Here is a 72,089-nt window from a genome sequence, read left to right as displayed (position 1 = left end):
AAACCTATAACCTAAACCGAAACCAAAACCTATAACCTAAACCCGAACCTATTCTCAAATCTCAAAACCCAAACATAAACCTAAATCTAAACATAAAACCTAAACCTAAACCTATAACCTAAACTCAAATCCCTAAACCTAAACCTAAACCTAATCCTATAACCTAAACTCAAATCCCTAAACCTTAACCTATAACCTAACCTAAACCTATACTTATAACCTAAAACTATTCCCAAATCCCAAAACCTATTACCTAAACCTAACATTTCCCTAAACCTATAACCTAAACTCAATTCCCTAAACCTAAACCTACACCTAATCCTAATCTCAACTCCCTAACCTAAACCTAAACCTAAACTTGAAAACCCAAACTTAAACCCAATCCTGAACCTGAACCCAATTTCCTAAACCTAAACCATAACCCATTCTCAAATCCAAAAACCTATAACCTAAACCTAAACCAAAACCAAAACTTATAACCTAAACCCGAACCCATTCTCAAATCCCAAAACCTATAACCTAAACCAAAACCAAAACCTATAACCTAAGCCCGAACCCATTCTCAAATCCCAAAACCTATAACCTAAACCTAAACATATAACCTAAACCAAAACCTATAACCTAAACCCGAACCCATTCTCAAATCCCAAAACTTATAACCTAAACCTAAACCTATAACCTATAACATAAATCAAAACCTAAACCTAAACCTAAAACCTAAACCTATAACCTATAACCTAAATCAAAACCTATTACCTTTCCCTAAAACCTTAACCTAAACCTATAACCTATAACCTAAATCAAAACCACAACCAAAACCTAAAACCTAAACCTATAACCTATAACCTAAATCAAAACATATAATCAAAACTAAAACCAAAACCTATAACCTAAACCAAAACCAAAACCTATAGCCTAAACCCGAACCCATTCTCAAATCCAAAAAACCTATAACCTAAACCAAAACCTATAACCTAAACCAAAACCAAAACCTATAACCTAAACCCGAACCCATTCTCAAATCCCAAAACCAAACCTAAACATAAAACCTAAACCTAAACCTAAACCTATAACCTAAACTCAAATCCCTAAACCTAAACCTAAACCTAATCCTATAACCTAAACTCAAATCCCTAAACCTTAACTTATAACCTAACCTAAACCTATACTTATAACCTAAAACTATTCTCAAATCCCAAAACCTATAACCTAAACCTAACCTTTCCCTAAACCTATAACCTAAACTCAATTCCCTAAACCTAAACCTAGACCTAAACCTAAACCTATAGCCTAAACTCAAATCCCTAAACCTTAACCTATAACCTAACCTAAACCTATACTTATAACCTAAAACTATTCCCAAATCCCAAAACCTATTACCTAAACCTAACATTTTCCTAAACCTATAACCTAAACTCAATTCCCTAAAGCAAAACCTACACCTAATCCTAATCTCAACTCCCTAACCTAAACCTAAACCTAAACTTGAAAACCCAAACTTAAACCCAATCCCGAACCTGAACCCGATTTCCTAAACCTAAACCATAACCCATCCTCAAATCCAAAAACATATAACCTAAACCTAAACCAAAACCAAAACTTATAACCTAAACCTGAACCCATTCTCAAATCCCAAAACCTATAACTAAAACCAAAACCTATAACCTAAACCCGAACCCATTCTCAAATTCCAAAACCTATAACCTGAACCCGAACCCATTCTCAAATCCCAAAACTTATAACCTAAACCTAAACCTATAACCTATAACATAAATCAAAACCTAAACCTAAACCTAAACCTATAACCTATAACTTAAATCAAAACCTATTACCTTTCCCTAAAACCTTAACCTAAACCTATAACCTATAACCTATAACCTAAATCAAAACTACAACCAAAACCTAAAACCTAAACCTATAACCTATAACCTAAATCAAAACATATAACCTATAACCAAAACCAAAACCTATAACCAAAACCAAAACCAAAACCTATAGCCTAAACCCGAACCCATTCTCAAATCCAAAAAACATATAATCTAAACCAAAAACTATAACTAAAACCGAAACCAAAACCTATAACCTAAACCCGAACCCATTCTCAAATTCCAAAACCCAAACCTAAACCTAAACCTAAACATAAAACCTAAACCTAAACCTATAACCTAAACTCAAATCCCTAAACCTAAACCTAAACCTAATCCTATAACCTAAACTCAAATCCCTAAACCTTAACTTATAACTTAACCTAAACCTATACTTATAACCTAAAACTATTCTCAAATCCCAAAACTTATAACCAAAACCTAACCTTTCCATAAATCTATAACCTAAACTCAATTCCCTAAACCTAAACCTAGACCTAATCCTAAACCTATAGCCTAAACTCAAATCCCTAAACCTTAACCTATAACCTAACCTAAACCTATACTTATAACCTAAAACTATTCCCAAATCCCAAAACCTATTACCTAAACCTAACCTTTCCCTAAACCTATAACCTAAACTCAATTCCCTAAAGCAAAACCTACACCTAATCCTAATCTCAACTCCCTAACCTAAACTTAAACCTAAACTTGAAAACCCAAACTTAAACCCAATCCCGAACCTGAACCCGATTTCCTAAACCTAAACCATAACCCATCTTCAAATCCAAAAACATATAACCTAAACCTAAACCAAAACCAAAACTTATAACCTAAACCCGAACCCATTCTCAAATCCCAAAACCTATAACCTAAACCAAAACCAAAACCTATAACCTAAACCCGAACCCATTCTCAAATCCCAAAACCTATAACCTAAACCTAAACCTTAACCTAAACCTATAAGCTATAACCTAAATCAAAACCTATAACCTAAACCAAAACCAAAACCTATAACCTAAGCCCGAACCCATTCTCAAATCCCAAAACCTATAACCTAAACCAAAACCTATAACCTAAACTTGAACTCATTCTCAAATCCCAAAACCTTTAACCTAAACCTAAACCTTAACATAAACCTATAACCTATAACCTAAATCAAAACCTATAACCTAAACCAAAACCAAAACCTATAACCTAAACTCGAACCCATTCTCAAATTCAAAAACCTATAACCTAAACCAAAACTTATAACCAAAACTAAAACCAAAACCAAAACCTATAACCTAAACCCGAACCCATTCTCAAATCTCAAAACCTATAACCTATAACCTAAACCGTAACCTAATCCTATAACCTAAACTCAAATCCCTAAACCTTAACCTATAACCTAACCTAAACCTATACTTATAACCTAAAACTATTCCCAAATCCCAAAACTTATAACCTAAACCAAAACCTATAACCTAAACCAAAACCAAAACCTATAACCTAAACTTGAACTCATTCTCAAATCCCAAAACCTTTAACCTAAACCTAAACCTTAACCTATAACTATAACCTATAACCTAAACCAAAACCATAACCTATAACCTAAACTTGAACCCATTTTCAAATTCAAAAACCTATAACCAAAACCAAAACCAAAACCTATAAACTAAACCCGAACCCATTCTCAAATCCCAAAACCTATAACCTAAACCTAAACCGTAACCTAATCCTATAACCTAAACTCAAATCCCTAAACCTTAACCTATAACCTAACCTAAACCTATACTTATAACCTAAAACTATTCCCAAATCCCAAAACCTATAACCTAAACCAAAACCTATAACCTAAACCAAAACCAAAACCTATAACCTAAACCCGAACCCATTCTCAAATCCCAAAACCTTTAACCTAAACCTAAACCTTAACATAAACCTATAACCTATAACCTAAATCAAAACCTATAACATAAACCAAAACCAAAACCAAAACCTATAACCTAAACTCGAACCCATTCTCAAATTCAAAAACCTATATAACCTAAATTAAAACCTATAACCAAAACCTAAAACCTAAACCCGAACCCATTCTCAAATCCCAAAGCCTATAACCTAAACCTAATCCGTAACCTAATCATATAACCTAAACTCAAATCCCTAAACCTTAACTTATAACCTAACCTAAACGTATACTTATAACCTAAAACTATTCCCAAATCCCAAAACCTATAACCTAAACCTAACCTCTTCCTAAACCTATAACCTAAACTCAATTCCCTAAACCTAAACCTACACCTAATCCTAATCTCAACTCCCTAACCTAAACCTAAATCTAAACTTGAAAACCCAAAGTAAAACCTAATCCTGAACTTGAACCTGATTTCCTAAACTTAAACCATAGCCCATTCTCAATTCCAGTTATAGGTTTAGGTTAAGGTTGTTTTTCTTTTCATTTGTCTGGATCACCTATCATATTTTCTCTCTCTTTTCATTTGTTTTTTCCTATAAGATTGTTTGTGTTTGGATGGATCCAGTTTATGTTTGGATGAATGTAGTTTATGTCTGGATGAATTTACGTAGTTTGGGTTTAGATGGATGTGAATGTGAATATAATTAAATATATTATATAACAAGTGTATATCAGGAAGAATATGATGAATTATATTCTAATAGGTGTATATTAGGAAATTTGAGATGGAATTTTTTTTGAAAAAGAGACTTTTACCTACAAAATATTTCGTAGGTAAAAGTCTCATTAACCTTTTTAGCGATGACAATTTTCACTGCTAAAAGTAATTCATTCAGCTTTTGGCGATGAAAGTTTTCATTGCTAAAAGTCTAATCCATTATTTTTAGCTACGAAACTTTTCGTAGCTAAAAGTAATCCATTCGAAAATTTTGAAAAATTATTTACAGCTTGTAGCGACGACAAGTTTCGCCGCCGAAAGTCTCATCTACGATTTTTAGCTACGAAAATTTTCGTTGCTAAAAGTAATTCATTTAGCTTTTGGTGACGAAAATTTTCGTCGCTAAAAGTCTTATCCATTATTTTTAGCTACAAAACTATTCGTAGCTAAAAGTAATTTATTGGAAATTTTTGAAAAATTGTTTGCAATATGTAGCGATGATAAGTTTCGTTGCCAAAAGTCTGATTCAAGATTTTTAGCTACGAAAATATTCGTTGCTAAAAGTAATTCAGTCAGCTTTTGGCGACGACACTTTTCGTCGCTAAAAGTCTTATCCATTAGTTTTACCTACGAAAAGTTTCGTAGCTAAAAGTAATATAATCGAAACTTTTGAAAAAATGTTTGCAGCCTGTAGCGACAACAATTTTCGTCGCTAAACGTCTCATCCACGATTTTTAGCAACGAAAATTTTCGCAGCTAAAACTAATCTAAAAAATGTTTGCAGCCTTTTGCGACGAAAGGTTTCGTCGCTAAAAGTCTGAAATATGTAGCCTTTAGCGACGAAAATTTTCGTCGCTAAAAGTCTCATACACGATTTTGAGCTATGAAAATTTTCGTAGATAAAAGTTTCGTCCTAAAAGTCTCATACACGATTTTTAGCTACGAAAATTTTCGTAGGTAAAAGAAAAAAAATGTTTGGAGCCTTTAGCGACGAAAATTTTCGTCGCTGAAAGTCTAATCCACGATTTTGAGCTACGAAAATTTTCGTCGCTAAAAGTTTTGCCGCTAAAAGTGAACTTTTAGCGACGAAAATGTGTTTCGTCGCTAAAAGTTTCGTCGCCAAAAACCCTCTTCTTGTAGTGCTAAATGCAATTACTTGTGCACTATCACCAGACCAGTTGTTGAACCAAAAATTACACTTTCTGTCCCCTAACTTCCACTGGACATGAGAGTTGACCATTAGGATCAATGACAAAATCCTCTTCCATAAAGGAGACGCAAAGGCCAAATGAAGAGAAGCATCAGGAGAAGATAGGTCTCGGGCATATTTGGCAGACATAAAAACACACCAGAGGCTTTTGACGGACTCGAATCTGATGGCCCAAGCTATTTTCAAACAAAAAGCCTTCATATCATCCTTGAGCCTACGAATCCCCAGCCCCCCTTCCTCCTTTGTAGTGGCAATAGATTTCCAGCTCCTCCAATGACATTTATTTTTCCCATCTTTTCATCCCAGAAGAATGCCGCAAATTTCTTTTCAAGAGATTACAACACTGAAAACGGGATGTGCGTAGCCGCCAAGGAATGAATGGGAATGCTACTCAAAACATGCAGTAAGAGAACGGCCCTGCCTGCCTGGGATAGGAATCTCGCTTGTCATCCCTTGATTCTCCTTTCAACTTTGTCAATAATAGGTTGGAAAACCGCCGCCGCTTTCAGCCTGCTCGTACCCAAAGGAACACCCAAGTAAGAAAACCCTGCAGACGCCCTGGCGATCCCCAGAAGAGATTCAATCGCCCTAACTCTGGATTCATGCATTTTATGGGAATGAAAAAATGAGCTTTTCCGAAGATTTGTCTTTTACCCCGAGGCAGCTTGATACGCAACTAAGAAAGACTTGAGGGCCCTTAAAGAGGCCAGGCTCCCATTCGAGAATAAGAGGGAATCATCCCCGTATAACAAGAGTGAAACAATCAGGGAGCCCGTCCTGCTCTTAAAAGGCTGAAAACGGCCCTTGTCACCTAAAGCATTAAGGCCCCTACTCAACACTTCCACTGCAATGATGAAAAGACTAGGGGAGATAGGATCCCCCGGTTACAAACCTCTGAAGGATGTAAAGAAACCCAAGCTTTCCCCATTAATGAGAACCGAAAACCAGTTGTTTACCCAACACTTTTTGATGAGTTCAATCCAAGGGAGGCTAAAACCCAATCTCTGCAGAACCATCTTCGGGAATGACCAATCCAGCCTGTCATAGGCTTTTTCCATATCAAGCTTCAGGACAATATTGTCTCCCCTCACTTTTCTATTCATGTCTCTAAATAGTTCCTGCGACAACGCAATATTTTCTGCAATTGACCTGCCCTTTACAAATGCCCCTTACTCGGCTGAAATGATAAACGGGAGCGCTTGGTTAAGTATGGTTGCAATTACTTTAGAAAACATCTCATATAGGCTGTTGCATAGGCTAATTGGCCTATAATTAGAAAATTTCTTGGGCGCATTTGATTTAGGGATCAAACAAATCAAAGACGCAGATACGGCTCTAGGGAGGGGGCCACCTTGGAATAAGAAAGAGATAACTTTGTGGAGATCCGGTACGATGTCCCAACATGCTGCATAAAAACCCCCTGAAAAACAGTCTGGACCGTCCGCACTCTCAGCTGGGATGGACGTAATGGCTTGATGAATTCATCAATGGACGAAGTAGCCATTAACATGGCATTCTGATTAGAAGAAACAATGGCCGAGATCACCTCCAGCAGCTCATTATCAAGGATGCGGGAAGCCGCGCCGAGCTACTGAGCAAAATGATCGACAGTCGCGCTCCTAATCTGCTCGTTATCTACCACCGTCTGACCTGTCTCTAGCTCGATACTGCTGATTACCACTCTTCTCATCTTCTCAGATGCTGTGGAGTGGAAGAAACATGTGTTCTTATCACCCGCCTCCAGCCAGTTAATGCGGGATCTTTGTTTCCAGAAATATTCTTCCATCAGTTGAATATGGGCTAGGTTTGCAGACGCCTCCCCAAGATTTTCAAGCATAACTGTAGTCTCACTTGCAGGCAGCTCAGCGTCTTGCAGAAGAGACTCACAATACTCCACTTCTTTCTCTGCTAACGATAACTAGGTGAAGACCTTACCAAAAACATCTTTGTTCCATGCCTTCAGGGCCTGTTTGACTGATTTTAGCTTGAGTAGAACGTTGAAGATCGGATTGGCAGACTCAGTAGAATCTCACGCATTCCTAACCACCTACTGGAAAGAGTCGTGATGGATCCACATATTATGGAATCTGAAAGGCTTCACTGTCAAGGCCGATAGTAGGGGGGTTGCCAGAAGGAGGAAGGCGTGGTCTGAGTTGATACAAGGAAAATGAGTGACCTAGAAAGTCAAAAATCTGGCCAACCAAGTAGCATGAATGAGGGTCCTATCCAGCCTGGCCCACACTCTAGCTGCACCACCTTGGTTGTTGCTCTAAGTGAATTGATTGCCAGAGAAACCAGCATCTAATAACCCAGCATGTCAATAGTAGCTGCAAATTCAAGGGAACTATTTCTATCAACCGCTCTTCGACTTCTTCTCTCATTGGCCTTGACTAAAGCATTAAAATCCCCACACACTACCTAAGGGATGTGGATAGTTGAAGACATCGCTGCGAGATCACCCCGGAGACTTCTTCTTTGGATCCGGTCACAGCATGCATAAATGAAAGTCAACAATATCGACGTAGGAACTGCCTGCACATTGCATGCAATGGATAAAAATTGGTTAGATTTATTGGTGAGAGTCAGGGAAATCTGGCTTCTAAAAAAAACCCATATTTTTCCCCCTTCATCAGAGTTGGAGAGCGATTGGTGAAAACCCATGGATAGCCCTATCCCCACTCTCTTAACGTAGAGAAGCATTGGCTCTAATAAAGCCACAATCCATGAGTCATACTTCTTAATAAGCCCTTTTGTTCTCAAAACTGATTGCTGATTACCAATACCTCGGACGTTCCACACTAGGATACTATCCATCAGTCACACAGCCCGAATTAACCACCCGTCTCTTTAGCCATCGCAACCTGGATTCCCAATCACCTTTGGAATACAGCACCTTTGTCCTTTTAAGGAGTTTTAATTTCCTGGATTCTGTTTGTGCTCTTTACATGGACCTTGGAGCTGAAATCGGGTTGCATTGTGTAGTGGCTTCACCAGCACCGCCCAGGGAAACATCCAGCATATCTCCCTGCAAAACCTGATGTGCGGTACTCCTAGCCTAACCAGTATCTGCCACCACAGTTAGATTTTCCTAGCCATTCGACCTTTCCACTGTCATAAAGAACGACGACAGGTCGATAGCAAAACCTTCATTGTCGAGGGCCGGGGCTATAAGACTATCCTGTCAAGTGCCTGCAATTCTGGTGGCTCCATTCCTGCTGAAATCTACCTCTGCAACTTGACCAATTGGAATGGGACTTAGAGGGGGCGAGCTAGTTTCTGCGGGGATCTGGGGCTGACCATCAAATAGCCTGTTATTAGTCTTGAACACTACCCTTCCCTGAGCCACCCCGGTTGAGGCTAGGGGGAGTTACCTGTTGATCTGGATAGGGGGAGAGGTCTCTTGCTCCGAAAATTTTGAAGAAGGGCGTCCTCAACTTGGAGGGGCATGTGGACTTAAGGGGATTTACAGATAATCCGAAGCTCTTGACGGGCCGAATTCTGATCGTTCGGCACATTACCCCCTTGTATGGGGGTAATAGATCGCTGGCTTTATTACTGGGTGGGTGTTGTCGCTGGCCCGAACAGGCAGCGAGTTGTGCTGGATATAGAGAGGTCTGCTGGGGGATTCCGTAACTGGGGCATTTTGACAAACATTAAGGGGCTGGTCCTGGGAATGGATAGGAATGAGCCTTTCCTGCCCTGGCATAAGCCTCAGCACCTGTATCCAGGATGTTACACTACCACTGGATGTTCTTCCTGCACTTCACTGTCTCCTCCCTGGGGCCGGTTTTGATCTTGCTCTTGCCGGGAGTGAAAGGTTCTTTCCACCCAATCTTTGGTGCTAACTTGAACAGGTCCATGAGTAAGCTGTGAAATCTGACCTCCCAGGAGAGTACTTAATTCCATCAATCCAAAAATTGGGAAAACTCTATCCTGGACTTTCAGAATGAGCACTCTATTCAATTCCGCCCCTAAGTGGAGTATCACCTTGATTCAGGCAAACCCTTAGAATATGTCATGTTTAGCATTACCGTCCATTTGTATAACTCTGCCGAAGGAAATTCCAAGGTCTAGTAACACTGCTTCAAACCAGGCATGTGTTGGAATACCATAGAGCCTGATCCAAACTCCTTCTCTCATTGCCAAATTCTTGGACCAAGGGAAAATTGATTTTATGCCCATCTTGGCATGTATGGAGACATATTCTTAGAAATCTCTAAATTTCGCTTTAGATTTGAAAATGAATAAGAAGGTTCAGGCTGTTAATCTGGAGATTTCAATCACTACAAATGCATATTTAGAAGTTCTAATGGTTCCAATAAGTTTCAGAGTGGAAATGGATGGACGAGTCACCTTCGCTACCATACCTAGTTGAAGTTCCAAGAGTTTTTGTTGCACCGTTTTAGGATCTGCTATAGTTGGGTTTTCCTCTACTGGTTGTATCATAGGTCCTCTGCTAAGCCTTTGTGCCTGAACTGCTGCCGCATAAGATTGCCCATTGAAAACTGCGGGAGGGGGAGCTGGATTGTTGGATCGCTGAGGGATATGACCCGTCGAGATGGGGCCTCTCCTTTCCATCGGGATCCCTTTCGTCCTCTGTTTCACCCAACTGACGGTGACAATTCACCCGTCAATCCGCCTCTCATTTAGGACTTGAATCGCCGCCATTGCATCTTACTCATATTGGAACCGAACAAAAGCATAACCCCAACGTTTTAAGGTGCCTGGACGCAAGGGGATGTAAACATCGAGCAGTTTGCCATACTTGTTGAATATTTCCCATAAATCTTTACTGGTTGTGTCGAAGGTGATGTTCCCCACATACAGACTGTAGTTGGATTTTTGGAGGGCAGTCGTACCAATTCTTACTGATGAAGACTTCCTTCGATTCTGAAATGTATGAGTTGAGGGCAATTTGGCAGAATCGTTGGAAGGTCGTCTACGCGATGGTGGTCTTCCCCTGGTTTTACGGGAGGGGGTTCACCCCCGCATGAGGCATGGGGTACTCAAACCCTAAACGCAAGCCCTAGTAGAGACGAGACTCAAGCAGGAAGCCTTCACCTTTGCCCCACATGCATCTAGTTGTATGTTATTCCTTCTACAACTAGTTGCATATGAGACCATGCTAAAAATTATTTCCTTGCAATAAATGTTCTCTAAAAATTATGAATTTATGATTTGATATTATAATTATGGACTTTTTGCTAAATACAAATCCAATGCAAATTCATGAATTTAATTAGTTCATAAATTTACCAAAATTAAATAGTCAGTTCATTTACATGTGTATATACTTTAAATAGTAAAATATAATTCATTTGCACATCCACCATGTAAGTCGTCCATCATGTGGGGCAACGCCTTTCTAATCTTGTCAAGGAAAAACAAGGCTTCCTTAGAAATTTTCACCAACAGATGAGAAAGGAACTCCAGTAACAATTCCAATAAAGTCCAGATATTATGTTGCTAGAAAGGTGAGGCCCATCATTTCAGTAGTTCGAATCATTGAACCATAGCCCATTTCTACAGTCTCTACGCCCAAGCCCATGGTTCGCTTCGGCCCAAATATTGAACTGGTTGGGATGGACATGATAGGTTTGGTGTTGAGACAACAGGTTGGGGAATCTGATACATCTCACGTATCAAATGCCATGAACTAGTTGCGAGGCGAAGGCCCCCCAACGTATGAGGCCTAGACCCCGTGATCATTGATCCCATCGGGTTCCCCATCCCCGACTTCAAGCACATGGAGAGTGTCGAGAGAAAGGGATCGCTCGCGATCACTACAGGGAGGCGCGTCACCCCAGCGTAGGCCGACAGCTCGGACACAGTGTCTCATTCCACCATGCCTGGCTCACGAGACTGTGGATCGATATTCAATTCGTTATCAATGAGATACAACGGTGGTAGGGTGTTCCGGATTCCATACATATGTGAGCATACATGGTTAACAAACAAGGTTGGTCAGTAAATAGGCTAGACCACACGAGTCAGGCAAGCACATGACAGCCAACATCGAGTACAAGTGACCCATGTAGTCTAACTACTATCGCCCACACGCACTCACCCAAATCCGTGGGTTTAGCCTCAAGACGGTCCTACCAACGGGACCGCCTTAACTCTCCTTGTTTTCTTGACCAGCCCTAAGGTTTAGATGATGGTCCACAACATGTCAACGGACAGGGTTATCAACTAGTATAATCATCATCATGTTCTCACACCTCAACATACAATTTAGATTCTCCTAATAAGCAAGCTAATACAATTTATGAGCAATGGTGCAAGTGTGTTGTGTGTGTTGATGAGGAAGTTACTCACTTCCTACAACTCATGGAAACAAATTACGCAAGAATTAATGAGGCACGCATGCTATAGGGCATCATCATATGAGCAATCCAACAAGACATCACCAAGCGATCATCAAATTTGCACCAAGTCATGTGAGAAGCAAGAACAACATCATGTGAGAAAATCAAATAAAACATGCAATTCCATACCACTCTAAATAAATATAAATTCCTAGGTTTTCTCTATATTCTCTAAATGCATCAACCAAGCAATCAAAATCATTAAACTCAAAATGAAATTGGTGCTAGGTCACCTAGGAGTAATAGTCTGCACCTTAAGAGGAGATTTCCATTCTTTGAGATCTTAGGGTTTGGGGATTTGGGTAAAACCACTATTTCCTAAATCAAACCAAGAAAGACAACATTAATGCCTAGAAATCTACACTATGTTGCTCTATTGAAGGAAAAATATACCATTCTTACCTCCGCTTCTTGGCATGGGTGGGTTTGGTGGAGGTTTTCTTGAGGAAAAGGTAGGGAGTTGCAAGATTGAACTCCCTTGGGCCCCACTTTAGCTATGACCCACTTCCTCTCCCTTCTTCACTGTCCCTTCCTCTCTTCTTCCTTTCTTCCTCTCCCTTTTCTCTCTTCTCTCTTTCCTCTCTTGGGCAAATTCGTATGGAGAGAGAGGTGCCCCAAAGAAGCCCCTTTTATAATGCCAGATTTGGTACAAATGGCCTCAAGTGTTGAGTTTTTACTATACTAACCCTATGGGAGGATTTTTCTAACCTCTAGTGCCCACTATGGGGTGTTCATATTGATATACACTGTAGGATAGTTAGCCCTAATGATGATCTACGTATAGACATGATCGGTCCGCCATTTGGATGCGCCGATCGACATGTATGATTAGAAGTATGTTCAACGGTCACCGAGGGTCGATCGGGGCCACGGCTATACAGATATGAGCGGAGAAATATCTCCACTCCACGTGTGAAGTTTGGTCACAAACCGATGGTCCGAAATCTTCAACTTTGCATAAGAGTGGATGACTCAATTCACTTAAGTTCCAGCTCCTTTCTTTAGGGTATTTACATTTCTCATGCACTCGTCCTATGGCTCAAGTTAAGCGGTTCTGGGCAGTACCCAGGTCCAACTCCCGTGATGGCGTCAAGCCCAATGAGACGGACATTATTCTATAGTTTTGGAACTAGTGGCCCGCCAACGAGCGGTGTAGAGCTTGTTCGAAAAATCAAGACATTTCTGGAATAAATTAGGTATTGAGATTTCTCGGGGGCAATGATTAGGATTTGGATTAACTATGTTCATAGTGTGGCCTATTTATAACTAGTGAAAGTGGAGATTTGGTCATGCTTACTCTAAACCATCGGTTTTAGGCTAAAAGAGTAACGGGGTTGATTTGATAGGTCCCTGGTCACGAAATTTATAGGACAGCTGCTCCATGGCCTGATGAAGGAAAATGTAAAATTTGAGGGCAAACGGATGTGGAATTTTACCGCAACGATCCGATTTGCAATCAATGGTCATCGTTTCACGATCGGGCCCCAGATTTTGTGGGCGGGTGTAGAAAAATATTTTAGGCCCTCACCGTAAATTTAGAAAAAACTCGACGGCTAAAATTCCTAATGTCTTAATTTCAATTAAGAGTGTCAGATTCTGAGTCCAATAGGCTGGGGTGTGTGACACTTTGCAAGTGCCGCTGGGGCAGCGTGGATAATTTAATTTCTAGGCGTCCACTGAGTCCATGGTCCGCGATGGACCACAAGCCCAGTGAGATCTATGTTTCCCTAACCTTTTTAGATTTTTTTGACCTTCCTTGGTCACTGTATGGCTCACACGGGCTATTGCTAAGTGTAAACAGGCTATCGGCTTGACAGCCCACACTCGGTCCAATCATGACCAGACTGGTCCACCCGTGTATAAGCTAACATCGAGTGCTAATGGTCAGTAAGTGATAATATGAGTTAATTAAAAAAATTACAGATTTTTTTTGGAAATCCAAAATAGTGAAAATCCAGGATGTTACACTACCACTGGATGTTCTTCCTGCACTTCATTGTCTCCTCCCTAGGGCCGGTTTTGATCTTGCTCTTGCCGGGAGTGAAAGGTTCTTTCCACCCAATCTTTGGTGCTAACTTGAACAGGTCCATGAGTAAGCTGTGAAATCTGACCTCCCAGGAGAGTACTCAATTCCATCAATCCAAAAATTGGGAAAACTCTATCCTGGACTTTCAGAATGAGCACTCTATTCAATTCCGCCCCTAAGTGGAGTATCACCTTGATTCAGGCAAACCCTTGGAATATGTCATGTTTAGCATTACCGTCCATTTGTATAACTCTGCCGAAGGAAATTCCAAGGTCTAGTAGCACTGCTTCAAACCAGGCATGTGTTGGAATACCATAGAGCCTGATCCAAACTCCTTCTCTCATTGCCAAATTCTTGGACCAAGGGAAAATTGATTTTATGCCCATCTTGGCATGTATGGAGACATCTTCCTAGAAATCTCTAAATTTCGCTTTAGATTTGAAAATGAATAAGAAGGTTCAGGCTGTTAATCTGGAGATTTCAATCACTACAAATGCATATTTAGAAGTTCTAATGGTTCCAATAAGTTTCAGAGTGGAAATGGATGGACGAGTCACCTTCGCTACCATACCTAGTTGAAGTTCCAAGAGTTTTTGTTGCATCGTTTTAGGATCTGCTATAGTTGGGTTTTCCTCTACTGGTTGTATCGTAGGTCCTCTGCTAAGCCTTTGTGCCTGAACTGCTGCCGCATAAGATTGCCCATTGAAAACTGCGGGAGGGGGAGCTGGATTGTTGGATCGCTGAGGGATATGACCCGTCGAGATGGGGCCTCTCCTTTCCATCGGGATCCCTTTCTTCCTCTGTTTCACCCAACTGACGGTGACAATTCACCCGTCAATCTGCCTCTCATTTAGGACTTGAATCGCCGCCATTGCATCCTACTCATATTGGAACCGAACAAAAGCATAACCCCAACGTTTTGAGGTGCCTGGACGCAAGGGGATGTAAACATCGAGCAGTTTGCCATACTTGTTGAATATTCCCCATAAATCTTTACTGGTTGTGTCGAAGGTGATGTTCCCCACATACAGACTGTAGTCAGATTTTTGGAGGGTAGTCGTACCAGTTCTTACTGATGAAGACTTCCTTCGTTTCTGAAATGTATGAGTTGAGGGCGATTTGGCAGAATCGTTGGAAGGTCGTCTACGCGATGGTGGTCTTCCCCTGGTTTTGAGGGAGGGGGTTCACCCCCGCATGAGGCATGGGGTACTCAAACCCTAAACGCAAGCCCTAGTAGAGACGAGACTCAAGCAGGAAGCCTTCACCTTTGCCCCACATGCATCTAGTTGTATGTTATTCCTTCTACAACTAGTTGCATATGAGACCATGCTAAAAATTATTTCCTTGCAATAAATGTTCTCTAAAAATTATGAATTTATGATTTGATATTATAATTATGGACTTTTTGCTAAATACAAATCCAATGCAAATTCATGAATTTAAGTAGTTCATAAATTTACCAAAATTAAATAGTCAGTTCATTTACATGTGTATATACTTTAAATAGTAAAATATAATTCATTTGCACATCCACCATGTAAGTCGTCCATCATGTGGGGCAACGCCTTTCTAATCTTGTCAAGGAAAAACAAGGCTTCCTTAGAAATTTTCACCAACAGATGAGAAAGGAACTCCAGTAACAATTCCAATAAAGTCCAGATATTATGTTGCTAGAAAGGTGAGGCCCATCATTTCAGTAGTTCGAATCATTGAACCATAGCCCATTTCTACAGTCTCTACGCCCAAGCCCATGGTTCGCTTCGGCCCAAATATTGAACTGGTTGGGATGGACATGATAGGTTGGGTGTTGAGATGTGGAGCTACATCTGGACAAGGCCGCTCGACCAGTCAAGTGCCCTGCTCGACCGGTCGAGTGGCCCACTCAACCAGTCGAGGGCTGGCTCGACTCAAAATCCAGCGAGCTATGTTTTTTGGGGTCCGAGGTACTCGACCAATCGAGGCCCCTGCTCGACCAGTTAAGGGTCCGCTCGACTAGTCGAGCAGTCTACTCGACCAGTCGAGGTTACACAATTCATTTCTGGATTTGATACAGACTGCGGATTTTTGAGTCGATTTTCACAAGGGTACGAAAGGAAAGTTACCTAAACTATAAATAGGGGTCCCTAGGGCTTTTATAGGGATTATGGGAGTTATTCTAAAGTGTGGGCAAAGGGTTTTCTCTGTACTTCCAAGGGAGAGGTTAGTAATTGCCTTTTAATCTTCGTTTTTCTTCATAGTAAAAGTTTGCATCCGTGGTTTTTTACCCTTGTTTAGGGTTTTTCTACGTATATCTTGTCTTGTAGTTTATTTGGAATGCTTTGATTCTTCTTCTAGTTTATATTTCTTCTTGTTTATCGTTTGTAGGTGAAACCGGCGATTAGATCTCGATTCACTATGTTGTTGGCGTGCTGCGCAACAACTGATATCAAAGCTATTGGTTTAGTTCTATTAGGAGCGATGATGGAAGAAGGGAAGACTAGAATTAAGAAGTTTGATGGTTCAAACTTTGCATTCTAGAAGATGCAAATGGAGGATTATATGTATCAGAAAGACCTCTATATTCCTATAGGAGGAAAAGAGAAGAAACCAGAAAAGATGACAGATAATAAATAGTTTTTATTGGATCAGAAGGCTTTAGGAACGATCTGACTCTCTTTGTCTAAGAGCATCGCCTTCAATATATCCAAGGTGAAAACCACAAAAGAATTAATGGAAGCCCTAGCCACCATGTATGAAAAACCCTCAGCGTCCAACAAGGTTCATCTTATGAAACAGCTATTCAACATGAAGACATCAGATGGTGGGAGCGTGGCTGAACATCTAAACGAGTTCAATACAGTCACGAGCTAGTTGGAATCCGTTGGCATTGTTTTTTAGGATAAGGTCAGGGCGTTATTGATCTTGTCCAGTTTACCAAAGAGTTGCGATGGTTTGGGGATTGCTGTGAGCAATTCTTCAGGGTCGGCAAAGCTGAAATTTGATGATGTGGCCGGTCTAATTCTCAGCGAAGAATCTAGAAGAAAGGCATCAGGAGTTTCAGGGGATTCAGGAAATGCTCTAAATGTTGATGGAAGAGGAAGATCGCTGAACAAATGAAGCAATAAACATGGACGTTGTAAGTCGATGAAGAAGTCCAAGGGACCGAAAGATAAAGACGGGTGTTGGCATTGCGGGAAGAAGGGGCACATGAAACGTGATTGCAGGGCGCTCAAGAAACAACAAGAAAGCTCTCAAGGCGGAAAGGATTCAGTGAATCTATCTGAGGAGACTGACACAGAGGCGTTGATCTTGTCTCTTGATACAAGGAATGAGTCTTGGGTCATAGACTCGGGTGCTTCGTTTCATGCCACTTCATGTAAGGAAGTTTTGCATAATTATGTATCAGATGACTTCGAAAAAGTCTACCTGGGTGATGATGAGCCGTGCAGTATTGTTGGAAAGGGAGACGTTCATATAAATCAGAAAGATGGAACAGCTTTAAAATTGAAGGATGTCAGACATGTACCGAGTTTGAGACGAAACTTGATCTCAGTGGGGTAGTTGGCCAATACCGGTTATGTGATGACATTCACCAGTGATTCCTAAAATATCACAAAAGGTGCCTTGGTGATATCTCAAGGCAAGAAGGAAGGTACTTTATACGTGACTTCAGGATCGTATAGTTCACTCGCAGTCGCATCAACTGGAGTGAATGGACAATTATGGCATCAGAGAGTAGGACATATGAGTGGGAAAGGGATGAAAGTGCTATTGTCAAAAGGGAAGCTACCAGGGCTGAAGTCTATTGACTTGGAATTCTGCGAGGACTGCTTGTATGACAAGCAGAAGAGGGTAAGTTTCATGAAAACAGGACGCGCTCCAAAGATGCATCTGTTGGACCTTGTACACACTGATGTGTGGGGACCAGCACAAGTATTATCTCTTGGTGGCTCACGTTATTTTGTTTCTTTTATTGATGATGCTAGTAGAAAACTGTGGATTTATTTCTTAAAGCACAATCTAATATATTTGATGTATTTAAGAATTGAAAAGTAATGGTAGAAAACAAGATAGGTAAAACAGTAAAACGTCTCAGATCTGATAATGGGGAAGAGTACTGTGATAAGAGATTTGAGGAGTACTGTGCAGCAAATAGAATCAAACATTAGAAAACGATTTCAGGGACACCACAGAAGAAGGGTGTGGCTGAGCGCATTAATAGGACCATCCTTGAGTGTGCCAGGAGCATGAGGTTACATGCAGGGTTGTCGAAGACCTTTTGGGCAGATGTTGTGAATACTGCCGCATATCTCATCAATAGAAGTCCCTCAGCACCATTGGATTGTGGGCTACCATAAGAAACGTGGACTGAGAAAGAAGTGAACCTTGCACATCTCAGAGTATTCGGTTGCACTTCATACATTCACATTGATGTAGAGCATAGAAACAAACTGGATGTGAAGTCCAGGAGGTGCACATTTATAGGCTACGGGCAGCATGATTTTGGCTATAGGTTTTGGGATGTAGAAAATAAGAAAATCATCAGAAGTAAGGACGTAGTCTTCAATGAAAAAGTGATGCATGAGGACAGTGTGTAGGAAAATAAGGCCGAGGAGAAAAAATTCGTAGAGTTAGAAGAGTTACTGGACACGAGTGTTACGGCACCACAGGATGATCATGCACAGGAGCTGTAAGACCCGTATTCTAGCCCGTACCGTCCCGTAGGCTTCCGTGGCCCTCCCGGTAGAATTTCGGTGACCCGTGATCTTTTATTGGCAGTTGCGCGCGACCCCGAGTGGTATCCCGTATTCCAGAGTCAGCTCGACCCGAGACCTATACCCTTGCGACCGAGCAGTCGCTGCGATTCCGACGCTGCGTCTCGCTCGCCGAGGCGATACTCAGGCCAGGAAATGTGGGCCCGCGTTCGGTTCGAGAAAACACCGCGCGTCTCAATTTCCAAGAGAATCTATCAAATCCACCACATCAATCACATCACTTGTCAAAAGTACACCCATCACTCAACCCATTACTCTCCCCATGCCCAAGTACAAAAGCAACCCCCCAAAAGTCAAAAGCACCTTACCTCTCATGTCACTCCACCATCCCTCTCTCCCATCACCCATCTCTTTTTTTTTCTCTCTCTCTCTCTCATTCTCCAAAGAAAGCAACTCCAACGTCCATGGCTTCTATGGAGAACCTTAGTGTGGCCCACCTTCCTATCTCTCATCCCCACCCTCCAAAGTTCATCGCAACCGTTAAAATCCAACCCTTGGAGCTCTATATTGCGTTGGTGGAAGAAGGAATAGGAGATCAAAGGTGGGTGATTCTCCCTCTCTCTCTCTCTCTCTTCTTTCTTTATTTTGTGGCCTACTCAATAAGATGTGATGCCTATTTGTCCATCAAATGGACCCCATGGCCGTCCAAGCTATGTGGGCCCTACCTTGTGGGTGATGGGAAAGCACAAGTATCAAATTGATCCATATCAGGTGGGCCAGGCGCTGGAGAAAAACAGAGTCTCCTGCTCTGTTTGGAAGTGCGCGGTCAAACGCAGTGACTGCTGTATGCGGTTCAGTGCAATATGAGTGCACAGCTTCCTGTGCACTCCACTCACGTAATGTGGGCCTCACCTTAATGGGTGTGAGAAATCTGATCCGTCTGTTAGTTTTACCACCTTATTTAAGGGGTTACGACCGAAATTGAAGCACATTCAGATATTAGGTGGGCCCCAGGTTGATGATTTATGGGCCGATTTGTCCATTGGGCCACTTCCCGAGATATGAAATTTGAGGTTTGATGTGTACGGTTAAATTATGGTCCTCAGGCCATGTATGAAGTTTTAAACCAAACAGATGGTGGGAACCCTATGATCTTGCATTTTGGACCAATTTCGGGCCTTTTTAACGTGAACGACTTGATTTCCTCGAATCCCTGGCATGTAAATTCTTCAATCTTGGTCTTTTAGAGTCCGTCTCTTGCTCTGGTGACTTTGGAGCGTCCAATCCATGCTTTTAGTACTTTTTTCAGTCCAAGCTCGTAAATACACTCGCATCACAAACACAATTAACTCGGGCCATTAAACGGTATCATGCTTATAAATCCATGCTTTGATATGCAATATTTAACCCACAACACCAACAAGGTTCATCTTATGAAACAACTATTCAACATAAAGATGTCGGATGGTGGAGCATGGCTGAATATCTAAACAAGTTCAATACACTCACGAGCCCTTGGAATCCGTTGGCATTGTTTTTAGGATGAGGTCGGGTATTATTGATCTTGTCCGATTGCCAGCGTTGCAATGGTTTGGTGATTCCGTGAGCAATTCTTCGTGGTTGACAAAGCTGAAATTTGATGATGTAGTCGGCTAATTCTTAACAAAGAATCTATAAGAAAGGCATCAGGAGTTTCAGGAGATTCGGGGAATGCTCTAAACGTTGAAGGAAGAGGAAGAACGTTGAACAAAGGAGGCAATAAATATGGACGTTCTAAGTCGATGAAGAAGTCTAAGGGACTGAAAGACAAGGAGGGGTGTTGGCATTGCGGGAATAAGGGGCACTTAAGAAACAAGAAGGAAGCTCTCAAGGTGGGAAGGATTTAATGAATCTATGTGAGGAGAAATACACAGAGGTGTTGATCTTATCTCTTGATGCGCGGAATGAGTCTTGGGTCATAGATTCGAGTGCTTCGTTTCATGCCACTTCGAGTAAGGACGTTCTGCATGATTATGTTTCAGGTGACTTCGAGAGAGTCTACCTAGGTGATGATGAGACGTGCAGTATTGTTGGAAAGGGAGACGTTCATATAAGATAAAAAGATGAAACGATTTTGAAATTGAAGGATGTTAGACATGTACCGAGTTTGAGACGGAATTTGATCTAAGTAGGGCAGTTGGCCGATACCGGATACGTGACGACATTTACTAGTGATTCTTGGAAGATCACAAAAGGTGCCTTGGTGATATCTCGAGGCAAGAAGGAAGGTATTTTGTATGTAACTTCAAGATCTTATAGTTCACTCGTAGTCACATCAACTGGAGTGAATGGGCAATTATGACATCAGAGGTTGGGACATATGAGTAAGAAATTGATGAAAGTGCTATTATCAAAAGGGAAGCTACCAGGATCTACTTCTAGTTGCTTTCAGAATATACACGAGATTAGTCCTTGTGGATTCGAACTCGGTCTCACTGAGATTATTACTGCATCGCAACCCTACACTTGTGTAAGACCCGTATCCTAGTCCGTACTGTTCTGTCGACTCCCGTAATCCTTCCCATCGAATTTCAGCAACCCGCGAACTATGATCAATGTTTGCACATGACCCTAAGTCGTATCCCGTAGATTTGAGTCAGCTTAATCCAAGACTTGTACCATTGCGACCGCACCGTCGCCGCGGTTCCAATGCCGCGTCTCGCGCACCGATTCGATACCCAGGTCAGAAGGTGTGAGCCAGTGTTTATTTCGACGAAACACCACGCTTTTACAATCCCAAGAGAATCTCTATAACATGTCCCATCAATCAATCACCTCATGTCAAGTACAAGAGCAACCTCAAAGTCAACTCTCTCTCACCCTCTTTCTTACACACCTATACATGTCAAATACATCTTTCACCTCACATCCATCACTCACATCCATCACCTCTCTTTCAACCACCATTTGTCTCTCTTTCTCTTCACATTTTCCAAGCAACAAAAATCTCAAGCAATCTGGTGGACGTCCAAGCCTTTCTAAGAGAGAAAAGAGTGCATGTGTGTGGCCCACTTCCTCTCCCAAAATCCTTCATCCTAGCCCTTCATCTCTCATCAAAGTGAGACACAAGGAGATCGACTTTCCATCAGACCAAGAAGATCAAACGGTGGGTGCTTCTATATGCTAGTTTTCATGTTTTTAGGATGAGCCAAGTGAGGCCTACCGATTGATGATATGGATCTCACTTTGGACCCTAGATGTGGCCGATGAACCACCTTGAGTCTTATGATCATTCCATGATGGGGCCATTCTCCATGGACCCCATCATGATGTCTATTTTCCATGCATGGATAGGGTCATCTATGCCTTCCATTTTGGTGGAGAAGTAATCTCCACCGTTGATTTTTAATTTGGTGGGCCCACATGTATTGGGACCCACTTGATGTATGATTGAATGCAAGGGGGGGCCCATAGTGGCGAGGTCCCTCCATCACACGTGTCTATTTCTCTCTCTCTCCCTCTCTCTTTCACATTTTTTTGGTGTGATGATGTGGCCGTGTGCCCACCCGGATGAACTCCATCTTGATATATGTATTACGCACACCATCCAACCCTTTTTTTTGGTGGCCCACGTCCTTACGTGTGGCCCACCTTAAATGTATGTGTTGAGCCCAGACCGTCCAGTGTCCAGGGACACTGGACGTGAAATGGAAATAAAAATATTAACTTGGTTCAACAAGCTTTGGGGAGGGCCACTTGTGTAGGCCCCACCTTAATGTGTGAACCGAATCCGCGCCGTCCATTCCATTCCCCAGCTCATTTTAGGCATTGAGCCGAAAAATGAAGTTAATCCGATGTTCGCAAGTCATAACATAACAAACAGTATTTTCTACCATTGAAATCCACATTAAATTTTCTACACGCCAAAACATACATATTGGGTTTATTTGGTTTATCTTGAGCCATGGAATGCAATGGCTAGGTTGGATTTTTTGGATGCGGGCCCTACCTAGGAAAACCGGAAAGTATCCTTTTTCAATATATATATATATATGTGTGTGTGTGTGTGTGTGTGTGGCATGCGCACATGCACACCTTTGCACAAGTGTCATGGGCGTTTGAGGCGGGACGTGGGCCCCAGCCGTGGGCCCCATCATGATGTGTGTTGATCATCAACTCCATGCATTTGGTGGCCCCCTCAAGGCAGCGGGCCGCCCCAAAAATCAGCCGTGTACATAACCCAGGTGGCCCACATCACAGGAAACAGTGATGATTAAATGTTTACTATTGGAACCCTTTTTTTTGCTCCAGGAGTTTTGGATCATCATGAAATCTGTTTTTCCTTTTCATTCTAGTCCGTGTGACCTTAGCAACATGTTGGATGGAAGATAAACGTTATGGTTGGCCCCACATGGGACCCACTAATGTATACATTGTATACCACACCTCCCCACACATGGGGAGGTGGGATGGCTGGTGTACCTCACTATATAGCTGTTGTACTAGCGTCACTAAGTCTGTCCAACTTGCTTTATCTATACTGTCCATCCTTATGGGACCCACCATGATGCATGTGTTGCATCCAAACCATCCAACCATTTTGAAAGTCATTTTAAGGCTTGAGATTAAAAATAAGACAGATCTAGTACCACGTGGACCACACTATAGAAATAGTGGAGGATTGAACGTCTATCATTGAAACCCATTTGGGTGACAGAAGTTCTGGTTCAATAGGGAATTTGTTTTCCCTCTTAATCTAGGTCTTTAAGACCTTATGATTAGATTGGGTGGAAAATGAACTTTATGGTAGGCCCTGTGATTTCTTTAACAATGAGAATTATTATCTCTACTATTATTTGTGGTATGGTCCAAATGATCCTTCAATATGACTCATTTTTGGGAATTTATAAGGCCCGTTGTTGAGGTCCACCTTGATGTGTATAAGGCCCGTTGTTGAGGCCCACCACCTTGATTTGTATAAGGCCTGTTGTCGAGGCCCATCTTGATATATACATGAGGCCCATGTGATTAGGCCCATCTTGATGTATTTGTGGCCTTCCATTGAGGCCCACCTTGATATATAAGAGGCCCATGTGATGCGGCCCATTTAATGTATTTGAGGCCCATGGGTTGAGGCCCATTATGATGTATTAGGGCCCGTGGGTTGAGGCCCATTGTAATGAATTTGGGGCTCATGGGTAGAGGCCCATTGTGATATATTTGAGGCCCATGGGACGTGGCCCATTGTGATGTATTCCCGGCCCATATGATGAGGCCCATTGTGATGTATTTCTGACCCATTTGGCAAGGCCCATTGTGATGTATTCAAGGCCCATGGTTAAGGCCCAGTGTGATGTATGTATGGCCCGTTAAGTTGTGTATGAATCCCTTGTATGAGCCACTCCTTGGGAGCAATGTTGTAAAATGGTCACATTGTTGGACAATCATGGCCGAGGGCCGATCTTTGTATCATGGTTTAGATCGACTGCTCATCTATGGACCCCGTCTTGCATATAGGCCAATTATCGATGCCGATTATCAATACAGATTATGAGTCTGTGATAGCATAGCATCATGATACATGCCCATACACATCATCTGCATGTATGTTATGAGATGTGGTTGACCACTGCATATGCTATTGGGTAGGTTGTTATGAGACTCCCTGACAGGCGGATGTTATCTCACATGAGCGTACGGTATGCGCAGGATCGATACATGACCTGGATTGTATGACTCATGGATCTTGCATTGTATGTTGTGACTACTATACGCCCTAGTGATATAAGGGTCATAGCCTCCACGGCATATCGTGGATGACCGGATGGGACACCGAAAATATTTGGTTACAGCATACGGGTGCCATAGATGTCCCTAGGTGAAAATCTCTAAACCTTCGTGGCCGGAGATGCCCCAACGTCGAAACCAAGTGGATATATATGAGCGTATGAGGGCCGTACACCAGTAGGGTCTCCCACCGTGTCGTGGTCGATTGGGAGGGGTATGACCTTACGCTTGAGTGAGGGAGTAATATCTAGGTTGAGCTTGACCACTTGAGGAATGGGTCGGCTATTGACGAGCCGATCCCGATATTGGTAGGTGGATAGTGAGGTCTCTTCCACTTACCCAGTTGTGTGCTCGGATAGGGCGAGCCGGCGTAGAGTGTAATAGACCACGATGATGATTCCAAAGATGAAACATACCGATATGTGGACTTATTAGGTAGGAGTTGCATATTCATTCATTCACTATCCACTCGGCTGGTGGTGTGCAACTATTTATTACGTGTACTTTCTGACCACGATTTTGGTTAGGGCACACGACTAACCCGAGATCGGGAGTTTACTACATTGAGTCCGACTATCCAAATTTAGGTATGGGATGAGTTTGGATAGCCTGCTGTACTACGTACTATCATCCCAAATTCACTCTAGCTTGTTCGTTTCATTCGCACCACATATTGCATTGCATTTGTGCATTTAACATTTTGGGTTGTCATGTTTCTGTATTGATATAGTCGTTAGCATTCATGTCTTGCATCGCATAGCCTTAATTTGATGGCACCCATGGACTTATCAATATATTTTCGCTTACTCGATATCGTATGATTCATGATCTCACAGTATTTTCATATGATCACAATGATGTATGATTTATGAGCTTTATTAAATAGTTGGCACTTATCTTGTGCGCACACTTTCACCACCCTCTAAGCTTTCTATAAGCTTATGCATGATAGATGCGTGCAGGTGGCGTTAGGTTGCAGCAGCGTTGAACTTGGAGTGTGCAGCCGTCTTCTGGAGCTTTGATTTTTGACATATGTATTTCCCTTTTAGTATTGTATTTAAATGTCTATATTAGTGGATATATGATGATGATATTGCCTTTATGATTTGGGTATAATTGTGGTTATGCTTCTTATGAGACAAATGCACGTTGGAAAATCCTCCTTATAAGATCCTAGGATCAGAACCTGTCATATGGACGCTGGGAGCCGAGAATGGGGTACTCTGGAGGCTGAGGGTAAGTTTCATGAAAACAGGACGCGCTCCAAAGATGCATCTGTTGGACCTTGTACACACTGATGTGTGGGGACCAGCACAAGTATTATCTCATGGTGGCTCACGTTATTTTGCTTCTTTTATTGATGATGCTAGTAGAAAACTGTGGATTTATTTTTTAAAGCACAAATCTAATATATTTGATGTATTTAAGAAGTGAAAAGTAATGGTAGAAAACGAGATAGGTAAAATAGTAAAACGTCTCAGAAAGCAGATAATGGGGGAGAGTACTGTGATAAGAGGTTTGAGGAGTATTGTGTAGCAAATGGAATAAAACATTAGAAAATGATTTCAGGGACACCACAGCAGAATGGTGTGGCTGAACGCATTAACGAACCATCTTTGAGCGCACCAGAGCATGAGGTTATATACAGGGTTGCCCAAGACCTTTTGGGCAGATGCTGTGAACATTATCACATATCTCATCAATAGAAGTCCCTTAGCACCATTGGATGGTGGGCTCCCAAAAGAAACGTGGACTGGAAAAGAAGTGAACCTTGGACATCTCAGAGTATTCGGTTGCACTTCATATGTTCACATTGATGTAGAGCACAGAAACAAGCTGGATGCGAAGTCTAGGAGGTGCACGTTTATAGGCTATGGGCGGCATGATTTTAGCTACAGGTTTTGGGATATAGAAAATAGAAAAATCATCAGAAGCAAAGATGTAGTCTTCAATAAAGAAGTGATGCATAAGGACAGTGTGCAGGAAAATAAGGTCGAGGAGAAAGAATTCATAGAGTTTGAAGAGTTACTGGACACGGGTGTTACAACGCCACAAGATGATCATGCACATGAACATTATGAGGCAGAGCCACAAACATTGGTTGTGAGGAGGTCTACTCGAGAGATGAGACCCACGGTCCGATACTCACCCTCCTTACATTATCTACTGCTGACAGATAATGGTGAACCAGAGTGTTTTGAAGAGGCATTACAGTCAGATACACGGGTTAAGTGGGAGCAAGCCATGGATGATGAGATGGACTCTCTTGAGTCTAATCGTACATGGGAGCTAGTCACTCTACCCAAGGGTAAGAAAGCTCTTCATAACAAGTGGGTTTACAGACTGAAGGAGGAGCACAATGGTTCGAAATGGTACAAGGCTAGATTGGTTGTGAAAGGGTTTCAACAAAAGGCAGGTATCGATTTCACTGAAATATTTTCACCGGTAGTGAAAATGTCTATGATTCGCATGGTCTTGAGTATAGTGGCTACAGAGGACTTACATCTAGAGCAGCTAGATGTTAAGACAGTCTTTCTTCATGGGGACCTTAAAGAAGAGATATATATGCATCAGCCGATATAATACGTAGCACCAGGAAAGAAGAACAAGGTGTGCAGACTGAAGAAGAGTTTATATGGCCTGAAGTAGACCCCAAGGCAGTAGTACAAGAAGTTCGATAGTTTCATATTGGGAAACGGTTTTAAGAGATGTCATGCAGAACACTGTTGCTATTTAAAGATGTTTGATACGTCGTACATCATCCTTCTTCTGTACGTTGATGATATGCTTTTGGCCAGTTCAAGCATGAAGGACATCTCAGATCTCAAAAGACAACTGTCTAGAGAATTTGTCATGAAGGATTTAGGAGCTGCAAAATAAATCCTAGGCATGAGGATAAAGCGTGACATGGAAAACAAGAAACTAGTTTTGTCACAAGCAGAGTATATAACCAAGGTACTTAATTGATTCAATATGGGAGGTGCTAAGCCGGTTAGCACTCCATTAGCCAACCACTTCAAGCTATCTAAGGAGCAAGGGGCAAAGATGAAGGAGGAATGAGACTATATGGCTAAAGTCCCATACACGTCAGCTATTGGGATTCTCATGTATGCTATGGTAAGCACGAGGCCAGACATTGCTCAAGCAGTGGGAGTTGTTAGCAGGTTCATGAACAACCCTAAGAAGAAACATTGGGAAGCTATGAAGTGGATCATTATATACCTGGTAGGTACCGTGGATATAGGGTTGTGCTATGGTGGATGGGAAATCAAGCTACAAGGCTATGTAGATTCAGATTTGGCGGGAGATATTGACAGGAGAAGCACTATAGATTATGTCTTTACTTTGGATAGTGCGTAGTCATTGAATCTCTCGATTACAAAAGATAGTATCTATCGGTACGACAGAAGAGGTATAAAAGCATGCAAGGAGATGGTGTGGATGCAAGGTTCTATGGAAGAGCTTAAAAAAGAAGAAGATTGAAGCTATAAAAAGACAATCAGAGTACAATACACTTGGCTAAGAATTTAGCCTTTCATTAAAGAACCAAGCATATTGACATCGAATATCACTTCATATGTGCATTCTAGAGGATGATAGATATGAGGATTTACATATAAGGTTGGTGTCTAATCTCTAGAGAATGTAAGACGACATGTCTTCAAATGGAGTTTGGAGTGCTTATTATTATGATAATCACAAGGAAGATGGCATGAATCTCTTTGGTTTAGAGTCTAGTGTTGAGATGTAGAGCCACATCTAGATGGCCGCTCGACCAGTCGAGTGGCCGACTCGACTAGTCGAGTGGACTGGCTCGACTTGTTTTCAGCGAGTTGTGGTTTTGGATTTCCGAGGTGCTCGACCGGTTGAGGGTGCCGCTCGACTAGTCGAGGACTCTGCACGACCAGTCGAGCTTACGCAGTTTGAGTCCGGATCTTGTGCGGACTGTGGATTTTTGAGTCGGTTTTCGCAGATGTGCGAAAGGGAAGTTGCCTAAACTATAAATAGGGGTCTCTAAGGTATGAGAGTTATTCTAAAGTGTGGGCAAAGGGTTTTCTCTGTACTTCCAAGGGAGAGGTTAGTATATTGCCTTGTAATCTTCATTTTTCTTCATAGTGGAAGTTTACATCCGTGGTTTTTTACCCTTGTTTAGGGTTTTTCCACGTATATTTTGTCTTGTGATTTGTTTGGAATGCTTTGATTCTTCTTTTAGTATATATTTCTTCTTGTTTATCGTTTGTGGGTGAAACCGGCGATTGGATCTCGGTTCACTGCGTTGTTGGCGAAATGCGCAACACTGAGCTTATTCAATTTTTATATTTTTTGCTTGGCCCACGATCGGCACATCGATACAACCTAGTCTTTTTTAAAATGAAAATGATTTTTCTTCTTACCTATGTTGTTGCAGCAAAAGACTATGATCCTGGATATTCGTACCATAGACCTATCGACCGATACATTTGTGGTGGTCGTGGGCGAACCTATCCAGACATATGCGGCAGACCCTGCGAACCCCTCAGATGCAGAACATCTCCCTGCAGAAAGGTGGTCTCAGCTCCATCAACCAAACAAACGGGTGCACCACTGCCCAAACAAACGGGTGCACCACCGCCTGCATGATGCGACGAATATCATATGGTTAGTTTGCATGTAATCAGATGTTAATAATGATAATAATAATGATAAGTGGATTACATGCAGAGATGAAGGTAGTGAATATTAAGACTAAGTTCTTTATTTTTTTCCTACGACATGGGTTGTTGTCCATGTTGTTGTAATAAGTATGGGAATGAAGTAATTACATGGTTTTCCTAAAAGAAAATATTTAAAATTTTCTGGGTTTAATTTTATTTTTGGAGTTGGCCAGCCTAACCGTATGTGTGTAGAGTCGGCCACGTGTACAACTATAGACAGATGGTTTTTTTTTTTTTTTTTTTGAAAATTGTGTGACTATTGCATTCATATGGAGAAATTTACATTTTTTTCAGGTGGGCAACACAAAAAAGACGAAAAGCCTCACCTATCATGTAGCTCTACCATTAAACCACGAAAGACTAATGTAACTACTGCCTCAATCCTCAGCCCAACCTAACTGCACCTAACCCCACCCTGTCGAAGAAAAAGGAGCCTCGAGCATGATAGGGGAAGTCCGCTACTGTCTAGTAAAGCGTCCTACCTTGGACTGCACTCCCAACTTTGGCCAGCCTGTCGGCCACACCATTGGCCTCTCTTGGCGTGAAAGAGAACCTCAAAGTGGCCCTCTGCCTTAGTCAAGAGATAATGGCCCATGTGTACCAAAGGGCCCATCCCGGGTAGCTATCCTTGCTGAGCAAGTCCACCAAGCTCTTAGAATCGCTTTCCATGACGAGAGATGGTTGAGAGCATCTATCTTTCAGGAATTATCATGGATGGGGCAATGTCCAAAACTCATGATGAGTGGACTATATTGTGTCTAATATTGATTGGTGGGGCTCATAGATGACGCAAGGAAGGATGTGTAAAGGTTGAGCACTGTCTTCCTCAAGGGGATAATTATTCCGAATTCACGGAATTTTTCTGGACTCTTCACAGAGATGCCTTGAATTCATGAGGAAAATAAGAAAATAAAAATAATTCTAGAAATTCATAATAAATTGATTGATGATGAAAAACAAACTTACAACCTCTTAAATAATAACATAAACTTTAGGAAGAAGTTTCGGAATTAAACTATAACTAAAACTCTGACTTATTATAAATAGTAAACTTACTATTTATAAATGGCCGTGATTTTCTACTAGTGCGCATGGTTTTCGGCCAAAAATAGTAAGTGTCCTATTTGGCCAAACCATGATGTTCCCCTAACTATTCTAAGCACTTTTTATGTTGGTCACAATTCCTAAAGCCCAATGGATGAAAAGTTATACTCAAACTAGAACTTATTATAAATAGTAAAAATGAAATTAAAATAGGAATTTGACCATCAATTTGATGGTATTTCGTAAATTCAGCGTGCGCACCCGGCATTGGGTGGCTAAAGTAGCTCCTCCTATACCAAAAATCATATATGGCACGTACAATGACTCATTCCGGTTTGCGAGATACGTCCGTTTTGGGTTCTGACGGTCCTGATCAATAGATGACAGTGGAAAATCAAAATGTGACGGTTCAGATTTGGTGGGAGAAAATTTATGGTTGGGTTTATCCATTCAGTGTGGTTTTTAGTCATTGCCATGTACATGATTGTGTCCAACAGATGGGCCTCACCTGAGGGGACGTACTAGATGGGCTGGTGGAGTTAAGAAGAACCAACTGTTGTTATTGTTGAACCCAAACTTGTGTGTTGAGAATGATCACAAACGTTTGAATGCATGCAAAAGTCTCATGTGTCTGAGCGGTGTCGGACCCAATGCAATGTTTCTATACAATCCAAGCCGTCCATCAGATGACCCCGGCTTCCAAAGTTATCCATAATCCCAGAAATTAACCTTAATCTAGTCATTCCATCAGACCCATCAAGATGGGGAAAAAATTATCACAGTTCATAATTTAAGTGGGCCACACCATGTGAATTTAGATTTTAGTTTTGTAAGTGTTAAAAAAAAAAAAAAAAAATCCTATGACAGGGTGCACCTTAGTTTACAATCCCCCTTTGGTCGTGTAGTGAGCATGAGTATGATTGGCAATGGGTTGGGTTGAGGTTGGGTCACGCTCAGCCCAAGCCTAACTCATTTAGTAAATGGGTCAAGAATTTTAGCCCAAACCCAACCCATGACCCATCACTGGTCCAAGCCAACCCACCTAAAATTCATCAAGCCCAGGCATAATCCAACCTGGTTCATTTAATTGTAACCTTTCCAGGCTCAAATGACTCGGCTCAACCCAACAAAACTATACTTGGGTTTAAGAATGGAATAAGGAGCCAAAGGCATGCACAACCCAGCCAAATTAGTTAATACATGCAAATTCATACATCATATGTTTATATCCATATTTACACAACATATGTATATGTATATATACACTTGTTGTCAATTAATTTTTTTTGGATTATAGGTTCAGTCAGGTTTTCTGGCCCAACGTATCAATAAGTTACATGGGCTAGTTAAGGTAGGGTTTCAACCCAAGCCTGGCCGATTTCGGATTGCATGCTTAGTTACTCAGTACACTCTCATGGTACTAAGGAAACTCAGTTGGGCCTACCTTGAATGTATGTGGTCTATTTGCCGTCCATCCGTTTTTTTATTTGATTTAGGAGGTTGAGCCAAAAATTGAAGTGGATTATACCATTGGAAACCGTGGGGATAATGATTTCCACTGTTGAAACCTTTCTAGTCCCCACAGTAATGTTTATTTGTCATCCAACCTGTTCATGAGATTATACAGATATGGATGAACGGAAAACAAAAATATAAGCTTGATCCAAAACTTCTGTGGCCCTAAGAAATTTTCAACGGTAGAAGTTTAAGTTAACTGTTTCCTGTGGTGTTGACCACTTGAAAATTATATATGCTTCATTTTTGGGATCGAGAGCTAAATTTATATGGGAAAATGGATGAATGGAGCGGATAAAATACATGAATCATGGTGGACCTCACAGAGTTTACTCAGCACGCAAACTGCTTCTGTTGGATGGCAAATAAATGTTTCAGTGGACCCGTGACGTTTTTAATGGTAGGAATTTAGTTAAGATTGGTTCCTGTGTTGTGGCCCAATTGAGATTTGGATTAGCTTCAATTTTTTATTTTTTATTATCATTTCTTAAAATGGGCTTTCAATACGGATGGACGGTGTGGATGTAAGGAAAGTACATCACTGTGGGCCGCGCAGTTAGGCATCCGAAACCGCCCCTGCCAAACAGCGCCGTTCCTCACTTACGCAAAAGTATAAAGTGAAGGAGAGGACAAAAGAGAAAAGAAAAACGAATTAGGGTTAGAGCTTACCTTGCCAGAGCAGAGAGAGGCAAGGAGGCGCAGAGAGAGAGAGAGAGAGAGAGAGAGGGAAGGAGACGCTGAGAGAGGGAGAAGGAGACGTCGGGTCAGAGCAGGTAGGTACACTTTCAATGCAGCTGCGTTTCCACCTTCCTCTCCGAAATTCGAAACGGATAGCCGTTGCCTGTAACAAAATAACCTGTGACTTGAAAAACACCTAATTCCTCTGTTACATTTCTTGCAATCTTACCTGATAGAAAGTTACAGGTTGAGACTTTGTTACCTCTAACATTTCTCCCCCAAACACAAACTTTAAGAAAGTCACCTGTAACTTTCTTACATTTTACACAAGTTACAGGCATCCAAACGGCATCTTGATCGATGGGTTCGATGTGATTCATTCACCATGTGGGCCCCACATCTGCCTCGCATTACCATAGGCTTATGGTGGTACTGGCGTCACTGAAGTGTGTGAACATTTCATGAATGCAATATGCAACCTGCTCTGCCATTTTTCCCGCCAATGTCTGATATGTGTAGGACATCTGAACTGTGCAAATGGTGGACCCCTCCATGAAGGTTGTCTGATGTGAAAATTAGGCTGCACCAATTATCAGATGTGCCACACTTGTGAATGTAAAAATGGCTGATGATTTGAGCCAGTATGCCTCTGGCAGGCCTGTTTTGTAGATTGGTGCATTTTTTTATTTTTTATTTTTTGGTACCAGGTGATCTCTCTGGACAGCCAATGCCCTATGCATGTGATTGCAGGAGAAATAAGGATTTAAACAGTGGTTTCAGAGTCAGACAATCTGACTTGCCTCAGTCTGAAACCAATACACTGGATCCATTAGTTTTGTTCTTGCTTTCGCTCCCTTATCGATCTGATGACTTGTTTCACTGCGGACTGAAACTGATACAACTTAGACAATATTGGGTCATACTGGTTGATGCCAAGTAGTTGCAGGCCAAAATTGAAATGTGACTTGGATGATACCGAATTGCGTCAAGCAGTATTCAAAACCATGTGGAGAAAATGTGTAGCGTGGTAATTTTAGCATCCTATGGGTTGTGTAATCGTTTTTGTACTGGGACATCTGTTATACTTTTTCTTGTTTCGTATTTCATATTTTAAGCATTTCTATAATTTGATTTAATAGAAAGCTAGATGTGTTGCATCTGATTTTAAATTTTTTTTGTTCGTATTTTACGTTTTATATTTGTGTGTAAGCGGGATTAATTAGGGTTTCACACCAAATACATGCTACCAAATGCGTCTACTTTTTGTGATTCACACTGATTACCACCAAATACATGCTGCGAACGACCCTGACAGCATGGATTTGGTGGTAATTAGTGGCACTAGCAAAAACTATTTGCATTTGGGATGGTGTATGTTGATGGTAAATAGAATCCATTTACCGCTGATTCATGTGCTTTGAAATCCCTGGGTTAAGGCATGATTTCAAGTCCAATTGCCATCGATGGCATCGGACATGAAAGCCGCCGAGTTTGACTTCAACAATTAGTGGCCCTCACCATGATGTTTAAGTGAAATCCATCCCGATCACCTGGTGTGTCACCCCATTTTACGCATAGGGCCCAAAAATCAGCCTGACCTATTATTCAGGTGGGCCATACAAAAGAAAACAATTGGGAAAGGGACACCCCATATATTGTTTCCAATCATGATGTGCCATAAAGGCCATCATAGGGCCGTCAAGACCGTTACATAAAGGTAGCAATGGCAACTGTTACACATTACGAGGTCGTAATGGCCGTTATGGAAAAAATGACACGTAAATGACGTTAGAACCCTCGTAAAGGCCATAAAGGTGCCGTAACGGTCCGTTATGGGGCCGATACAGGTTTTTCGGATTTTTTTCCTATATATATATATATATATATATATATAAAGAGACCATTACATCCTGTATTGTAATAGTAACGGTGGTAGCCATTACAGCCACCATTACCGTTACGGAATACCCTATTTCCAATTGTATGGTCCACCTACGGCTAAAATGGAGTGATGCACGTGGTGATTGGGGTGCATTTCACATAAACATCACAATGAGCCACGTGTGCAAATTCATAAAATTCGTCTTATGCATGCACGAAAAATGACTTGACGTGCTAGACACATATTTTTTTATTCACATGGATTTTATATGTATGCCAAATGCAACTAAGGATTCCAATTTACATGGATTTCACAGTAATTGTGATTTGGATTCCAATTCATAACGAATCCATGCTACCAAATGACCCCTTATTTTCGTTGTTTTTTTTCAACAAGATTTGCCTCGAATATAGGATCAGAGTTTTCTTGGAAAAAATTCTAGGTAGTCACTAGCATGTACCAAATTAGCACATGTGGGATGCTTGAAGATATTCTAGCACATGTGGCATGTGTGAGTACTTGGAAGTTGAATTGTGGCATATGTGATACATGTGATGTGCTTGAAGCTTTATGGTGGCACATGTGGTGCAAGACACGCATTGACACATTTGACATGTGGACACTAGAAGCTAGATGGCAGTACTCCTGTGCACCAATGGCTCATTTGGCATAATTGGAAGCGTTTGAAGATGGACGATAGCACATTGGCACATGTGGAGTGCTTTGCACATGTAGGGTGCAAGAGAAAATGGATGGGGGCACATATGGGACATTGGCACATGTGAGTGCAAGAAAGATGGGTGGTTGCACAATTTGATTCAGGCCCATGGCCAACCTAGGGCCCAACAATGACATAGACCCACAGTCCACCGTAGGGCCTAACATGTGTTGATTGTTGGATTGTTTAGATTTGGGGGCCTAAATTAAGGATTATAATTTACTATTTTTTTGGAAGATATGAGGCTGATTTAAAGATGTGATTGAAGATACAAAGGGGATGTGATTGAAGATAGCTGATTTAGAGATGCAATTAGGATTATTTTGTATATTTGCTTTTTCTATAATTAGGCTTTTACCATCTTAGGTTGATTAGATTGATTTGAAATCAATCTCCTAGTTGGGTGGAATTCTCATTAGAGATCCACTTAAGAGTTTGGGGAAAGGGTGGGTGGTGTAGGAAGTAGTCATTCTATGTTTTTTCTAAGTGTGAGTTTTCTTAAGTTTTGTATGAAACTTGATATCAAGTTATTTCTCCCTCTCTATTCAAATATTCTTGTGAGTGTAATTTTTGTCCACTTCTTTGCGATTTGGGTGTCAAATTTTAATTGATTCGATAACCAGGTTGCATCACATTGTAATGTGGCACAGTGGAATGTGTGGGGCATAAACGAAGATGGTCAATGGCTCATCGGCACATCAATTGAAGGTGGATGGTGGCTAACCCCCATTTTCCTTTCATCGTGGGAAAATGCCTTTCTTAGGGCGGTGGTGGGAAAATAAATTTGTTTATTTTCCAACAAAGAAAGTGGGAAATGGTGTTCCCACAAATTTCACCTCCCCTTTTCCATGAAACCAAACAGGCACAGCCATAAGGAAATAAAGAGATTCGATCTTTTGTGGTGCTTGCTTGGGGAGAGGAAGAGAGGGGGAATCATGTGAACTGTAATTTAGACTAGAGGGCTGTGGAATCTTCCCACGACCATTGTTTCTTGATTCTAGATTTCTTTCTTACGTTCTCATTCTTGATTCCATGGCCCTTCCTAGGGGGATTGTGTTAGTCGGTGGGCATTCTAGAGTCCCGGCCTTTTTTATTTGGATGCCCAAGTATTTCAAGGACCAGGCAATTATAATCTATATATGTATATCTGTGATAAGTTTTGAAGCTTCATTTAGTTTGAATAAAATCTTTTGCGATTTCAATTAATAAATAGATCTATAATTATTTTGACCTATTATTACCAGGGTTTAAGTTATCAATTCAGATACATATATGGGCAAGTTCCAATGCTGATGGGGATTGATACATATTGAATTATACATATCATCTCCATCTTTACTGATGGGTGTTTTGATCTCCTTTACTGAGGATTAACATATCTCTCTGAGAGCATGCATTGACCAGCTCCATAGTCGATGTTTTCGACAACACCATATCATCTGCACTCCATTTTAATGTAAATTCGATCCATTTTAGAGCTTTACCTGCAATACGGACTGCAAGTACATTATGCTAGTTGGTAATAAAACAATTACATATCAGATATATAATATGATTGGATGATAATTTTAATCCATGCCTTCTCATGTTGAGTATGTGTCTGTACTGAGCAATTATTTTGATCTTTAGTCAAATGCACACTGGCACTCTGCCCTTACTATAGGCATTTTTACAAAGTCATCGAGATTTTGATAATTTTGCAATATGGTCATGTAAAATTCATTGAGGACCTGTTTGGTTTTTCAATTTCCTATGAAATGCAAAGTAAATGAGTCATCATTATCATTTCCAGGTATTTGTTTAAACATGAATTATGGCTTGTAAATCGAGAGTCAACTACAATTGTAATGGAAGTAGGTAGAGTAAATTGTAATCATTACATTTTCACACTATGAAACCACCATTTTTACAGTGATTTCTGGGTGAAACAAACATGTAGCAAAGTCATCATCGTAGTCAAATGTAAGTGATGTCACCACACAATTACAAAAGTAAGGAATTCATTACACATTTACAGCCGTTTATGGTTGTAATTGGAAAACAAACAGGCCCCAAATGATACTATCGCAAGAATACCTCAGGACATCCAAAATCTTGACAGTTATTAATTTTTGGGATTTTAACAAAATAAATTATTAAAAAAATTATTGTCATTGATTATCACTAAAAAACTTTAAAAAAATTATTTAGAAGTTTAAATTAATTAATTTTGGTCAGTATTTTAAAATTTTAAAATTGTCATTGATTTATTAGTTAATATTTTATTTTCAGCTAGATTTGCCTGATAATATTGCAGAGAAACTTAAAAATCTGAAAATGTCCCAAGAAATTTTCATGCTGGGAAATTGCTTAGAACAAGATTTGTCACTATAGTTATGCACATAGATCTGAATATCAGTATCGTATCGGCTGTATCGTATCTGTATTAGCACAGTACTCGATACGGGGCCGTATCGGCCCGGTATGAAAAAATTGACCCATATCAGCCAATACAGGTTGATACAAGCCGATATGCCCTTAAAAGCTTATTTATTTATTTATTTTCAAATTTTCACTCATGTCTCTTCTTCTGTTTTTTTTTTTTCATTTAACCAATGGAGGAAGCTTAAAAACTCATTTTAGGTTAGATCTAAACCTATTTTAGTATGAAAACAAACAATTTGAATGGGATTCGACAAATTGAAGTGGACCATTATGGGAAAATTCAGAAAGAAGGGTAAACCTTAACTTTCTTTTTGATATTTTCATCTTAATTTTGTTGTATTTCAATGTGATGGGCCCCATTTAGTTGACCTTCAATTAAATGTTTGACAGTATTTATGGCTGAACTTTTGATCACTGCTCCCTTTAATTTGACATTACTCTGGTTGCTGGAGCAGTCAAAATGTTTACATCAAGGCAGAAAATCCAGAAAGGGAAGGATGTTGAACCTACAGAGTTCGAGGAGTCAGTCGCACAGGTGAAATTTTATAACCTAATTTTCACAATCCATCTGCATTTACTCTCATTCTTATCACCACCCATTGTGTCTCGACAGTCATTTTTCGACTTGGAGAACACCAACCAGGAGCTTAAAAGTGACTTGAAGGACCTTTATATAAACTCAGCAGTGTAAGGGCAACCTAAATGCTTACAGCACTTGTTTGATTAATACTTTAATGCCATTGGTGGGAGCTTTTTCTTCATGCTATTTGTCTAATAATGCAGGCAAATGGATATTTCTGGAAATCGGAGGGCTGTTGTTATCCATGTTCCTCATAGATTGAGGAAAGCTTATCGAAAAATTCATGTTAGGCTTGTGAGAGAGCTAGAGAAGAAGTTCAGTGGGAAGGTGAGATAGAATAATTCCCTTACCCTGTCATTTTTTCATGTGAAATTTTTGCAGAAGTAACCTAATCTGGCTTGCGACGCTTGAACAGTTGACTTTTTAACAATAATGACATTTACTGTGCTTGTTGAAACAGATGAGAAATATGGTACTTAAGATTTTTAGTGTGCGTGAATAAGCTGATCCTTCATAAGACACTGTTAGCCACTTCTTCAAACATAACATTCATGCCTACATTGAAAAAAAGAAAAAGAAAAAGAAAAAGAAAAAAGAATGACTGGCAGCTTTTGAAAAGGAACATAAGCAGTATATTATTTAGTGTGTTGATTGTTCTTTAAGCTATAAAGATATAGGTTGGAAGGTCCTGCCTGATTGGTTTTGAAAGCTCAGTTTTGATTGTAGTCTTTTTGGGGAATCAGTGGCCATTCGGCATTGATGGGCTTCTATGAAATGATTAAGTAGAGATTCCCTTGAAAACCATCATTTAGGCTCCTGCTTTTGTGTCATTTTTGGAATTGTTGCTGCTTTAATTAAGTTTAAAATGTATGCTTTCATCGTAGGGGTTACCTTTTGGGGCTGTTTGGTTTCTGGTTTCTTTTTTCTTAGCTAAGCAATTTTGATAGAACCATATACTTCTTCCATTGATGGCCATTTTGTAAGCATTTGATTATCCTCCTCCAATACAATATCAGGGATGCTTTCGACAAAGGCCTTCATCCAGAACAATATTACCTTCCGTCAACATGCACTTGAAAAACTTTGCTGCTTCTACGCTAACTAGGTCTTGACCTTCCGTCATCATGCTCTTGAAAAACTTTGCTGCTTCTAGGCCAACGAGTTTTTATGAAAAAAGTAGATTGGTTGGTGCCTTTTGTTCTGTTTTTACATTCCCCAAGAATTCCATCCATTTAGCTTTCCACCAAAATAATAATAAGAAGAAGAAACAGAATTTTAGACTTTTCCCTTGTTTCCCTAGAAAACCCAGTGTTTCAACTTGTACAAAGTTTAATCATGCTGCAAGAAATACTGGGCCAAGTCTAACATTCCTTAGGAAACATAAAAACCTGGAATGAATTCCCCAACAACCAAACAAGTCATTAATTATTATCTGGTGAGGGGAATGCCTTCTGAGGATTTTCTTGCCAAGGTGTCCATAGAGAGTGGCTTCATGGGGGGAAATGCCTGTTGGTGCCTCTCTATGTTCTCATCTTTTTATTTTGCTTTCATTTTCTATGTTTTATGTTTTTCTTTTTCAAACCTTGATTCTTCATTGACAAACTGTGAACGACTAACACAGCTTGTGTTGAAAACACTATCTATGCTAAAAGAAATGTCTGCTCAAAACTCTTAGATGATTGATTCAGATGGTTTTTTTGTCATTTTCTATTTTGAGAATTGTTTTCATGATGATACCTTAGTGATTCCAAGTCGTCCATATCGTGTGTAGGATGTGATCCTGATTGCATCCCGAAGGATTATGAGGCCACCAAAGAAAGGTTCTGCTGCTGTGCGTCCTCGCAGCCGCACACTCACTGCTGTGCATGAAGCCATGCTAGAGGATGTTGTATATCCGGCTGAAATTGTTGGGAAACGCATTAGATACCGGCTCGATGGATCAAAGATCATCAAGGTGGACTGATTGCACAATGCTCTTGGAATGGAGCTTTACACTTCACACTCATATCATATTCAGTTAGCTCAAGCTTTACACTTTACACTCCTATCATATTCAGTTAGGCTGCATTTGGTTACACCATTGATTGAATTGCAATGTGGTTCAGTAGAAAGTTGCTTTAGAATCTCATATTGAGGGACTGCCCCACAAATTTCAATTTCCGAATTTCCAGTTTGAGGGGCACTTCCCCATTATTGATAAATTACAAATTGGCCTTTTCCAGATTCCACCCGATGGAACTGACAGCTGTGATTCAATTCGATAGTGCATCCAAACATAACCCAAAGCCATTCAAACCTTGACGCATGTTTTTATTGTCATTCTCTTGTGGCAGATTTATCTAGACCCGAAGGAGCGGAACAACACTGAATACAAGCTGGAGACTTTTGCAGGTGTTTACGGGAAGCTTTCAGGGAAGGATGTGGTGTTTGAGTATCCGATCACAGAAGGATAAAATTGCATTACTATGGACGAATTTGATTCGTTCCTCTTCTTTTTTAAAATTATTTTTTCCTTCGTTCTTAATTGCCATTTTTGAGTTCTTTGAATTTTGACTCTTAGGCTCATTAGAGATTTAAGCTTTAGAAGTTCCGTGGGCTTGGATATTTAAGCTTTGCAAGTTTTGAGGGCTTCTATTAGGAAGCATGCAATGCGGAGCTTGGACTTCTCCCTACCAAAATGATCTAGTGTTGTATTTAATCAGATGTTTTGATCAGAAGCGTAATTGAATTTCTATGCCTTGATTGGCCCTGAATAGCTTTCGTTCTTGCTGAATGGTGCAGCCAGAAGGTTTCATAACTAGAGCAGGCCTACTGATTTTACTAGAAGGGACTTGAATGTTGCAGCCTGAATGGTTTATCATTGAATCAGCTGCCTGAACTGGTACGCACCACCATTGTACTTGGTTTTCACCCATTTGAGTGGCCTGACTATGTATAATGCTCTTATTGTTGGGTCTTTAGTCTACAAATGCAGAGGAATATAGTACAATAGAATTGTATCAGGGGACTAATCCTAACGATTCCTGTTTGGACAGTAGTAAATTTCTACAAATCATACTTGTATGCAATGTGTACAAAAGATATGTTTGTAATGCAGATCTCATGAACCAAGGAGTATATTATCTATCTCAATTATGGAGAATCGAGACAGTCCAATGTCTAATATTCTTTCAAGCGTTGAGGAAGACGACGTATATCATTAAAGAGAATTGAGTAGATCTCCACTTTCTCACATTCTCTTTTTCATCATATTCACGTCCAAGATTAGCTTTACATCTCCTCTTGGATTGGATTGTATAAATAAAGAATTATAAATAGCGAGTTAGGATTTTAGATGTGTGCCTAGTATGGTGTTTTGCCATCCTATGGACTTTGATGTAACCTACTTTAAAGGAAATTTGTCAATCCACTCCATTCATATATATGCTCATGATTTAATTCCTCCATTGCCATGACCTATTCACCAATGATCATATCTTATGCTAATTAAAAGTAGACTCATATTTGGGCTATCAGGTTATCATGACAATTAAAACAAAACTTTAACTATTAAAAACATTTGAAAGATTGATAAAAACATTAAGAGTATTTCGCCCAACAGAAAAATTACTTAATAAGTTCTTGATGTATCTAGATCAAAGATATAAACATGTTCCTAAGCAAACAAGTGAATCTCTTGTTGGCTCATGATAGAATCAACAACTCTTAGAAGTATTCAGTTACGTTAATTTTATTGACCCCTGCATGGATCAGGGTCAACTTTATCTTGATCTACCAATGTGAGTGATCAAAGGTTTGAACATGAATCATTTGTTCATGACACACTCACTCTCTTGTGTAGAGTAAGGGCAAGGGATAAGCTAACACCAAGTTAGCTTCCAAAAGTGGAGGCTCACAAGATGACCGTACATATCATGAATTGATGTACATAGGTATATCTCATGCACATGTGGCGATTATGGTCTAACAGGATATTGAGATTCATAGACCATGATTCTCTCAGGTCAATGACCATTATGTCCAATTTCAAGTTCCCAAGGACCACAAGAGGAATAACTCTTCAACAAACTCAATGAATGAGAGCAATACTAAATCTATATAAAGTATATCATATGTCCAATCTAGAAGTCATGGTCACCACAATAAACAACGTGAGTAGAAACAATTAGGAAAACATGGCTTGGGCCTAACCATCAACCCTATTATTAAAGCTTCATGCTAGCCAATGGCTTGCCAGCCGGCTAGTCCTATTGGGTCACCCCCATCTCATTTGTCTCTACCATAGTTTTAAAACTTGACTTTGACCAGATTTTACCATGACTCTAGACTAATCACAACTCAGCTAAGCCTGGAGAAAGCACGACACAACACAGCAAGACTCAAGTCTGGATCTTCTTTCAACACTTCCAAGCAAGACGCAGCCTTAAAATTCAAATGGATTTGTCGCTCTTAGTAGACAGATTACATATTATTTCGGGTCCATTTGTGGGCATACACATGACTAGGTCTCCGATCTGGACCGGTTTGCAGTCCCCTCCTGGGTCGACTGTAGCCAAGCAGGACGAAAGTTGCAACTGGGTTAGGTGAGGTCTAGCTTCGTTTGGGCCCTGACAAGTCTCCTAGCTAATGTTCTATATCCAGGGACCCCATTAGATAAGTACTGCATGCACCTGCATTGTTCACCTTAACCAGATGTAAACCAAAGGTTCAGGTCCTTATCCAGACCCGACGCCCATATGCTCATATGGAAATTAGCTCAAAGTGAGCTGTCCCCACCTACTTCCATCTGTAGAAACAATCCTAGCCCTCCGTTGACGGCCAACAATGGACAGTTTCATATATATATATAAGAATGGACAATTGATCATTATTGATTTATTTGATAGTAAGATCAACTGGTCCGACTCGATTTTTGGGTTGGGCCCATCCATGAGGAGTCGAACCTTTTTGGTTTGTAAGTAGTATCCCGTGAATACAGGGTCGATCCCACAGGGAGATGAATTATGAGAAGAAAAAAATAATCAAATGCAAAACAAACTAAGTAATAAAATTTATTCTGATGATTTGATTTTGGAATTTTTGAATAGATGTAATTCAACTGAATAAAATAACACCCAAGCTTCAAAGTTCCACACATAGTTTAATGTTCCAAAATCATGATGACTTGGATAACACAACTAGGATCTGAGCACTATGGTCAGCCTAATCAGAAAATAAAACAGTTTAAATATTTTAATAAATGATATAAAAGATTAGAAAATGATGGATTTGCACCATTGACATATATTCTCAAGCGCCAGTGATTTTAAGTATTCAATATTTATAGGATAATGAATATCAAAGAAATATAACAGGTTGAGAACATTTCCTATCTAGGAAATCTGATTGATCTAGGGTAAGCCTATCCATCAATGTGGATCTCATATGATGGAAACATATAGATCTCACAAGAGGATAAAAAAATAAAATCTAAACAATAGATAACATGCATACACTATTCTTCTTATCATTAAAACAATCAGTCATCATAAATTAAAGAATTATTAAACACGTGCTTCCCTTCTAGCTTGGGCTAGAAGGAACTTTAAAAAATATAATTAAATTGCAGAAATAAAAAGCAACAAGAAATAAAGAAAAAAAATTACAAATAGAAAAGATATAAAAAAAAACAACTTACAAAGCTTTAATAAAATTAAAAATTCTTTAAAAATCCTAAATTTTGCTTTGGGATGCCTTGAATAATGTTTACGAATACCTTAGGAAGCCCTATTTATAAGTAGGGAACTCCAATTTTCGTATAAAGTTGAAAATTCCTAGAAACCGTCTAAAATATAAGTATTTTTCAAAATAGACTTCTCGCTGCATGGTTCATTTAAAACAGACTTCCTGCTATGTAGTTTTCCAAAATAGACTTCAGAGCTTTAGAACACACTTTTTAGGACGATTTCAGGATTCTTCACTTCAAATCTTCAATTTTTTTCATTCCTCACTTGATTTTCTTGGATCTTTGGCATGTAAATTCTTCAATCTTGGTTTCCTAAGATCCATCCCTTGCCTTGGTGATTTTTGAGTATCAAATCCATACTTTTTAGCACCCTTTTTCAATTCAAGCTCTTAAATTCACCTTATAACACATACATGAGTAAATTAGAACATTAAGTTGATTTATGTTCATAAAAACAAGATGTAAATGGGAAAATTATGTAATATTTGAGTCTCAACACACCCCCCGACCAGCCTTCTGCCAGCCCCGACCAAAATAAGCGAAGAACAATAAAAAATACTTTTAAAAATAAAATTAAAAGAAAAAATTCTAACTACACAACTTTCACAGGTAATCTCGATTGCATTTAGCATATGCAACAAGCCTTTAAACCCTTAGGTTTCCCCTAGCGGACGAATTATAGTCTCGTGAGGGTTTCTAGAAATGTTACCCACAAATATTGAAAACATGAAAAATAGTTCAACACTCAGGAATTTATACAACTATGCCTCCATTTATCATATAAATTCCAAAACAAAACAATACTTACCCTAAGTTTGAAGTTGGTTAGAATCTTAATTTCTTAATATATTACATCTTTGAGTTCAGAGACCTAATCAAAATTTAGAATAGTTATGATCCAATATACTTAGGTGCTCGGTGACACTAGTCTAATTTTGAAAAATATGCATGTTCCCTATCTTAATTCCTTTCAATCATCCCAAGAATATGAAATCTTTAGTTATCTCATTTCTTTCATGTCATTTCTTCTTTTATCATATCCTTATTATTATAAACCACCCTTATATGAAGATTCCCATCGGGTTTGCTTCATAACCTAAGGTATCGTGCTTGTAATGGTAGCAGTAATGGATACTTAGGTATCCTTACTTTGGATTACTGACACGCTTATTATGGTCATTACATTCATGCTTTATAATAAATTTTTTTTTTCCATAACTTTTTTTTCTTCAATATTCTCTCTTTTAAGCATATATCAATGGAACTAGTTCATTCAACCTTGCTTAAATCAAAATTTGTTATTTTAGTTCACATATCATATTCCTCACTTAGTTAGCTAAGGTGTATTGTGAATTCAGTACATCAAATTACAACTCACTTTAAACTAGTGATTAGATAATTAAACTCAAGTCTATAATTTTCAGTTATCAGAATTCTGACTACTATCAACTTAGACTAAGTATTAACTTTGCCTTTGGAATTCGCATACTATCATGTTTACACTCTTGTATATAAACATATTATTTTAAAAATGTTGAATTTTTTTCCTATAAGCCTAAAAAAAATAAACTTAAACCTAATTAAAACCTAATTGAAATATAAAAATAAATAAATAAAATGAAATTAAAAAAAAAACTCACATGGATGACTATCCACACCCCCCAACCTAAAATCTACATTGTCCCCAATGTGATGCAGAGAATAATGAAAATAAAAGAAAGGGTGGATAGGACCTACCATGAAGAACTCACCTGCTAGATGACACAAAAAGATTAAATTTAATACAAATCTTACACAAATGCTCCGTTAGACTGGGAGCCTCAATCTGAATATTCTGGCTTATGAAGAGGGACAGACTCCTCTCCCAAATGAAAGTTTTTCACTTAAGGCTTCAATCTCTGACCATTAACCTTGTACACATTTTCATTACATGAATTCTCAATTTCAACAACCCCATAAGTATAAACATTCTTCACAATGAAGGAGCTTGTCCATCTTAATCTTAACTTTCTCAGAAAGAACTGGAGACGGAAATTGTACAATAGGACCTTTTGTTGAGGTTCAAAATTCTTCCTCAAGATATTTTTGTCATGAAAAGCTTTGGTCCTCTCTTTATAGATTTTAGAATTTTCATAGGAATCTCTCTTCAGCTCCTCTAATTCATTTAACTCTAATTTTCTTTGTCCACTTGCTTGGTCCATATCAAAGTTTAATTTCTTTATTGCCCAGTAGGCTTTATATTCTAATTCCACAGGCAAGTGGCAAGCCTTGCCATACATTAATTTATATGGAGACATTCCAATCGAGGTCTTATAAGCAGTCCTATAAGCCCATAAAGCGTCAAATAGTTTGAGGGACCAATCCTTCCTATTTGGCCTTATAGTTTTCTCTAAAATGTGTTTAATTTCCTGATTAGAAATCTCAACTTGGTCACTCGTTTGTGAGTGGTATGGGGTGCTCACTTTATGCTTGATATCATATTTCTTCATCAGAGCCTCAAATATCCTATTGCAAAAGTGAGACCCGCCATCACTAATGATGGACTTTGGAGTTCCAAATCTAGAATAAATATTTTCCTTGAGTAATCATATGATCACTTTGTTGTCATTGGTCCTACTTGGAACTGCTTTAATCCACTTTGAAACATAGTCCATACCAACCAATATATAAAGAAATCTAAAAAGAAGATGGAAATGGGCCCATAATCAATACCCCAATAATAAAAAATCTCAAATAGTAAAATTGGGGATAAAGGCATCATATTACGCTAGGACACTCTTCTTAACCTTTGACATCTATCACAAGCAACATAGAAAGCATGGGTGTCTTTAAACATGGTGGGCCAGTAAAAACCACACTGCATGATTTTTGCAGTGATTTTCTTAGCAGAAAAATAGCCACCACATGCTTCCATGTGACAAAAGGAAATAACAATTTAATTCATTTTCATCCTCACGAGGAGGATTAGGTTGATTTTCTCTGTTTTAATTTATAGTTGGATCTGACAGATTTGGATTTGGATTATCAACTGAGTCTGTCATGGAATCTAAGTGATATTGAGTGCCTCTTCTAAGTGAATGATCAAGGCTTGGAACTAGTCCGCCTTTGTAGGAGAGTCGATTGTTTTGATCCCTACTCCAATGAGACATAAACCATCTATACTACACAACAAATACCACTAATTTAAATAGCAAGTATGCTTTAAAATAAAAATAAAAACTTAACCAACAACCCAGGCGGCAGGGTCAACCATGAGGGTTCAATCCACAAAGTAAAAATAAATCAACAACCCAGGCGGCAGAGCCAACCATGAGGGTTCAATCCACAAAGCAAAAATAAATCAACAACCCAGGCGGCAGGGCCAACTATAAGGGTTCAGTCCACAAAAATAAATAAATAAATAAATAAATCAACAAAGTAAAACTAATGCAGAAATTAAACTATGCTAATTTGGAAAATAGATTCAGCGGATGATCTTTGTGATCAAACAGCAACTGTAGGACAACCATAACACTTAGGTGATAAAATCCCAAGCAGGGCAACCTTATGTCATAGTTAGTGCTTGAAAGACCCAACTGAATTTACTTTCAAAGAAAAAAATCTACAGAAAATTTGGAGGGTTTAGAAGAGAACTTACCTTAGAAGAAAACTTACCTTAGCTATCTTGCATAGATCTGATCTATCTCAGTCTCTCCTCGGCAACGGCGCCAAAAACTTGATTGCTTGCCTCCAAGTGTAGAGGTTCGTAAGTAGTATCCCGTGAATACAGAGTCGATCCCACAGGGAGATGAATTGTGAGAAGAAAAAAATTAAATGCAAAACAAACTAAGTAATAAAAATTAATCTAATGATTTGATTTTAGAATTTTTGAATGGATGTAATTCAATTGAATAAAATAACACCCAAGCTTCAAAGTTTCACACATAGGTTAATGTTCCAAAATCATGATGACTTGGATAACACAACTAGGATCTGAGCACTATAGTCAGCCTAATCGAAAAATAAAATAGTTTAAATATTTTAATAAATGATATAGAAGATTAGAAAATAATGAATTTGCACTATTGACATATATTCTCAAGCGCCAGTGATTTTATGTATTCAATATCTATAGGATAATGAATATCAAAGAAATATAACAGGCTAAGAACATCTCCTATCTAGGAAATCTGATTGATCTAGGGTAAGCCTATCCATCAATGTGGATCTCATATGATGAAAACATATGGATCTCATAAGAGGATAAAAAAATAAAACCTAAATAATAGATAACATGCATACACCATTCTTCTCATCATTAAAACAATCAATCATCATAATCTTAAAGAATTATTAAACCCATGTGCTTCCCTTCTAGTTTGGGCTACAAAGAACTTAGAAAAACATAATTAAATTGCAGAAATAAAAAACAATAAGAAAAAAAGAAAAAAATTACAAATAGAAAAGATCTAAAATAAAAAAAATAACATATAAAGCTTTAATAAAACTAAAATCACTTTAAAAACCCTAAATATTGCTCTTGAATGCTTCTAATAATGTTTAGGAATGCCCTAGGAAGCCCTATTTATAAGTAGGGAACTCCAATTTTCGTATAAAGTTGAAAAACCCTAGAAACCGTCTAAAATATACATATTTTTTCAAAATAGACTTCTCGCTGCATAGTTCGTTTAAAACAGACTTCCTGCTGCATAGTTTTCCAAAATAAACTTCACAACTTTAGAATACACTTTTTTAGGACAATTTCAGAATTCTTCACTTCAAATCTTCGATTCTCTTCATTCCTCACTTAGTTTTCTTGGATCTTTAATATGTGAATTCTTCAATCTTGGTCTCCTAAGATCCATCCCTTGCCTTGGTGATTTTTGAGCATCAAATTCTTACTTTTTAGCACCATTTTTCAATCCAAGCTCTTAAATTCACCTTGCAACACATACATGAGTAAAATAGAATATTAAGATGATTTATGTTCATAAAACCAAGATATAAATGGAAAAAATTATGCAATATTTGAGTCTCAACACCGTGTGATAAGGCCCATCTTGGTGGACTCGACTGGTCTGGTGTGACCTGTCCAAATTGACTCAGTTAGACCTGATCCGGTTCCATGACCTGAGTCACACCTGAGTTGTGAGTCAAGCCAATTCACCCCAACTCGACTCGGGACCGAACGTCTTTATCCATTTGGTTGAGTCGTTTAACCATGGCATATAGTGCCAAACGCTAGTGCTGCAGACAATGTGAAATTCTGAGCATCTGAAGGGTCAAAATTTCCATAATGTCATATCATTCCAAGTCCTACCATTTATTGCAATCATGGTTTACCAAACGATTATCAAAACAGATATCTAATGGTGAAAGTAGTTGGAGATTGCGACTCATAGGTAGGAGTTCCCTTGAAATGAGGAGAAAAAATACTGCATAAGGAAAGCTCTCTTATTTCTTCACCTTCAATCAATAGAAGAAATGAAACAATTTTGAATCTTTCTTATGCTTTGCAGCATAGGAGGTGTCATGACTGTATTACCTTATGAAGGTAGATTGGAAAATACTGTTTCTGGCTTTTATAAATAAAATTAAAAAAGAAACGAAATTTTGAGGAAAAAAATCGAAAATGAAATAGGTCGGCCTTCATTAAAAATAAATAAATAAATAAAAGCAAAAAACTCATTGAACACAAGGATATCCTTGTCCAAGGAGCATGACTTGCATTTAGATGCATCATTCATTTAAGATAAGCTATTCAAATTGAATCATATGATGTCCAAGGGTGGAGGCTGGAATGTAACTATTCAAGACAAAAATGTCCAGAAAAGTTCTCTACTCTACAACCTTAATTTCAACTATATCAACGTAATAGAATTCATATATTGCAGAAGCAAAACAAGATTGAACAAGATCCACTTCTAGGCATGTACGTTGTAAGACCTTTTTACTCCTCGTGATTGCTACAACCAACGTACTTGAAGTTTATGCCAAGGAAACTCTCTTGGGTATCGAATTGATGGGTTTTTTAGATTACTCACCTTATTAATAAACTTATAGTTTATTGCTGCCTAGTTTTTTTTTTTTTTTTCCTTAAATGGGTCTTTCTAGATAACTTTTTAGGTTACTTCAACTACAAGTAACACCCACAATGCACTTGCCAGCCATAAAAGGTTTTTGACCAAGTCAAGTCTTTTAGGACAACCAATCAAACTTTGACATTTTCTCATACAATATCATATATGGATGGATGTAGGCAACAACCCTGCATGTTGAACTTGTGCCTAGAAAGTCAGTGTGAATCTTATCCATTGATAATATGGATGGTATCTAGTGATATTGAGACTTTCGATCATATATCATGATGTATAGGTTCGAGATGGACATGTTATAATGCCATAGATAATATGGGGGGCACCTTAAATGTAAATGAATATGGATTAAAAGAAATGGATTCATAGAGTTGTCCTCGAAAAATATAGATTGGAGACCACAATTATTGACTAAGCCAAAGTCGTAGACTATGTGTCTCAAGTCACAGATTGGTGTGCTCATGCCCCTCCCCAATAAGAGTGTGAGTCTCCATAGGATTAGGCTTTTAGTTTTGGACTTGTAGGATACTTACATTAAAAGATTTAAGTTCAAGCTTCTACAACAAGAGACCTATTATACTTCAATTATAATCGACTTGAGGGTATACTGGATTTTATTTGTTTTTAAACCTAGGGGCGTATGAGAAGTTTAGATCTTGACTACATTTGCTTTTGCTCACTTTATGAGCTTATCGTGTGGCCAAAAAAAGTGAGTGTAGCTGAATGCATCCATTCAAGTTCAGTTGAAGCTCACATGGTCCAAAAAAGTATCTACTAAGCTTAGATATGGAGGATTAGATGTTCATCAAGGATTTTTTTATTTTTATTTTTCACTCATTGGGCTCAAAATTTAAAAGGTTTTAAAATGTTTTACATTAGTTTCAACTATAAAGCTTTTATTTTAAGTTTTAAAAATACTTAGATTGTACTTAATAATGATTTGGTAGTTTAGATATGTGGTTCCACCACTTGATCTGCATGGGCATTGAGTCCATGGTAAATGGTCATGACATTAGAGGGATTAAATCATATATAAATATATGGTTAAGACAAGATCACGAGATTTCAATGTAATATAGGCATATAAAAGACCGTAAAGTGGTAGAATATTATAAATAATGTCTTTCTATAAAGCTATCAATGAGATCGAGCTAGTCTATCGAGCTTAGCCTACTTTGGGTTGGACCATGTGGCTTGATGGTTGGGCTGAGTTGGGCCTAAAAGTGAAGTCCATTTATTAATTGGGTCAGGCTTGGGTTATGTATACAGGCACGTCAGCTAAGCTTGTTTATGATTTCTGAAAGCATATTCGCAATACCTGTTTTTTTTTTTTTTAAATGCTTAATGACTTATTTAGATTAAACAACTTATTAATAACTATTAATATTTTCTTAGATGATCATTTAATTCTAATAGCAATTAGAATTCTCCTAAATAACTAATAATAATAATAATTACTATTGATAACTAATTGAATTTTAGATGTGGTAAATAAGTTCGGACTTGGGCTTGAGCTGAGCTTGAGTTGGGCCAAGGTTAACTTAAAAGGCCGAACTCGGGCCTATCCATTTTGGCTCATCATAGCTTGAGCTAGGTTGAGGCTAAGTCCTACTATCCATTTTGGCTCATCATAGCTTGGATGTAACTATCCTAGGGGTGTCACCTTTGTAGATAGATAGAGAGAGAGAGAGAGAGAGAGAGAGAGAGAGAGAGAGATCCTCATCTCCCTCCATCCTCTTGATCACACGTTTGCTTTAGCCATGTTCTAAGGGTTAACATGTTGGCTCCTAACCTCTCATTCATCTAAGATAGATTGAAATAGACCTTAAGGTTTGAAGAAACGACATTAACAAAATCAATCGTTGCAGCTTGATCAAGTGAATGCTTGCCATAAGATATATGTTTTTTCTTTTCTAGAAATTTGTGAATATTTAAGTAGGGATTTATAGGGCTGCAAAATCTGAAACTTCAAATTTTAAAACTTTTATTTTTCACTATGTTTCGAAAATTCTAACACCATATCTATACTATTATAAAAATATCCTAGGGCCTATTGTCCTAAGCCTCACTATCTCAAACAGTCTTAAGGTCTATAGTCATCCCACCAAAACAAAACCATCAGGTTCATGCGTAAGTTGAATTCAAAATCAATTGCTTAAGAAAATTAATTTTCAAAAGCTGAATTTGGTCAGCCATATATTTATTCATTATTATGATGCTTAATATAAGATTAAACCCACATGGATCAAGAATCATTAGTTGAGAATCTTAATTCCCATAATAATGTGATTGACCATCCAACTCACCATAATACATCTAAAATGTGCACCTATTGATAAATCAAAGTAATCAATCAAGTCCCCATTGGAACTTTCTGTCCTCTCAAAGTTATCTAAACCTCCTAAATCTAGTTAACATGTACCCATCTACTCCCCTACACGTGTGGTACAATGTCCCATGGTGGAGACTCATCATACATTTAGCAGTCACACCATGTATAGTGGCCCATAGATAAATTATCTCAATTTATCTGGTAGTTATTACAATGATCTAGGCTTACAAGGATCCTTACTCTTGCTCCGTTGGTAGACTCTCAGGAGTTTCAACACCCGGTCAAGGGTTTGAGTATCCACAGGTTATAATTTATGAACTATACAAGGTACATCCAAACATCCTAAAAATACACTGATTAGATTTCAGAAGAGCATGTTTGAATTATTACAAGCTTGGGTCCAAAATAAATTACATGGACGTCCATCTTGGGTATGGAAATCTTTTTAAGTGGGTTGTCCACGCGTCCAAAAAACCCTTGTGAATACATCCGGACTTACAGAACAAGAAATCAGGTGAGATTAAAAAAGGAAAAAATGCCGAGGATACTCAACCCATATACCTACTACAAGATGATTTGGACCATTCATCTAGAAGGTCCCACCAAATGTGGACGAAACTCTCACTGATACGAAATCTTTGAAATTTGAACGATTTAAGCCGTTATATCTCTACTAAGATTTTGCCACGTGGAACAACATGGATCACCCAATGGTGAGGTAGGTGCGGGGTCCTCTTCCGAGAAACGCTCTCTACCTCCTTCACCTTAAAAGTGAAGGAAGAGATTTTTTTTTTCCCCAAGATGGGTATTGATCTGGACCGTCCATACTGCTGTGGACCATAATTTGAATGGTCCACCTGGTATAAGTCTCGTTATCGTTTGTACATTTAAATGGCACTCTTTTCTCAATTGCATGTGCTTACCTTGGGGATGATCACATGGTTTCTGCATTTTTGTAGTGTCGACCTTTGTGGGCCCCACCATGATGTGTGCATGAAATTCGAGCCGTCCATTATGTTTGCCCCTAGTTTTGAGACCAGAGCCCAAAATTCAGCTTATCCACAGCTCTCACGTGGACCACAGTGCTACACCAACATTGGTTTTTTTGTGTGGGGCCCACCATGTTATTTATTTGCCATCCAGTCCTTTCATCGTGTGGGCCCACATGGATGACGAACCACACACAAAATAGGCTCTTCCAAACACCATGTGCTTCAGAGGTTTAATGCATGATTTTACATTTTCCATGATGGTGTGGCCCACCTGACTTTTGCATCTTGCAGATTTCTGGGGGAATCCATTTCCTGGACGGGTTTCCTCTGATTCACGGTTTGGATCTATGACTCACGTTATGGTGGGCCCCACCAAATTGATTCTATGTAGCATCCATTTGTATTTACCGATTTGACATGCTTTCTGTGAGTTGGCTAATCCATGGTGGGGGACCATTAGATGGACGGTCTCTGTCTCGGATTAGAGAAAAACTTTGATACTCTGGCAAAGTGTAATAGATGATGCACAGGCGCTTAGAAATTATTTATAAATTGCATATGTGTGGCATGCAAGTAATTCAAATTTAACTGTCCATCAGATCGGTGGACCTTTATTGGACGGTTAAATTTTTTTTTAAAATCCAATGGCCCAATTTTATTTTTCAATAAACAAGTGTTCAGAGAGTTTAGGACCGTTCAACCAATGGGGTTTCCACAATTTTTAAGTTGACTTGATGTATGCCACGTGTACAATTTTGGATGGCCTGTTTATCAAGCGCCATTCTCTACCAGAGTATCAAATAACCCCTCTTGGACTATTCTACCATAAAAACGTGTGTATCAATCACTTTCCAACCGATTAAATAAATGAAAGATAAGCAATGTTATGATCAGTCACGGTGCAGGTCACGCTTCCAACGTGCTCCCCAACAGTCAGAATAGGACTTACATTAACGTTCGTGGCAGAGCATGATGGATTATAATCATCAAAGGGCCCATCATACATATATCAATCCACACCTTCCAAATTGTTGGATCCTCTCTTAAAGGATCATAGCCTAACACCCCTAAATATCTAATTGGTCAACATAAAATAAATAAATAAAATAACATCAACGGTTCAAATTTAATGGGCTGCGGTTATATGGATGTCTAGGATTATCTAATCAGTTTAGATTTCAGCCAATGCTCATCCTTGATGGACGACACAATTTGAAAGGTTTGGATTGATGTACTGCTTGTCTATTTGTAAATGGATTCATGCATGACTACAATTCACCGTACTCTTCTAGTTCTTCAAGCTTTAGAAAAAGAGCAGATTAGACAGAGCAAGTGACCAAAACCCATTATCATACGTTCAATAATCAGACAAAATCAAAGAATCTAATCACCCACCATCTTATTAGATGGACGAATGCGACCGTCCAGAGGACCCAAGTCCCTCAACAGTAACTGTTTTACCCAATGCGTACAACAAGTAGGGCCCACCATGTTATTTGCATGAGAAATCCATTCCGTCCATCATGTATGCTCCTAAATTTTAGATCCTGGGGCTGTAAATTAGATAAATAGAAAATTCAGGTGGGCCACACAACAGGGAACAATGGGGATGGGATACCATCCATAGGTTTGTCTGTGGGGTCACGAAGATATTTATTTTTCATCAAACCCATTAATCAGGCATGGATCACCAGGATGAAGGAAAGATACAAAAAATCAGCCTAATCCAGATCTTAAGTGGGCCACACCGTATGAACTTAGAGGTTCTACGAACAATTTACATTGTTCTCATTTGTGTGGCCATATGAGATTTTTCATTGGGCTGATTTTCTGTTTATACAATGAATATAAGGCTTCTCACCTAATGGACGGACACGATTTTACATTACAACATGGAGAGGGTCACAGAGCTGGCGTGTTGTAAGCGCTGGGTAAACAGGTGTTGTATGCGATAGCGGTACAAGTCGAGACGCGTAAGCGTCACAAGCAAACTCCCTAGAAATGCCAAATTGGCAAATGCGTTTTCGACCGCTAACCAGACGTTCCCTGGCTGTATTTGCACGTTGAATGAATCCCCTTGGGCCAGGCTATGGTTGACCCTGGTCCACCAATCATGTCAATGGCCAACCTGAGCTCTGTGAGAAGATTTAAATCATCAAAGGTCTAAAATGATCCAATATAAATATAAAAAAAAAATTCGCTAATGTTCATCTAAGGTGAGCTTTACCATATAAACAAATAGTATCATTTGAAGTTTGATGAGCAAACACTTTAAAATATATATATATTTAAAGGTTTGAAATGGTCCAACATAACAGTTTTTGCGTATGTTCATCTAAAGGTAAGTTTCATCGTATAAACAAATAGAATTCTTTGAAGCTTGATGAGCAGGCACTATATATATATATATATATATATATTCAAAGCCTATGATTGGTTTTTTGAGTTATAATCTAAAAGTCAGATTGGTTAAACAATTGTAACCTTTGATTTATGGACAACTCATTTTAAATGAAATCATTGGATATTTTTCTTTTTAGCCATCCAATAAATGTCCATCAATTCTATTAAATTGGTATTAAGTCTAATCTTGATTTTTATTTTTAAAGCAAGGGATTTTATTACCTATGTAGGAAAAGCCTAGAAGATTATAAATGGGCCTAAACTCTACACAAACCTTGAGAGAAGGCTAAAAACTTTAAAAAAAGGTTAACCCTATGGAGGTGTTTGGCGCATGATATTGGGAAGGATTAGGTGGGATGGAAAAAATGTAATTATTACATATGACAGGGATTGTGTCCTATTACCATAAGATAAGCCTAATTTCATACCATGTTTGAATATGGTGGGATTCACTCTTTAGTTTGTTATACATTGAATATATATACCTATCATCATTTGAAGCTATTAAGAATAACACATGTGTTGTATCCAGACCCCTCATCTATTTTGTAACCTCATTTTATGGGATGGGCCTAAAAATGAGGCAAATCCAAAACTTATGTGGCCCCAAAGAAGTTTTCAACGGTAGGTGTTCAATCCCCGCTGCTTTCTATGGTGGGGTCTACTTGAGCTTTAGATCTACCTAATTTTTTGGCCCATGCTCTAAAATGATCTCGAAAAATGGGTAAATGATGTGGATATAGCCCACACATCATAGTAAGACCTACACAACTTGCTAACATTGAGTGAAATTAGCACGAGACCAAATGCAATTCCATCTAATCTAATTCCAAGCTTTTCCATTCTTCCCAAACATTTAGTGGAATTAGCACGGGACCAAATACAATTCCATCCCACCTAATCTCATCTAATACCATGCACCAAGCACCCCCTAAAAGATCATATTCCAATTTCAGGTCACAACACTTTATGCTAGCACATGTGGCATATCAGGAACAAACGAAGATGGATGACGGCACATATAGTGCATTGGAGCATGTAAAGTGCTTTGCAAATGTAGAGTGCAAAAGAAGATAGGTGGTGTCCATGTGGGACACATAACATGTGGGGATGGATGATGATACATGTGGTACCACATTGGCACATGTGGTGTATAGCACGTGTGAGGCATAATTGATATTGCACAATATTTCATTTCTCGCATTGGCACAAGTGACATATGTGAAGGGATTGAAGATTGATGATGACACTTGGGCTTAACTCTTGAGAAACTCATTATTAGTTTGTAATGGAAAAATGTCTTTTTAGGAATTAAGATGGGAAAATAAATGTTAATTCTAATAATATATAAAGTTAAAAAAAAAAAATGGTGTTTTGTTGAATTCTCCTAAAGAAAGTCCAAACAAACAATGAAAACAAAGTTTCATGAAAAACAGTGTTATCTAAAAATTTTTATGAGGATATATATATATATATATATATATATATATATATATATATATATATATATATATATATATATATATATATATATATAGGCCCCGAATTCATGATTCTTGTGCGCCAACTTTTGCATGGCATATTTGGTGAGGAGGGATAGGGCTGGACAAAATTAAGATTAGACTTAATCTCATGAGATTTTTACAAGAAAACTCTTCACAAATGTCAAATTTATCAAAGATTTTCTTGCAAATCAAAATAGGTCATTCGGTAGGGTGGATTTGAGGGTATTTAAATGCATTCAAAATCTAAAAATCATTTGATAGCTGATTGGGAGGTATTTGAAATACACAATTTTACTCTATTTTGAAATCTCTCTATTTTGATGCAAATTAAGATCACATGCATTTTTAGCTCTTCTTTGAAGATAAACAAGTTGCAAACTAGTGATACCCTAGAATAACAAATTATTGGCTGCATTATTAAAATTACACCAGTGGAATGATTCAAACAATCTAGACAATGGCCATGTAAATGGATAGTTTTAAAAAGAAAAAAAAACAAAAAAAACAAAAAACAATGTTGAAGAGTTTCTCACTTGTGATCCTATATCACCTAAAGTTCAAAATTTCATCATTTTTTAACCAAAGTATATATTTTAATAGGTTTATTAAAATTATTTTATCAAATATCACATATGTACACAAATTAGGGATATTAAAGTTCATACAATAATTGTATTAAATTTTTTTATAAATATATTACAAATTTTTACTTTTAAATTTGGTGCATTTCAATTACAAGCGACTAAACACAATCAAAGATTCAAAACCACCTTGCTTTATGATTTGGAATCTAATGAAGCCTAAATACATGCTCCCAAACACTCCCAAGTCTTTTTGAGAAGGAACGTTACCATAGTACTCATATATTATTTCTCTAAAAGTTGTAAAGTTGGAAAATTGGTGCCCACATCCAACCCTTTCCAACATATCCATCCAACCATAATAATCACACTAATTAAAAGCCTTCTCATCAATCACCATATGAACTCCAAGTACATGATGTTTTTAAGAAATGTGTATTATTATTCTTTTGGTGCGCCTCACCTTCCTGGGTCTTTACTTCTTCTATTTTTTGTTCTCCTTTCAAACATCATAGTAGATTATTGAACGAGTTGGATATCATATAAATATCATGCATGGATCATTCACTTATCTCTAAGAAAAGAAAATATCTACATTAAAAATCGCTATAATTTCGCTAGCGATGGTAAATACATTATTTAGTAAATTTCTAATTTATAATATCAATAATGCAACATCTCCTTGCCAAACAGACCTTTAAACGTCCAATCCATTTATTTTTTTAGCACTAATGTACCTTATGATTGACTGGGCCAATAGGCAGAACCCTGGGCATTCATTATCCACCGATGCCTAAAATTAGATATAGATTGCAAGCCTGGGCTTGCCTTCAGGCCATGTTTAGGGGCCAAACCGCCGGGCCTATTGCCACCTCTAGTTGTCATGTTCATAGCCATCCATTTCCCGTACGTGTGGCCCACCAAATAAACGGACATGCCTGTTTTAGGGTCAAAGAACTTCCACTGTGGGACCCATCATCTTGTAACGTGTGCCACGTGCGCATGTGTGGGCATTTGTGTATGGAATGCATAGGCGTCAGAGCAGCACTAGCATTCCTCCGTTAGATAAATCACAACTGTAAAGGCTACACCCACAAAAGTAGAACCTAACCCTACTCACCGTAGCACGTCCGAGAGATCTGGACCGTTCATGATACACTTCCTGTCTATATATTTATCAGCCTTGCTCATTCATCAGGTGGGCCACACCTGGATACTGAATATACGGACCTTGATCTTTTTCATACATGAATTCCCAACCTGATCTTCTGACCAAGACAAATACATGGTGGGGCCCATCTATCAGGCAGCCTGGTTACACTTGCACGTGCCATACAAGACACGTGAGTACACAAAACTAGCAATGTCAAATAGAAATTTTCAAATTAGCAACCTAATCATTTTTTTACATACAAACCAACCCCCTTTGTTTTTAATATTTCATACAAAAAGAGCAAAAAAATCCAATTTTTTAACAAAATACCCCCTAAGAGAAACCGAAGTAAATTCCAAAACATGGGAGGAATCAAGACAGCCATGAATTCCAAGATACCTTTCCTTCTCTTGTCTCCCAATCCATAGACATTTCGATAAGCTCCGAACACATTACAATCTTTCACCACAATCCAATCTTCCTCTGTAAATCTGGAATTCACTGCAATCGTAATTCTTCGAATTCTGATTTCGATTTCTCTTCATTGAGCATTCACAGGTGAAAATGGTTTCTTCTTGTTCTTACCATCTTTCCCATTACAGAAGAAATACCCAAATCCGAACAGAGTCGTCGTTCCTTTGGAAATGTATGGAGGTGGAACATTCAAAACAGGATTGATTCTGATTGAATTTCCATAGGACCCGTATTGGGTTCGCCCAAAGGAGCCGTTTTTCTTCATCGGCGGCCTTTTTAGTGAAGATGATCTTGGGTTTGAATTCAAATTCGGCGACGGTTTCTGTAATGGCTTTTGGGTGTCTTTCGAAACTGCGCGGTTCGGATTCTGATCTGTCGAACCTGTCGATTTGCTTCTCGATAGAAGCGGCAATGACCAGATTGAGCTAGTTTTGTGGGTGTTTCCGACGTTGAGGCTGCTGCTCCTTTTGAACCGCCAGAATGGTTTCGATGCCGTTGATTTCTCCTCCGCATCGGCAACGGCCATGATCTCTCTCAAGCTCTCTTTCTTTTGATCTTTCGGGATAGGCGGCCGCTGCGGTGACGGAGGCAGAGGAGAAGGTGGAAGCGATGTTGATTTGTGACGCTGAATTCCCACCTCTGGATTCGAAGAAGCGGCAGATTTCTTGAATTGGAGCGGAATGATCTTTCCATCGGAAAAGAGCTCATCGGCAGAAGTCGACTCCGGTTCGGATCTTCCCGTAATGAAGAAATCGAAGTCGGGAGAGGGGTCCAAAAGAAAGGAATCCGATCGGCTGCGTTCCATCGGAATGCCACCGCCGTCCGATTGGGTTAGATCATAAGAAAATGAGATTCTTGGACTTGTGGCCCACCCTGAATTATCCATGCAGAGCTCGACCGCCATCGATGGTTGAAATTGAATAAAAGCTCACTTCTTTTTCCTCATTTTTCTTTCATTTTTCCGTTGAATTCAAGATTGGAAGAAGGGTTCTTTGAAATGAACTAAAATAAGAAATCCCAACAAACACAGATACGAGAAAGTATAAAAACTGAAAGGTGGAAGAAATTGAAGAAAAGAAGGAAATTAAAGTAGCAAGATTTGAATACTTAGAAAAAGAGAGAGAAAAGAGAATTAAAGAAGAGCTTTGAAGATTCTAAAAGATTTTCACCGAAAGGAGAGATGGAAATTCAAAGATTTCTATGAAAGGAAGGATCCAAAGCTCGATAATTTGGATTCAAGAGGAAGAAAGGAAATGCAGAAAATAAGAGAAAAGAAAAGGATGGGATTGAATGGATAGAAAAAAGAGAGTAGGAAGCGGTTTAAGAAAGGAAGAGGAGGAAAGAGGGAAGGAAAGACAATACTTCTATGTTTGTTTTACACCATTTATAAAATGGCGGGGACTTTTCTAACGTACACATTACGCATTTTACCCTAATCCAGACCGTTAAATCATTGGCCCCACCGTCATGGGTCATAGATGAATTTTTTGCATTGAGAAGATCTCCTTATCTCATAATCATACAACCAATGGACTTGGATGGAAGGTTCGGATATTTTGATCAGTATGATTTTAGATACATAGTCCATCCAAAGCGGTCCCCACAATTTGGATGGTCTGGATGGTTGTACATCAATGTGAAATATGAAAAAAAATACTCACCACCATTTATTAAATGGTGTAAAACTAACATATTAGTTTAAAGAAACCGGAAAAGAGGTGGATGGACGTTATTTTAACGGCGGTTAAAGGAGAGCGAGACGGTTCACCGCGAGAAATGTTAACATATACAACGCTTACTTTCCCACTGACGTATCACGTGTGAAAAAAATCCTATCCGTTCAGAAGGTGGGTCTCACATGAGGGGAAACCCATGATGGTCTGCCATTTAGAAAAGCTATGCTATCTAAAGAAATTGATGTTGATGGCTGCACAACCTAATCAGTAGACCGCTACGATTTTTCATCGTGAGGCCCACCTTTTGCATGGCTCAGATGTTCTACACAAGTGACAAACTGACAGGGTAGAGTTTCACTTTCAGCGCTTGGTAAAATAGGGACGTTGATGTAAAACCGCCTGTGATCTGGACCGTTGGTCAGTTTTTTTTTTTTTTCAGAGCGGATCCCATGTCGGACGGGCGCGGATTGGGTACTACCCCACCACGAACTAGCTAGAGACGGACGATATTGATTAGGGACTGTGGGGTCCACCATTATATATATCCTTTATCCACACCATCCATCCATTTTTACATATCATTTTAGGGCATGAGCCGAAAAAGGACAAAGATTGAATACTCAAGTGAACCACACCACAGGAAGCAGTGAGAATTGAAAGCTTACCGTTGAAACCCTGTTGAGGGCAAAGAAGTTGTGGATCATATCTATGTTTTTCCTTCGTACGGTCTATGTAACCTTATGAACAGGTTGGATGGCAAATAAACATGCCTATGATTGTTGCAAATAAACTGATGGATGGAATGGATTTCTCACGGAAATATCTGTGGACCCCACATAGTTTGTGGCAGGGGGCACAGGATGCCTATGATTGTTGCATACGTGGTATACATGGATTGATCCAAACGGTTCATTAGATAGGCCCAATAGAAATGGGCCATGGTAAAAAAAAAATTCAGACCGTTTCGATGACTGTAACACTTTAATCAGATGTGCGCACATAAGACGCTAAAAGACAAAAATTGGCAACGTCTTTTAGAGGGAAAAGGTATTTACTATATGGTTAAGATAGTCGAATCAAAGGAACTTTTGTTAGTGGGTCATCAATACCGGAAGTAAATTCCCTACACCAGTAGTTACAGCCGGCCTGTGCAACACCAAGATCTGTGGGGACACTGCAACATGTGTTTGTGAAATCCACTCCGTCTATCATTTCTTATAGACCATTTTAGGACATTAGCCCAAAATTCGAGCAGATCTAACACTTAGATAGATCACAACAAATGAAAAATTCGAGGAAGGCCACCCGTTGAAACCTACTCGGGACCCAACGAAGTTATGGATCAAGCTGGTAACTGGTTTTTACCTTCATCCGTGCGAGAATCACCTTATGAACTGGTTGGATGGCGGGCAAAACATCTCGGTGGGCCCAGGAAAGTTTCCATGGTATGGGCGTCCCCATCAGACTTTTCCCTGTGGTATGGCCCACTTGAATTTTGGAGTGCCCTGATTTCTGGTCGATGTCCTCACATGAGGTGACTAACATGATGGACGGGGGTGAATGTCACACCAACACTAGGATGGGCCCCACAACTTTTTGTTGCACGGGCTTCCTACAATAGTTATGGGGAAATCGATGTCTGGTCCCAATCACAATACACATCTACCACGTGAGTGGTAGATAGGGAATCTACCCAGTGGGACCCATATGACGAGCGGCCTGGATCTCACCAACGACTGCCATGTAACAGAGGCGGGTACAGGAAATGCTCATGCAGGCCTCTATAGGAGCGGTAGTCTGTTCACACGTGTGTGAGATCATGGAGATCAGCAGGAAGGGCCCACCGGGTAGATGCATGGCAAAAACTCAGGTCGGACCGTTGAGTAAGTGGGCCACGGGTCTATTAGATAAATTGATGAACGGTCCGGAACAATGTAAGTCGGGTGGACCAGCCTTCAACGAAGCATATACACTTCGGTGGTGGAGCCTGCTTAATGGATGCTCGAATCTCTCGTGGGTCCCACGCTGGAATAGCTTTGGCTGCCTACATGAGGGTCATCCTTGTTTGCAGGGACGCAGCTTAGTAGGTGAGGCCCTGACTGTGGGGCCTACCTAGGAAGATTTGTTGGATATCCACACCGTCCATCCGTTTTGTCACCTAATTTTATTGTATTTTCCCAAAAATGAGGAATATCCAAATCTCAGGTGGACCACAATCTAGGGATTGAATTCTTACCATTAAAAGCTTCCCCGGGGATACAAAAGTTTTGGATCAATCTTTTGTTTGTGTTTCCCTTCATTCAAGCCCATTGACTTTATCAATAGATTTGGATGGAAAATAAACATTACAGTGGGTCCCAGGGAGTTTTTAAATGTGTGCATTTAATCGCTACTATTTTCCTGTGCTATGCTCCACGTGAGATTTGGATCTGCCCGACTTTTAGAACCTGCTCTAAGATGAGCTGGCAAAACAGATGGCCCGTGTGGATATACAGCAGATACATCGACTTGGCGCCGAGGTCTGGGCCTAAGCTGTGATTCGACTCTCATGCAATTGTACACCAGTCACAAGTCGAAACAACTCAAGCTTAGCATAACTCATCTTGGCTCGACCACTATCCAACCCCATCTTAAACTTGGCTTAGCTCGATTCTCAAATATAACTAGCTAACTTAACTTGGTTCAGTCCACAACCCAGATCAACTTAAGCTGAGTTCAAGCCAAGATCATGCATGTGTGGCATTTTTTTAAACACATAAATGCATGGAATGCATTATCAATTTCTCACAGTACTTAAAATATCAACAAAATTTTTTAGATATTTCATCAAACACTAAGCAGGCAACATCATTCTAATCCATAGCTCAAGTGGTAGACTGAGTGAAAGATACCCCATTTCAACACTGAGGTCTTGATATCGATCCCTAGTGGGGGTGGCCAACAGTGATGTGTACTAACAAGCAAACAAGCCAAAAAGAAAAGTAGCAACATCAAAATAGAATATAAGAGTATTTGTTTCATATCCAAAACTTCCTCGCCACCATCCTACACTTCAAAATAACTGAGTTACCGAATTGATTTAATCCAAGTTCAATTTGACTTGGGGTTTGATCTGAGTTGATTTGAGCTCGAACAATCTAGAATTGGGTTCGAAATATTTTTTAACTCCAAAAATCAGCTCAACTCAACTCAAACAAAGTTTCAAACGGTGTCAAACCGAGCTTGTTCGAGTCTGAGTATAGCGAGTAAACCGAACTAATTAGGTTCGTGTGCGGCTCGACTCTCATCTAATCCCCCTCCGTTTGCAGTGGGAGGATTTTCTTCTCTTTCCTCTGGAACTAAATCTCATCCATGGTGGACCCATGTGCTCCATCATCGGATAATCCAGACCGTCCATATGGTGAGATCTACTTAGGTTAGCCTACCCTCTAAAACTGATCTACCATGGTATCAGCGGGGCCATCAAAAAGGACAGTGAATAAGCAACAAACGGTCAATTGTAGGCTACAATGGTTCCATTTGCAAAAATCCGACTGTTAGGTGTTTGGACCATACATCCATCATTTGATGGGCCCACCTGAAAGGACCTGATCGTCCAACCCACGATGGATTGACCAATAGAGTGGACGGCCAAGATCAATACCTGATACCGTCCCATAACACCAGCCGTCCAGACGGCTCTCTTCACCCGCTGATGGAGCCGTTTGGGTTTGTTTTTATTTATTAATAATATTACTATTTATAAAAATTAAGTTTATATAATTACCAAAGTACAAAATAAATAGTTTCTGAAAAGTACCTTGGAACTTCCCTTCCATTATTTTTTTTAAAGAATGAAAAATACAGCGTATGTATCATCAGCTGTCATACAGCCATTTTTTTTCTTAGCCATCGTGTCACTTATATATTATATCCTATACGTACGAAATGTATCCGTACCATTCTTATTAACTGTTACAAAAATAAGATCCATCCATTCATTGGTGGGCCACACCAGTATACTAAGTTCTACCATCGGCTGTCAATTGATCTTGAGATTGTAATCCGCCTTATGTGTGGATCAGCATGATTTTCATATCATATAATCATCTGGGATAACTCTCCTTTTCTACGGATAGGATTTACTAAATATGTGACTTATTAGCAGAAAAAAGACGTATGTACCATAACTTTGATACATCCGTTGTATCTGATAATTTCTATATTTTTTTTTTCTCTGTGATGACTGATGTATCTTTCTGTTATTTGTCTTGATTTTATAGGCATTATATTATAAGTTTTAAAATAAAATACGTACGGATACTTCATTATCTTAAGCTTTAACAAAGATTTTCAGTTATCCACATGGGACATATTCTAATATGAAAGTGAGTCACTGTGTCCACGTGTACATGATCCAGACCATCCATCCAAATGACAGCCAGATATTTGGTGGGCCACAGTCGTAAATATCACATCAATGAAATGATCTCTATCATTAGCAGGTTGACTGTGGACCGTTTCCCATCAGTAATTTAATTGTCAATTTGCAGGCGACAACTGATAAGACACCCTAGTATGTAATCTCTGGGTAGACCAATTCATGGTGGGGCCCACCTGACGATCAAACCAGATCATCGGCCTGCATATCTACACTAACATGACATGAGACAGAAGTATGGATACTCCAGCAGAGTATAATCATCCATACAATTGCATATGGCCATTACATATACGGCAGGGATATACAACAATCTAAAACGTCGAAATTGTGGGCCCTATTGCAATTGGGACATCCTCAAAATCTGACTGATTGAACAATCCTAGCCCTTGGCTAATGAACATTATTTGTGGAATCTGGACCGTTGGCATGTTTCTTTTTAACTGTCTATTTAATGGCCACCAATTGGCATGTTTCTTTTTATTTGTGGAATCTGGACCGTTGCCAACAAACATGCCCTTAAATTATAGGTGCCCCACGATTTGGACGGTTGGATTGAGGTAATGCATACCAGATGTACGGTGGCTTCGGGACTGTGGATGCACTGCCAGCGTAGCAAATAACTCCTCAGTTAGACATTTGAAATACTATATGGTTCACAACTATTTTGACTTGTCTTGCAGACCCATGTTACAGCCGTGTGGCAATCCAGACCATCCAGAGCGCTGACCCGATTGTGGTGTAAGCGGATTGGATGTTACCCGGATAACGGCTTTGTTAGTGTTACCGTTATCGTGTGGGGCCCACCTTGATGATTTTTTTCATATCCACGCCACCCATCCGTTTTGTAAACTCAATTAAGGACGTTATAGCAAAACTTAAGCAGATCCAAATCTCCGGTCCAATGGAAAAGTGGTGAATGACCATTAAAAGCTTTTTTTTAGGCTAAAAAAGATTTGAATCTAGCTAATATTTGTATTTTCACATCATCCAGTTTTGGTTGACCTTATCAGCGGGCTGGATGGCAAATAAACATTACAGATCTACTTACAGTGGGCCTTGGAAAGTTTTTAATGGGGAGCGATCAATCATCACCGTTTCTTGTGGTGTGGTTCACCTGAGTTTTGGACATGCTTAAGTTTTTGGAGCCTTTCCTAAAATGGGCCGTAAAAATGGATGCATGGAGTGGATATACAACATATGATCAATGTGGGCCCTAAGGTAAGAGTTACACCCATTAAACCACCAGATGTCACCCGGGTAACACCTAATCCGCGCCCATTGTGGATAGAGCATTACCTGTATATCTACCTTAGAAGATGATCCTAGCCGCACACTTTATTTTTTTTAATTTGGCTGCTCGCCATTTTACTTTCAGCCATCCCTTCAATAGCCATCAGTTGAATGGTTAGTATCGCTCGGATATCCGCGCATGAGTCCAACCTGGGGATGGTGATGAACTATTACTGGTAGAGATGTACACTAATTGAATCGGCTCGGCCATTAGTTGACCCTAACTCAAACTTGCTTGGCTTGATCCTCAAGCCCGACTGGCTAGCTTGACTCGGTTCTATCAGCAGCTCAGGTCACTTCAAGCCAAGTTCGAGTTGAGATCGAGTATTTGCAACATTTTCTCAAATACATGGAATGCATTTTCAATTTCTCATGATATGTTGTAACATCCTGGATTTTCACTGTTTTGGATTTTCAAAAATCTTTGAAATTTTTTTTATTAACTAACTTTTAATATCACTTAAATAACTATTAGCACTCAATGTTAGTCTATAGATAGGTGGAGTTAGTAAAGAACCGCACAAGTCCAATTAATCAATTGTTGGGAGCCAACGAATCCGTCCGATCACTTGAACATAAACTTTAGCCCTATGATTTACTTACATATGGCCAAAAATCTAACCGACCCATCGCTAACAAATCAAAACAATCATAACTAAATTAAAGATCTAACCGAGACCGAGTCAAATAAGGCCCAGATCTAGACTAATAGACAAAATCAATCTCGTTACTCTTTTAGCCTAAAACCGACGGTTTAGAGTAATCATGACCAAATCTCCACTTTCACTTGTTATAAATAAGTCACACTATGAACATATTTAATCCAAACCCTAATCATTGCCCACGAAAAATCTCACTACCAAATTCATTACAGAAATGCCCCGATTTTCCGAACAAGTTCTAGACCACTCATTAGTGGGCCACTAGTACCAAAACTATAGAATAATGTTCATCTTACTGGGCTTGACGTCCATCACGAGAGTCGGACCTGTGTACTGTCCAGAACCGCTCAACTTGAGCCAAAGGACGAGTGCATGAGAAGTGCAAATACCCTAAGGGAAAAAGCTAAAACTTAAGTGAATTGGGTCATCCACTCTTATGCAAAGTTGAGGATTTCGGACCGTCGGTTTACAACCAAAATTTACACGTGGAGTTAGGATATTTCCCTACTCATATCAGTATAGCCGCGGCCTCGATTGACTATCGGTGACCGTTGAACAGACTTCTAATCATATCTGTCGATCGGCGCATCCAAATGGCAGGCCGATCATATCCATATGTAGATCATCATTAAAGCCAATTATCCAACGGTGTATATCAACTTGTACACCCCATAGTGGGCCCTAGAGGCTAGAAAAACCCTCTCATAGGGTTAGTATAGTAAAAACCCAACACTTGGGGCCATTGGCACCAAATCCGGCATTATAAAAGGGCCTAATTTGGAGCACCCCTCTTCCCATACGATTTTCCATTTTCAAAGGGGAGAAAGAGAGAAAGAGGTTGAGAATAAAGAGAGAAGAGAGAGAGCTAGGGAGAGTGACGAAAGAGAGTGAATGTGAGAGGAAGGGTGAACCATAGATCGAGGTGGGGCCCAAGAAAACCAAATCTTGCAACTCCCTATCCCTTCTCCAAAGGAAACCCTCCACCATAATCGCAAGGATCGCTCTGTTGATCATATGGGTAAACCCCTCACCCTTTTTTCTTAAAACCCTTAAGTTGAGAAAGGATTGGCATGGAGTTCTAACATGCACGTGCTTGCTCTAGGGATTCCAACTGATCAACCCCTAAAATCCACACTCCTAGGTCGTTTTCAAGTCTTCAACGATCCATAGGTGCGGACTATTGTTCTTAGGTAGCCTAGCACCAATTTTAATATGAATCTAATGATTTTGTTTGTTGAGTGACATATTTGGGTAATCTAAAGAAACCTAGACAAGACATTATACTTTAGATCCCCCCAAATTAATATGGAATGATGATGGAATGCTTGTTGTTTCTCAAACATTATTGGGTATGTTAATGATGATTACTTGTACATTCCTTGTTCAGTTCATGTATGATGTTTTTCCTCATAATATGTTTGATGCACTAACCCTTGTGTATATTTTGGTATTAGGAGATATATGAAATGCTTGCCTTCTACACTAACCCACACAACACTTGCACCTTTATTTCATGATATTGTTAGCATTTGCCTTGTAAAAATCTAGATTCTATGATGGAAAATATGAATGCATGCTATTATCTATGCTAGTTGATAACCCATGTTAGTTGGCATGCTACACATTACCACCAAACCCTTGGGTTGGTCAGGAATACGAGGAGAGTGAAGGTGGTCCCGTTGGTAGGACTATCCTGAGGTTAAACCCATGAATTTCGGCGGGTACGCGTGGGGCGACAGTAGTTAGACTACATGGGTCACTTGTACCCGATGTTGTCTGTCATGTACTTACCTGAACTCGTGCGGTCTAGCCTATTTACTGACCAACCTTGATTGTTACCCTTGTTTGCTCACATATATATGGAACCTAGAATACTCTACAACCGTTGTAACTCATCAATAACCAGATTGAAACTAATCCACCACCTCGTGAGTCGGGCACGGTGGAATGGGACACTATGTCAGAGCTGTCGGCCTACGCTGGGGTGACGAGCCTCCCCGTAGTGACCGCGAGCGATCTCTTTTTCTCAACACTACCCATGTGCTTGAAGTCGGGGATGGGGAACCCGATGGGATCAAAGATCGTGGGGTCTTGGCCTCACACGTTGGGGGGCCTTGGCCTCGCAACCAATTCAGGGCATTGATACGTGGAGTGTATCAGTTTCCCCAACCTGCTGGATGGATGGAATTAACTAAGAACTTGGCTAACATTATCATCGCATCGCACTAGCTAGGTTGGCGACTCGGCAGTCGAGATCGCTCTGAGGGAGTGTTGGTCATACACGATCGTTAGATGGAGTCGCTCGAGGGAGTATTGTGGTGAGGGCATGCATCATATCATCCATCATACACACACATTAATAAGATTTGTTAGGTGCTTATGAATGATTGCTTTTCATTAAATTCATAATATAACTGATGCTTGTTACAACTTAATATTAATAGCACCCACTGAGTTGATCACTCACTCTCACTATGGGACGGTGTTTTAAAACACTAACCAGATTCTCCCGTAAACGCAGGTGATGCAGAGTATGAGGAGCCTGGCGGCGCGAGCCTTGAGGAGGAGAACAAACTATCCTACTTCCAGTTGATGGGCGGTTCTTCATCGACATAGTGGACGGGATTTAGATCGCCGAGTAGCGGACTCAACCCTATTCTTTTGAACATGACATTTTTTGTGATTTTGTTAGGCAACGCCTTGTGCGACCCATTTATATTCTTTGGACTTAAATATATATTTGAACTCTATCATTTCAGTAGACTAGATGTGATTGTATTTTATGTTTCAAGAAATTCCATGCTGTGCAATTAAACTTGATTAAACACAAATTAGTAAACATTAGCATAAATGTTACCTGGGAACTTGGGAGTCGAGTGTATGCACGACCCCCAATTTTCAGGGTGTTACATATGTAAAATAGGAGCAGTAGCTTACAAGTACTTCATCAACACTCAGTAGGTAACATCAAAATCAAGATAAAAGGATATTTGTTTTATATCCATACCTTCCTCGCCACCAACCGACACTTCGTTGAGTCATTTTATCAAACACTTGTTGAGCAACATCAATATCAAAATAACCAAGTCTCCGAATTAGTTTGATCTGAGTTCAATTCGAGTTGGGGTTTGATCTGAGTCTTTTCAAGCTCGGACAAGCTTAAACTTGGCTCGAAACTTTTCCAAGCTTAAAATATCAGCTCAACGCAAATCGAAATCAATTTCGAACTGGGTCAAACCATACTTTTTCGAGTCCAGCAAGCTAACCGGGGTAACTCGGTTCATGTACGGCTCTAATAACCAAGGGCTGTCAATGTGCCGGTCTCGATCCTGAAAATCAGAAATTTAAAATATCCGGCCTGACAGCCCGGCCCGTTGACAACCCTAACTATCACAGGAATCGTAGCCTGGGAAACTAAACTGGACGTTGATCAATCGGGTAGGGCAGGAAGGACCGCAATAAGGTAGTGCTATCTCCTCATGGACACGTGGCAGGTTGATATTGATTGGATCCACCCATACACTGTCACTAGAATAGAACAGATGTCCTGCATTTAAAAATAAAAAAGACACATGAGACCATCCTATCCATTACTTTCGATACACTTTAATCCAACTCATTCTTGACCGTCAGTTGCTTCTCTTTTCCACAATCAGTTGCAACTGATCGGTTGGATGGGATTGTCCCTTAGGATGGACTTTTCTACATAAACCATCCATGCATACTTGCGTGCCGGATTTACACGTCACCTTCCCACGGCCCAAGGGTCTGCGGATGAAATGGAAAAATGGATGTACGGTGTTGATAACGTCGGAAGTGGATTGGCTGGTGTACCACACATCAGCTATATAGCTAGTAGATACGTTTCGTGCGAAGACGAGCGCCGACGCTCTTCGAGCTCCGAGTTGCACCAACGGTTCAAAGGAGATCAAAGTTACATGGGCCCTATAATGATGTATTTATTATATCCACACCGTTCATTCGTTTTTTGAGATCATTTTAGAGAACTAGCTCAAAAATGAATCATATCCAACACTCAAATGAACCACACCAAAAATAGCAGCGAGGATAATGATTTTCACCATTAAAAAATTCGTAGGGCTCGCCGTAATGTTTATTTCCCATCCAATCTGTTAATAAGGTAAAAAATACATGGATGAAGAGGAAAAACAAATTTCATATTGATCCGAAACTTCTGTGACCCCCAAAAGGGTTTCAATGGTAGACGTTCAATCCCCCACTGCTTTTACAGTGTGGTCCAGTAGATCTGTCTTATATTGCGGCTCCATCCTTAAGACGAGCTCGCCAAATGGATGGACGGTTTGGATATAACATATACCTCATGATGTGACCCACAGAACTTGCGGACGTCAATACACCAGCTATGTAGCTGGTGTGTGGTACACCAGCTATGTAGCTGGTGTGTCCGCTTCCGATAAACTAATACATCATGGTGGGCCCCTCGAAACAACACGTGTAATTAGCTAGGGAGTTCGCTCGGAGGCTATTGTCGGTGTTACAGCGACATAACACGTGAAATCCAATCCGTCCATCACCCGAGCCAACCCATTTTAAGAGGCGAGCCCAAAAATCGGTGTGTGTGTGTGTGTATAAATTCAATTGTGAGCATGTTTTTATGACATTGGGTGTGTGATAGACCTAGCCGAACCAAAAACATGTAACCTCAAGTATTGAGACAGATATAAAAGATAGCGAGCGA

The 72,089-nt window shown here is 39.6% G+C and overlaps 2 protein-coding genes across 3 annotated transcripts; one reads left to right on the top strand and one right to left on the bottom strand.

Annotated features, from left to right (window-relative positions):
* The first annotated feature begins 32,407 nt into the window (after positions 1 to 32,407).
* On the top strand, positions 32,408 to 40,811 carry LOC131237633 (small ribosomal subunit protein eS7-like). 2 transcript variants are annotated; one of them, XR_009167346.1, is made up of 6 exons: positions 32,408 to 32,570; positions 37,955 to 38,034; positions 38,113 to 38,186; positions 38,283 to 38,406; positions 39,851 to 40,095; positions 40,413 to 40,549. XR_009167346.1 is itself a non-coding variant. In XM_058235518.1 (6 exons), the coding sequence occupies exons 2-6, from the start codon at positions 37,960 to 37,962 to the stop codon at positions 40,530 to 40,532; spliced, it is 576 nt and encodes a 191-aa protein (XP_058091501.1). In that variant the 5' UTR covers positions 32,409 to 32,570; positions 37,955 to 37,959; the 3' UTR covers positions 40,533 to 40,811. The 2 variants fall into 2 exon arrangements, 1 of the variants encoding a protein (XP_058091501.1); XM_058235518.1 differs by having other exon boundaries at positions 32,409 to 32,570; positions 39,851 to 40,033; positions 40,413 to 40,811.
* Positions 40,812 to 59,055: 18,244 nt separating this feature from the next.
* Positions 59,056 to 60,619, bottom strand: LOC131237632 (uncharacterized). Its single transcript, XM_058235517.1, has one exon. It carries the CDS (start codon positions 60,220 to 60,222, stop codon positions 59,386 to 59,388), a length of 837 nt encoding a protein of 278 aa, XP_058091500.1. The 5' UTR covers positions 60,223 to 60,619; the 3' UTR covers positions 59,056 to 59,385.
* Positions 60,620 to 72,089: the final 11,470 nt, after the last annotated feature.

This window comes from Magnolia sinica, chromosome 2 (genome assembly GCF_029962835.1).
Source record: "Magnolia sinica isolate HGM2019 chromosome 2, MsV1, whole genome shotgun sequence".
NCBI classification, from domain to species: Eukaryota; Viridiplantae; Streptophyta; class Magnoliopsida; order Magnoliales; family Magnoliaceae; genus Magnolia; species Magnolia sinica.
Note: the sequence above shows the minus strand (reverse complement) of the source record. Positions and strands in the feature narration are given on the sequence as shown.

Bases quoted from the DNA above. Each gene is read 5' to 3' on its own strand.
- LOC131237633 (XM_058235518.1), top strand. From the start codon at position 37,960: ATGTTTACATCAAGGCAGAAAATCCAGAAAGGGAAGGATGTTGAACCT. The intron at 38,187-38,282 runs GTAAGGGCAACC...CTAATAATGCAG, and splicing joins CTTTATATAAACTCAGCAGT to GCAAATGGATATTTCTGGAA. The intron at 40,034-40,412 runs GTGGACTGATTG...CTCTTGTGGCAG, and splicing joins ATGGATCAAAGATCATCAAG to ATTTATCTAGACCCGAAGGA.
- LOC131237632 (XM_058235517.1), bottom strand. From the start codon at position 60,222: ATGGCGGTCGAGCTCTGCATGGATAATTCAGGGTGGGCCACAAGTCCA.